At 37.6% G+C, this 72089-nt stretch overlaps 2 protein-coding genes across 2 annotated transcripts; both read left to right on the top strand.

Moving 5' to 3' along the window:
- The first annotated feature begins 24796 nt into the window (after positions 1–24796).
- LOC127117973 (receptor-like protein 7) lies at positions 24797–42101 on the top strand. Its single transcript, XM_051048104.1, has 2 exons — positions 24797–24856; positions 38983–42101. The coding sequence occupies exon 2, from the start codon at positions 39083–39085 to the stop codon at positions 41987–41989; it is 2907 nt and encodes a 968-aa protein (XP_050904061.1). The 5' UTR covers positions 24797–24856; positions 38983–39082; the 3' UTR covers positions 41990–42101.
- On the top strand, positions 24899–27808 carry LOC127117974 (receptor-like protein 7). Its single transcript, XM_051048105.1, has one exon. The coding sequence runs from the start codon at positions 24950–24952 to the stop codon at positions 27695–27697; it is 2748 nt and encodes a 915-aa protein (XP_050904062.1). The 5' UTR covers positions 24899–24949; the 3' UTR covers positions 27698–27808.
- Positions 42102–72089: the final 29988 nt, after the last annotated feature.

Here is a 72089-nt window from a genome sequence, read left to right as displayed (position 1 = left end):
TCGCTTACAGTTCTTTTAAGAACTTGCTTGCTGCTGCTTGGTTTTTTAAAACCACTTGAGGTAGGACTTCTATTCTTCATGTAGTCTGGAAGACCCGGCCTGTTACTTGGCCGGGCAACTGTCTGAAGTCCTCCTTAAGAGGCGATGTTTGTGGTTGTTTACATTTGTGCCAAGCAGGTGAAGACCTCTAAGAGGCAATTGGTGGATCAAAGGGATATGCAATCTATCCCCCACTATTCTGTGAGTCGTCCCTCTGCTCACACGGCTGTGTGTTGATGCATTGGGACACAAACCCAAGATCCTGTGCTGTTGCACAATCGAGTCAGAGTCTTTGAGCGTAGAAGGGTCCCTCCATTCTGGACCCACGCTCCTTTGTCTGAAGCTCTCCCTGGTCAGGGATAAGAGCTGTGAGGTCTCATCCTCACTTCACCTTTCATTTGCTTCACCTTAGCCTCGTAATGGCAAGGTTAAGAGCGATCAATACCCATGTACAGATGACTTGCTTCGGCAGTCAAACCCATTGTGTGAGCCTCACTTGATTGGTTATAGTGTGTGCTATCTGAATATTTGCTTGAAATGCTTGTGTTTGCTCTGTTTTGATTTGGATGCTTGTATGCTTGCTTCTTTCCTGGATAGGATTAGCTTGCAGTTGTGCAAGTAGGTAGAAACCTGAACGTAGGGTAATGATGCATGACAACACTAGGCTCGAGTCCAGCTCCCTGGTAGTGTGTCTTCCCTTGGTTTCTGGCATGTTCTTTCTTTCCCTTGAGGGGGAACTACATCGCCCTGATCCTCGTTCCAGACGAGGTATGTAGGCAGGAGACCGCGCGAGGTCTCTCCGGGCACTTTTTTTCTTTTTGTGTGTGTTTGTTTGTTATCTTTTGTGCCTGTTTTGGTTCGGATGCTGACGTAATTCCATCGAGTGGTTGTCGGGCTCCATGTTTGCCATCTGTTTGTGTGTTTTGTGTTGTTTGGCGTGTGTAAGCCGAACCCCGCCGGTTGTTTTTTCGCGGATGCGACAGCTGGCGACTCCACTGGGGACTTACAGGATGTAGACCTGTGCTGGTCCATCTTCCCTAAGCGAGTCTTTCCTAGCATTCTAGGATAGTTTAGGTTGCTTGTTTTGCTTCATTTATTGCACTTATTATTCTAACCAGTGTATATATTTGCATAAATATTCGCATGCATCATACTATCATGTTGCCGTCCTCTGTGCAGGTGGTTCCTCTGTTTGGGGTGGGTGTTCTGAGTGGGGCTAAAACCCAGGCCCGAGTATACACCTAGGATTAGTGTGGTCTCACGTTCCTCAATTGCTAAATCAGCATATTGTTGCAACGTGACATGCCACAAGCCGGACGAGGTTCATCTGATAGTGCTTTCCATTGTGGAATATTCCACTTTGGTTGAGTTACTTCATCTGAACTGTTGACTCTGGTGACCGATCATTTCCCGGATCTTTGGTTTAGACGATCTTAAGGGAGCTACAATGGCACACCCGAAAGGGCAAACCCATTGAGTATCTCCGCCCGATTGTCGAGACTATTATCCGCCTTAGGATGACCTGATTAGAATTTACCTGTGAGGGGAGGGTGATTCTTTCAGATGCATGTTCAGATGGTAACTTTGATGGTGACTTTTTGTTCTGTGGATCAGAGTCCTATTTATAAGTCGGATTTATGGTCATTTATTGCCGTGGCGCCGGAGTGTTGTCCGTTATTTATCAGTGGGGATCCGTTTATTTCAGGATTCCCCGGGCCGATTCAGAGATGGTTATGGGTATCTGCTCAGAGACTGATGATGGTGATGAGGTATCTTTCTTCCGTTTATTTCGGAACCCGTGGGTCAGATTTGTGGTTACACATTCCTCAGATGGTTATGATCAGTTCAGAAACCAGGCTTCAGTGCAGATGATCAGATGGCTTGGAGGATGGCAACGCATTGCATTCATTCATCAACATCATTACATTTTGCATTCATCTGCACCCAACCTACGTCTAGTCATATGGGGAGTATTATGGATTGAGAATCTGGTTGAGAGACATCTGGATGTCGAAATGTTATTGGTGAAATATTATCTGTCTCGATGAAACCAGAATCGAAGGACAGAATTTTCCTCATATGGATAGACGTTGCATTCATGCATATTAACCTGTTTGCTGTTTTGCAGGAATCATTGCTCGCGCTCGTAGAGTTGAACCTTTGCACTCAACCCGTCCTCACAGATACTTCACCAGACGCAATACTCCCAGACTCATGGATCTCCCAAACACAGATATCCTTGAGCTGAAGGATAAGATGACTGAGCTGATCAACATCATGCAGGGTTTTGCAGTTGGTCAGAAAGCTCTGGCTGATAAGGTCGAAAAGCTCGAGCGGGCTTCAGCTGCTAACAGTGTTGTTAATCTGGATGGTGTCTCCGATCAGGGGCTGGGTGGATCCAGAGACGGTGAAAAAAGAGCAACCGTGGGTATGGTGAACAACAATGCTGCTGGTTTTGGTGCTGGTGGTCAACCTGGGCCCGGTCTGGGGCAGAATATGAAGGACGGTCTGTTGCCTCCATTCTACGGGTTTGATGAGGACAGAGAGGAAGATAGGGAAGCAGATCAGTTTTCCATGCATAATGAGCCCTTGGGTCAATATGGGGTCCCGCCTCAGAACAAGGAGATCCAGCTGCTGGCTGAGAAGGTTAAAGTGCTGGAAAGTTATGCCACTCCAGGGATGATCAACATGTCGAATATGGGGTTGGTTGAGGGGATTGTGATCCCACAGAAATTCAAAGCGCCTGCATTTGACAAATACAATGGGAGTTCCTGTCCAGAAACTCACCTTCAGGCTTTCGTTCGCAAGATCTCTGCCTACACGATGGATCAAAAGCTCTGGATGTACTTCTTCCAGGACAGTCTGTCTGGAGGATCCTTGGAGTGGTACACCAAGTTGAAATCTGCTGACATCAAGAGCTGGCAGGATCTGGGAGATGCATTCTTTAAACAATATCAGTTCAATGCTGATATGGCCCCGAGTCGTACCCAGCTGCAGGGTATGTCTCAGAAAAATAACGAGGGGTTTAAAGAATATGCCCAAAGATGGAGGGAGTTGGCTGCCAGAGTGCAACCTCCTCTAGTGGACAGAGAGATGTCTGATCTCTTCATGGGTACCCTGCAAGGGGTTTTTGCTGAAAGGATGGTTGGTTGTCCGGTAACCAACTTTGCTGACATTGTGGTGGCAGGGGAGAGAATCGAAAGTTGGCTGAAGATGGGGAACATGCAAGGAAACGCTTCGTCGTCTGGACCGAAGAAATTCTTTGGTAATGACCAGCACAAGGATGAGGGTGAATCGAGTGCTGTGTACGCCCAGAGAGGACACGGTAGGGGTCGTTACTACCAGCACACTGCTGCAGTAACCATCCCTGCTGGTAAACAGTCAGTCCGACAGCAACCTCAGACAACTCCACAGAAGATACAGGGAGCTGGGAGTCAAGTGAAAGGAAAGGGGGTTGATCGTCATTTTGACAAGCCACCCATGACGTATGCTCTTCTGTTTAAAAAGTTGATGGATCTGGGGATGGTTCAGCCAAGGATGTTAGCTCCATTGAGATCAGATCAGAGGCCACCTAACTATAATGAGAACGCCAGGTGTGAATTTCATTCTGGTGCGCCTGGGCATAACATTGAGGGTTGTAGAGCCTTCAAGCATACTGTCCAAGATCTGGTGGATTCCAAGGCCCTCAATTTTACATTGTCATTGAATGCTGATGCCAATCCCATGTCGGCGCATGGACAGGCGATGGTGGGTGCAATTGCTGAAAATTCAGATCGCGTCTGTGCGATGGGGGAAGAGACTGACAGCGACTGTGAACTTGAATCATGGATAAAATCGTGCGTACCAGGCAACTGGAAGGCTTAAAAAGATCATCACTGTCACTCATCCTGAAGAGTAATAATTTCTGTTTTCAGTTTATATGCATGGAAGCCATATGTGTTGCCCGACACGTAATGGTTCATTGTAAGGGCCACCTCATGTTTAAATTTGCATTTTCTGCATCATTAATAAATGGATGTTTTTCAGTCAAAAAGCGGTGTTCCCTGTTTTTCATTTATTTTTGCAGTTTAAAAACAAATAAAAATGGCAATGTTTATTTTCATTTTTCTCTTCTTTTGATTTGTCTCGTTCCGAATTCAAAAATAATTCTCCGGATCTCGTTGACGACAATTTGGTTACACCTCATATGACTTCGACAATTCGATCTATCTTGCTGAAGAAGAAGACGAAGAAGGTTGTGATCTGCTGGGATTAACCAGGTTGTCAAAACAAGAGGAAAAGGTGATTCAGCCGCACGAGGAGCGGGTTGAGGTTGTTACTCCAAGCACCGCCGAGGTCAGGAAGAAAAAAATTGGGGCCGTTTCAGAGGCAAGTCGAGAGCGGAATGGTAGCCCTGTTGAAAGAGCAGGAGGATATCGTGACCTGGTCGTGTCAGGATATGCCAGGGTCGGATACCGATGTCGTTGTGCACGAGCTACCATGGAAAGGAGACTGTCCTCTAGAGAAGCAGAACGCCAGTGCCTGTATCAGAGAGCCATGGTGACTTTGTTTCATGATATGATTCATCATGAAGTTGAATGCTATGCTATGACATGATAGCAAAGTCCCAAACAGAAGAGGGGCATCTGGCAGATCTGGCCAAGTCGTTTGACCGGTTGAGATAATTCAGACTGAGGTAGAATTCAAGTAAGTGCACTATCAGAGTGCGGTCCGGTAAGATGTTGGGGTTCATTGTAAGGGAGGAATCGAGGTTCATCCTGCTTTAAAAAAAAAATAAAAAAAAAATGCCTGAACCGAGAAAAAGTAAAGAAAGAGGTTCGTGGTTTCTTAGAAAAATTGAACTACCTGTCATGGTTCACATCTCACCTAACCGCCACGCGGGAACCCATTCAAGAAAAAAGAGATCAAACGGTCAGGTGAAATAATGATTGCCAAGGGGCATTAAAAAATAAAAGGATAAGTTGCAGGAACCTCTGATTCTGATACCTCCTGTGGAAGGAGCGATTGTTAATCTGGTACTTGACGGCCTTCGAGGGGTCTACGAGGTGTATTGGGTCAGCATGACGAGTCTTGTCGAAAAGAGCATGCAATTTACCTAAGCAAAAAGTTTACCGACTGTGAAACAATACATTCACTGTTCGAGAAAACTTGATGTACTTTGGCATAGGCTGCTCGCCGACTGAGACAGTATATGCTGGTTCATACCACTTTGTGGATTTCCAAGATGGATCCGATCAAGTATGGGTTTGAGAAGCCAACATTCACCAGACAGGTTGCGAGAGTGCAAAAGAATGTTGACTGATTTGTGATGCTCTCAGAAAGCAATTGAAGGGGTATTGTCTGATTACATCGCCCGCAACCCATTGAGGATTATCAATCGATGAAGTTTGTTTCCCTGATGAGGACATCTCGAGGTGCTCTAATCGAAAGATTGAGAGTGACCGATCCCGGAGGAGGGGCCTGACCCTGAATCTGAACGGATTCTGATGTCTGATGGGGAGGTTAAGGTGAATAAGCTTCGGTTGCCCGGATAACGTTTGAATGCATCGACGGTGTGATTGGGTAGGAAACTGGTATCCTGGATACCGAACTTCGATGCGCACATCTACTGGGGCAACGCTTTTCTCGTTGGTATATGGAATGGCAGCGGTGCTACCAGTTGAGATTCAGATTCCCTCTTTGAGAGTCCTGATGGACGTAAAATTGCAAGAGGTTGAATGGGTAAGGACCCGATATGAAGAGTTGAGCCTGATTGAAGAAAAGAGGCTGGCAGCCATCTGTCATGGGCAATTATACCAGCAAAGGATGAAGCGTGCTTTTGACAGAAAGGTGCGACCTCGGGTATATCACGTGGGTGATATGGTGCTGAAAAGGATCCTTCCTCCTCAAAATGATCGAAGGGGCAAATGGACGCCGAATTATGAAGGTCCATTCGTGGTCAAGAAGGTTTTCTCTGGTGGAGCCTTGTTGCTGATGACCATGGATGGCGAAGATTTTCCATCCCCTGTGAATGCGGACGCAGTTAAAAAATACTTCGTATAAAGAGACCCGCTGGACGAAAAGAATAAAATAGTCCAGGCAAAAATGGGCATCCCGGCGAACCAAAAACAGAAAGAAAGGTTCGGGAAAAAATTAGGGATAAAAAGGAAAAATGTACACCCGGCAAGTCGAAAACCTGGAAAGGCGACTTGGGCAAAAAGGGGTATCCCGGTGGACTGAAAACCCGAAAGGGCGGTCCAGGCAAAAGAGGGATTGAAACGAACAACTGCGTCTAGCATGATCGTTTGCGCTTTGGTTAAAGCATCATGGATAATACCCGGTGGGGATCGATCAGAAACGTCTTGTTCAGAAGGCAGAAAGCACGGAGAGTCTGAGGACATATGGGGTGTAACCGAGTTGGAACTCGATGAGATCATGGGTTTCACATTGCCAATAGGATAGATTTTTCCTTTTGTGCGCAATTACCTCTTTTCAGGAATTGCTTCCTTTGTATTGCTCAATTTGAGCCACACACTTTTCCAATCAATAAAATGCATATTCAGTCAAATAATTTTGTTTTTTGTTTTCATTACCGTTTTGATTGCAAAAACATTCAGATATTTTTGATAAAGAATCTTGCATTTTAAGACATACAGGTCCCTTCCAATGCATGTTTATAAGATTGAAAGCTTGAAATCTTATTCGGAAGGTTGGGTGACCCAAGTGTTGAAATCTTGACACGCCTGGGGCACGGTTTTATCTAACGATCCGTTTTGCAGGAACTGTTAGATATTTTCGCTCACTTGCAGGTTGTGATGTGGAAGCTTTATAATAGATCCCCAGAGAGTTCGCTCACGGATGAATATGAAGGAACGACGAAGTGACGTTGAGACGTACGACGATCCTTGATTTTAATCAAGAAGACTCTTCAAAGTCGGAAGATTGGAAAGTCTGTGGAAATTCCCCGCAGAGTCTGATCAGGGACAAGCAAGATGGAGAACGGTGAATAGACGTCGAGACGTCCGACGACCTTTGGAATTAATCAAGAAGACTCTTCAAAGTCGGAAAATTGAAATTTCTGTATACATCCCAGGAGTATGTTTCCGTTGAGCGCGGCGCGACTTGGAATACAAGATGATGGAGCAGAAAAGGTCAAGACGAGTCTGGGAATTCTCAAAAGTGGAAAGTCGGTACGAGATTGGGAGGTGGATACCATGGTTCGATGAGTCGACGGGTGTTCTGTACCTACTTTTCTTATTTCCCAGCTAGGTCCCCAAGCAGAAGTAGAGGACCAACTCCCTAGCAGATCCGAGGTCTGTGGTTCCCAGCCGAGTCAGGATGGTTATCCCCGGCAGGTTTAAAACGGTGTTTCCTCAGCAGCCAGGCCAGAAGGTTGCTATCCCCGAGTGGAGCGGGTTTCAATGAAATATATCTCCAGCAGTGTTCATCCTACCAGTGGATCGGATAATTTTCCGTAGCGGTCTGATATCTGCATCCCCAGCTGAGTGTATCCTACGTGTGGATTGCATGGGTTGTCCCCAGCGGAGTAGCATTCATTTTCCCTAGCAGGGTTTGGATGGTTATCCCCAGCAGGTGTCAGATCGATGTTTCCCCAGTCGCCAGGCCTGAAGGTGGCTGTTTCCCGGCAGAGTATCTGTGAGCATTTCCCCAGTGAAGTCGTCAGGTATCTGGGAGGGTTCCCCGAAGCGGAGTTGGGATTGATATCCTCAGCAAGTCAAAGACTGTTGTATCCCCACAGAGTGTTGGTGGTGCTTATCCCCAGCAAATTCCCGAGTGGATTGGGTGCAAAGGAGGTTTCCTCAGCAAGGGTTGCCTTTTCCCAGCAGCAGTGCTATTCCCCAGCAGGGTGGAGTTGGAGCAATGGCGAGTTCCTCAGCAGAGTGTCTCGAGCTCCCCGGAAGAGTCCCTTGAGGGGGATACTTTTTATGCATTCATCATGTAGAATAGCATAGCATGTTGCATAGAAAAATAAATCGCGTAGCATTTCCATAATTATGGAGCATTACGCAGAAAAAGATCATGCATCATTGTTGCAAGCATAGAGCTAGTCTCAAGCCGTGGTTACCGTTTGAGAGGTGGTTGTGCCAGAAAGCGAAGATGTTACTCCGAGGAGTCTAGCGTCATGGTTTTAATCAAGGATATTCCCCAGTAGTACGATACTGGAGGGTAAGTTTCTGTCGAGCAGAGATGGGAATGTTAATCAAGAAAGTTTCGGGGTCCAAAAAGAAAAACAAGAAAGAAGATAATCCCCAGCTAAACGCGAAGTGTTTGTCTGCCAGGGTTGAATAGAGAGCAGTCGGCTCAGGGCTTGTCATCCTCAGCATGGGTCGTTGTGGCATTCCGGCCAGTTTCCGATTTCCAGATCGAAGAGGTTCTCAACAGTCAGGACGAAGAACTTGTGGCATTCCGGCCAGTTTTCGATTTCCAGATCGAAGAGGTTCTCAACAGTCAGGACGAAGAACTTGTGGCATTCCGGCCAGTTTCCGATTTCCAGATCGAAGAGGTTCTCAACAGTCAGGACGAAGAACTTGTGGCACTCCGGCCAGTTTCCGATTTCCAGATCGAAGAGGTTCTCAACAGTCAGGACGAAGAACTTGCGGCAATCCGGCCAGTTTCCGATTTCCAGATCGAAGAGGTTCTCAACAGTCAGGACGAAGAACTTGCGGCATTCCGGCCAGTTTCCGATTTCCAGATCAAAGAGGTTCTCAACAGTCAGGATGAAGAACTTGTGGCATTCCGGCCAGTTTCCGATTTCCAGATCGAAGAGGTTCTCAACAATCAGGACGAAGAACTTGCGGCATTCCGGCCAGTTTCCGATTTCCAGATCGAAGAGGTTCTCAACAGTCAGGACGAAGAACTTGTGGCAATCCGGCCAGTTTCCGATTTCCAGATCGAAGAGGTTCTCAACAGTCAGGACGAAGAACTTGTGGCACTCTGGCCAGTTCCGATTTCTAGATCGAAGAAGCTCACGATGATTAGATCGATGCAGCTTGCGGCAATCCGGCCAGTTTCCCGGTATCCAGACCGAAGTGGTATCCAGACCGAAGTGGTATCCAGACCGAAGTGGTATCCAGACCGAAGAGGTGTTCAGACCAAAGTGGTGTTCAGGCCAAGAAAATGAAAAAAGAAGAGAAAATTCCGGGGTTCAAGAAAATGAAAAAAGGAGAGAGAATAGTAATCCCGAGCGAGTGGTGTTCAGGCCATGGGTTATCCCTGTGTTACCATTTATTTTGGTATCCAGGTCGACAGTGTTGTTTTGGTATCCAGGTCGACGTTTATGTTTTGGGGTTCAAGCCGAGTTTTCTCCGTACCAGACGGATTTTTCTTTGAGATTGCTTCTTCGCCGATTCTGACAGGCGTTGTTAATTATTATCCCATCAGAGTGCAAATTGTTCGTCTGTTCTTGGTATTCAATCACTCTTCATCCTGATCATCTGAAAGCCGAGGCTGTTCATATCGACAGGTTCACAGTGGATTGAATAGGGGCAGCTGTAACACCTCAAAATTTGCCCTCCTCTCTTGGGACTAGCTTAACATATTGCATTGCATTTTTAGGTCATTAGGCATTGCATATTGCATATCATGTGGTTACATTGTGCAAGTCATCCTCACAAGTCTTGATCAGAAGATGAAGAGGTTATGTGCAAGCTAGGGTTTCATTGGACTGGATCACTAACTGTCTGAGGGTTGTGGTTCAAATTAGGGTTTTTGATTCTCAAAGGGGTTGGTCTTGATCTTGGTTGAAGTGATACATCATCATCATCATGGTTTGATATCACCTAGTGGTTGATCATATATCTTGAGATTAGGGTTTTGACCACTGGTCAACCCTAATCAGTTGCATTGGGCCAATCAGGGCATAATCAGGAGATGGGGTCTATGATGTATGTGGAGATCATTCTATGGTTTTATTAAGTTAATTGAGGCTAGGGTTTCACCCTTGAGCCATTTTATCAGAAGATTGGAGCTCAATTGGATCAATGCTGTGCCAAATTCATCTGTCAGTTGAAAAAGTCAACTGTGGTCAACTGTGCATGATTTAATGGATTTGGAGGTGGAATTGAGCTGGATACACTTCATTCATGTTGGAACAAGTGTTATTTGACATTTCAAAGCTTAAGAATAGAGAAAATCAAGTCAGGACAAAAATTGCTAAAAATAGAAAGTGACTTGTAATGGAAGTTTCCAAAAATGGAAAGTTTTTGACCTCAAAATTACATGTCCAAGGAAGCTTCAAATGAAAATTTGTTCAACATGAAAGTTGTAGATCTTGTTCTAACCTTTCCAAAAAGTCCAAGAACTTGAAATTCCCATGTATGGTTGGCAAGTTATGGTCCATTCAATTTCAAAAATGACCCATAATCAGAGGGGCATAACTTCCACATGGAGTGTCCAAATTGAGTGATCTTTTTATGAGCAAACTCCATTTGACATGTACTTTCATGGTGCATATTTGGATTTCATCAAAAATGGTCAATGCAAAAAGTCAAATTTCAAGTGTACAATTAAAGATCCAGGGGCAAAATTGTCCAACTTGAGAAATAATGTGAATTTTTGAATGGGGATTTTTGCAACACCTCACAAATGCAATTTGAAAATTGTTGGAATCATCATAACATGTCAAGGTGCAATGGTTGGACAATTCATTTTGAACTTGCACTTGAAAAATACATTTCATGCCATGACATAGTGAAAATAAAAAATACATGGCCTATCAATGTGGGACAAGTTGCAACAGCTCACACATGTCATTTTGAGAGTGTGCGAGCAGTCAATGAGCTGTCATAAAGCCCATAGGAAAATACCATTTTGCCCTTGCCTTTGAAAATGACACTTTGCTAATTACATGGCATTTGGCTAATTAAATCATGATTAAGAGCTGATTAATTGGAAGTATAAATTCCTAATCATAACAAACTTCTGATTACAATCACAATTCACAAGAAATTTCAACCAATTTTCCCTCCAAATTCTCCAAAATCCTCAAGAACACACAAGAGCAAAAATCCACAAATCTCTTCCAATTCTCCATAAAATCACGATTTTCTTTTTGATTCAATCTCCAATCATCTTCTTCTTGATCTGTTTTGACAAAACCACTGCTAACAACACCAAATCCGTGGCTGTTCTTCATCATGCTCAACTATGAAGTTTTGTGAATTCTTCTTCCTGGATCGCGATTGAGCTAAGGCAACTTCTCCATTCAACCTAAGGAAGCTTGGCACGCATCTGTTTGAGGTTCTCACGTCCAGAAACATCAAGAACAACAACTGTCTTCAATTTGAGGCTAGTTTTCGAATCTCATGGTTTCTTGAATTGAGACATGCTTATTGTAGATCATTACATGTAGATCATCCTGATGTGTATAGTTTGTGAAATGATGAACTATAGGTTGAGAAATCTGAATTCGAAGCTTTGAATGTGAAACTTTAATTGATCGATCCGTGAGCTGTGTTAGGAATTAGGTGAATTTAGTTACATATTTGAGATCCTCACGCTCAGACCTTTCCAATGGATATCCGTTTGTGCATTTTGGTGATGAAATGAGCGAAGCCGAATCTGCCGTTGATGAACATGTATGCTGCGCGAAGGTGATGAAGTTCTGGAGAAAAAGTTGCGTTTGATTCACTGAACCTCGATGCCTTTTTTTAAATTTTGTTTGGCGCCGGTCTGGACCAATCAGACACGGCCAACGCATTAATGAATTTGGTCCTTGGAAGCTTAATTACAATCGTGCCACTGTAATATAAATAAATCTATTTAATTAATTATAACACTTAAATAATTATTCAAAAATCATTTAAAACTTAGAAAATTCATAGAAAAATAATGGCTAATCCAAAAATTTTGAGGTTTTTTTTGTTGAATCTCATTTTTCCTCTAGAATTTTATGGATATGATTTTACAAGTTGTGCATGGTGAATTATTGACTTGGACTATAGAACTTTGACTTGTGTATATTTTGTACATGTTTTGCCATTTTCATTGTGAAATACTCATACATTAAAAGAAATGTCTGAAAATTTTTGAGCTTATTCTGGACATGTTGATGGTGATTTACATATAAAGTTTGTGATTTTTGGATACCTGTGGAGTGAGATATGATTTTTTGAACTTAGGTGTGACAATTTGTGTCACACCTAGCTAGGTCAACTTTCTAGATTTATTTGCATGACCTATGATTGTTGAAATGGAGTGAAATTTTGCATGAATGATCATTGGTATGTTGAGATGTTATCTGAATATTTCTGGATTTTTCTATGGCATTTTCAATTTGATTGATATTTTTCATCTCTGTTGGTTGATTGTGCAAGCTTGTGTGACACATGTTTGTATATCTTGTGTGAAATTCTCATATGGTTTTAGATAAATGTGAAATTTGGTATGCTGGTTGTAGACACATTGTAGGACATCCCTGTTTTGGTCCCATTCATTTCTTAACTGTTTTCATTGATTTATGAATTTTTGAAGTGAATGCTTGTGTTGGTGCTATGAATTGGCTTGAATAATTGTGTCTGGATTTCTTGATTTTCATTAGCCTAGTTCCTTTTGTCCAATTGAGCTGAAAATTGACATGCTATACCTTGAATATGTCCTGTTTAGGTGTGATTTATTTGAGGATTTTTGGAATTGTTTTGATATGCTTTTGATTGAAGTTATTCTGTTTGGACATTGGAGGTTCCATTTGACCTAGTTTGACTTGTTTTGGTCATGAAATGAATATGGTGAATGATATGAGTATGGGATCAATTGCATTTGCTTTCTATTTGCATTCATTTGGTTTTGGTTGAGAATTGTTTGCTGTTTAGAATTTTTTCTCCCTTTTGGACCCTAGGCTTGGCCTAGTGGTCCAGTTTCTCACATTTGGTTTGACTTTTCAGGATGAAATGCACAATGCTTAAGGAGGATGCTTCAAGTCAATTAAATTGAATTTGTTTGATGTGGAGAACTAACATAACTTTGTTTTGTAGGTTGTGAAGCTTGAGCTTGAGCTTGTAGCTTGCATTTATGTGCTTGTGTTGTTTGTATAGTCTGACTGATTAACATTTGCTGTTTATTATTGTCTGTTTGAGTACTGATGATACTTGATTGTTTTCAGGTACATTTAGTCGCTTACAGTTCTTTTAAGAACTTGCTTGCTGCTGCTTGGTTTTTTAAAACCACTTGAGGTAGGACTTCTATTCTTCATGTAGTCTGGAAGACCCGGCCTGTTACTTGGCCGGGCAACTGTCTGAAGTCCTCCTTAAGAGGCGATGTTTGTGGTTGTTTACATTTGTGCCAAGCAGGTGAAGACCTCTAAGAGGCAATTGGTGGATCAAAGGGATATGCAATCTATCCCCCACTATTCTGTGAGTCGTCCCTCTGCTCACACGGCTGTGTGTTGATGCATTGGGACACAAACCCAAGATCCTGTGCTGTTGCACAATCGAGTCAGAGTCTTTGAGCGTAGAAGGGTCCCTCCATTCTGGACCCACGCTCCTTTGTCTGAAGCTCTCCCTGGTCAGGGATAAGAGCTGTGAGGTCTCATCCTCACTTCACCTTTCATTTGCTTCACCTTAGCCTCGTAATGGCAAGGTTAAGAGCGATCAATACCCATGTACAGATGACTTGCTTCGGCAGTCAAACCCATTGTGTGAGCCTCACTTGATTGGTTATAGTGTGTGCTATGTGAATATTTGCTTGAAATGCTTGTGTTTGCTCTGTTTTGATTTGGATGCTTGTATGCTTGCTTCTTTCCTGGATAGGATTAGCTTGCAGTTGTGCAAGTAGGTAGAAACCTGAACGTAGGGTAATGATGCATGACAACACTAGGCTCGAGTCCAGCTCCCTGGTAGTGTGTCTTCCCTTGGTTTCTGGCATGTTCTTTCTTTCCCTTGAGGGGGAACTACATCGCCCTGATCCTTGTTCCAGACGAGGTATGTAGGCAGGTGGTCGTGCGAGACCACTCCGGGCACTTTTTTTTCTTTTTGTGTGTGTTTACCTGTTATCTGTTGTGTGCTGGGTTCGGATGCCGACGTAAGTCCAGTGATTGGCTGTCGGGCTCCACGTTTGCCCTTTTGAGTGTGTTTTGGTTCGGATGCTGACGTAATTCCATCAAGTGGCTGTTGGGCTCCATGTTTGCCATCTGTTTGTGTGTTTTGTGTTGTTTGGCGTGCGTAAGCCGAACTACAGTGGCTCTAATTCTTGTTCCAGACAAGATATGTAGGCATAGGATGCGACGTCCTATCGAGCTCCCTTCTCTTAACCCCACCTGCGTTCCCTGTGTGTGTGTGTGATGTTTAGCAACCTTTTCTTTTCTTAGAGCGTGGATCCCGTCGAGTACGACGGACGTGAGGGGTGCTAATACCTTCCCCTTGCGTAACCGACTCCCTTACCCTTTCTCTTTGGTCGCAAGACCATTTCCTTTCCAGGTTTCTCTGAGCGTTTCCTTTCCCTATCTTGGGATAAATAACGCGCAGTGGCGGCTCTGTGTTGTGTTTTTTATTTGAGTCCCGCCGGTTGTTTTTCGCGGATGCGACACTTAGTACCACATGATACCACATTCAAGGATTCACCATAGGTAGCTATTGCGTCAAACAAATATAGATTATCATGACCCATTAGTGAACCAGTTCCAACATTATCTGAATTGAAAGACAACTTGAATATATTGTTTCCAAATGAACAAAAATAACCTAATTTGTCCAAATAAGAAACTGAAATTAAATTCATTCTAAATGATGGAACCACAAAAGTGTCTTTCAATTCCAAATAAAATCAGGTACACGTCAATAATCTAAAATGCCATATAGCTTCCACCTACACCGACTTGCCATCTCCCACATAGATGAATATTTCAACATCATTTGGATTTCGGTAGTTCGAACAACCCTTAATTAAAACACTAATGTTAGTAGTTGCACTAGAGTCTAACCACCAAGTGTTTCCAGGAACTAAAGTTAAATTGACCTAAGAACAGACCAAACCATGAGTCATGCGATTGGAGCAATCTGACTTCTCATAATTTTTCCTCTGCTTATAGGTACTAGATTCTGTAGGAGAAAATGGTTTCTCCATCCCTAATGCAATGTCAAGATCCATGCAGCCAAGGACAATTTCCATGTTCTCATTCGAATCCTTAAAATTTATCCCATTAAGGGCTTGAACATTATTCATATTAGTAGATATTGAAGCAATTGTAGCTGAAAAATAGAACATAATAAACACTATAAATATACTCACACAAAAAAACTAAATTATCAATTTGTTCAAATAAAGACATAATTCATTTCAAGATACCTAGTGCACAATCAATATTGAGTCTTTGGATAATAATATTAACTGCTAGTGATACTCTTGTTGTAATGGTCAAACATTGATAATTAAAAAATGTCGAACAATAAACCCCTCTTTGGATTGATTTACTATTTACATGTGAAAGCTTATAACTATCACATGTTTACCATCACAACGCGTATGAAAATCGGTCAACCACCAATTGTCATTTGGGTCAATTGATACTCACATGGACAAACATACACACAATGAGAAAAATATTTAACATTTTTCATAAGCAATTTCTACAAAAAAAAGTCACTTTTGCGACTTTTTCATTTCAACTACTTACTTAAAAAGGTTAAATTACTGTATAAAAATACAATCCGTAGTCAAATTTGAACAAAATTGACAAAGAAAAAATTGAAAAAACTAAACTTCTTTCACCTCCGACTAAATTACTTATTGGTATTCCCCTTTTGTAGAATGCAACTTTTCATTTTCTTCGGTCCTACTCATCTTAAATATACACCAAACATTTCTATGGAATATATGGACAATTGTATCAAGAATTCTTTTTCACATTTGACTGTACAAAAGTATCCACTACTAATATAAAACAAGAGTATTGTAAGGAACTATGATCAGACATATTTCTTTGTTTCTTCTCCATCTTATATCAATCCTAAATATTGGGTTATTGGTACATCCAACACCACCAAGTAAAAAATAAATAATTTCGCAACAAAGCGCAAGTGTAACATTGTGCTTATAAACACAAAGTAAATTAAAATATATTTATGATTGGAAAAAATTTTATTGTTTTAAAAATAAAAAAGAATTAATTATATTGTGATTTTTTTTTATTAATGAGTCTAATATTTAGTGACCGATGGCAATAATAAATGAGTACTTCTATATTATACGAGACATTTGAAATAAGAGTTAAGGGATGTTGGTGATAATGAGTAGTTGATATTTATTCTTGATAATTACTTTCCATAATAAATTACAGATATTTAATTTTCTTATAACTAAATTTTTTTAAAAAGTTGCGGAGTGATAAAAGAGTCATAAATTTAAGTCGATGAGTCAATTAATAAATTTAGATAGAATCGTAATTAGAGGTGACAAAACGAGTCTGATTCGTTGCACATATCTGTTTTTTCTGCACTTTAGTACGGAAAAGGGGGTAAGGGTTTAGGTCGACACCTTCTAATGTGTTGATACCACCCTGTCCTTTTTTTGTGTGTGCTTTTGCAGACACAAGCATTAACATAAATTCTTACATATTTATATTTAAAAGGTGCAGTGTCGGCGAGCACACCTTATCTCGCACTCACTTTCTTGCAGGCGTGGCAAAATTTTAGATCCGCAGTATCAACTATGTTTGTCTTGTCCTGTCCCATTTTTTCGAACTTTTGTGAGATGGACCTAAATGGGACAGACATCTCTACTTGTCACCCTAATTACAACCACGTCAATATAGTGCAGAAAAATACTATAGCATGAACTTATTGGGTTGTTCACAAGTTTTTTCAAAAAATTTAAATTTTATTCATGAACAAATAAATGTGTATTAATATATACACACAAAAAAATAAAAAATAAAAAGAACGCTACAGTTTGCAGAAAAATTTATGAAAAAATATATGTGCATTAATATAACACACAAAAAGAAAGCTACAGTTGACAAAGTCAATGCACATAATCAAAGTTTAGTTCATTAAATATACACAAGAAGTATTTTTAATCTCTTAAAAATCATATTTTTAGAAAAAACATGTATTTTTGATTTCTTAAAAATGTTTAAATTTATTATTTTAATCTCTTAACTGGTGTCCAAAGACGGTCGTTAGCATTTTCCTAAAATTAAAATACATAAAATTTAATCAGATTAAAAAAGTTTTATTATAATAAATAAAAATGATAGTAATACGATTAAAAGTGTCTGGGTCCTCCTCGTTTAGACTTTTTTTGGATTGATGGAATCGAATGGAGCGGAGCAGAATGAGATAGAGTGAAAAGATATTCCATTGTTTGAGCAATTTAAATTGTGATGGAGCAGAGCAGAATGGAATGGAATGGTATGAATTTCATTCCATTCCATCACTTACCACCATATTTCTTCCCCTCCAATTTGGATTTTCGACATAAATATTAATGGTAAGTAAAACACAGGGGGGTGGAGAGTTCATGGTTTGATTGTCATTGTAGATTCCTACCAGAACATCATGTCCATAGAAGAAACAAGAATGATTTCAAAAAAGACGAGTGGGTAACATATTTTCTTCCCCATCGATTGTTACTAGGTGAAGTATGGAACCGAGTTTGTAAACTGTCAAAATTCACAAATAATGGTAAAGCATGCAGAATTCAAGGATTAAGGGTCACACACAATTGGACAAAAAGAAGTATATTTTGGTATCTCCCATATTGGAAATAAGACATGGAAATTTGGTGTAATCGAAAAGAGTTGGAGTTTGAGCCTCAACCAAATGGAAAATTATTAAAACCCAAGGCTACTTACAGTCTAACTTCCCATGAAGCTAAAACTGGTTTGTCAATGGTTAAATAAATTGAGAATACCTGGTGAAGCTAACATGCAACTATAATCTCCCCCTTTTTATATTTGGCAAGCTTTCACTAGGAATTGAGTCGACTTTGAGTATAATGCGAATAATGCTTATGCTCCACCTAAAACATATCACACAAACCACTCACAAGTTAAAAACGCATAAAATAATTCTAAAATCATTGCAACTTCTCCTCCTTTGATAACATCAAAAATAGATAAATGAAAATGCGTCTAAAACCAAGTAAACAACCACCAACAAATAATTCCAATAAACATATGAGCTAAACAACTAAGAAGCATATATAACAACAATGATATCATATTAAACACGAAGATAAACATTTCACAAGCAGCACAATGCAAATAGATATGGAACACCAACATTCAACAACTAATAATTAGGTGATCAAAAACTTGTATGCCAAGGTATGCATTAAAAATCATAAGCTAGAGATGAATGAGTAAGATAAGGAGGAAATAAGCAAACCGATGCATAACTCTAGAACAAAAACATAGAATGATGTGAATCGGATACAAGGGTTATAGAGACATACCATTGTAGTTTGGTAAAAGCTACGATTTTCTACAAAATAGTGTTAGTGAAAACAAAACATACATATCAAATGAAATTAAACAAAATTCTCATTCTATTTAAGACATGAAGAGTCTAAGACTCCCAAATCCCTACAAATCTTATGAAAGGAATCCAATGACAATGGTTTTGTAAAAATATCGGCAAGCTAACTTTTAGTGTCAACATATTCAAAAACAACATCTCATTTTTCCACGTGATCTCTAAGCAAATGGTGCCAGATCTCAATGTGTTTAGTCCATGAATGAAGTACCGAATTGTTAGTGAGACTAATTGTTGGGTTTAGGCTTCCTTCCTATGTGGAGAAAGGCCCAAAAATGGTTAGCACATTTGTCTAACTTATTTAAGTGAAGATGATCAATTTAGGGTTGACAGAGATAGAGATAAAATACGGATTTAAAAGAGAGAAAAAGGGTGAGAAACTCATTCCCATTTTTCTGCAACCAATCTCACTAAATTGACGATCCCTGATTTGTTAATTGTCGGATCAAGAGCAAATTTTGAGGGAAAGTTCATAACACATGTATTTTAAATGTTCAGAATTTTAAAAACAATTTCTTATGTGAGAGTTATCTGTTTCGCACTGAAGCTGCAGATTTAGGAATTTTTTAGCTTTTTGATTCTTATTTGTAAGCTAGTTGATTTGTGATTTGTGATTTGCGGTTGTTAACACTAGTTTGTGAATCACTTTAAGACTCTCTTGTACCCTTAATTGATTATAGTGGAGTTATTTCTTTGATCTGGACGACTCGTGATTTTTACTCACATATTAAGGGGTTTTCCATGTTAAAAATATCGATGTTCTTTTGTGCCTTTATTTGTTCAATTTGTTTTCTTATATTTGTTGTTGATCCTCAAGGTTCCTACACGTTTATGGAATTTTATATCTGTTGCATATTGGTCTGTTATTGTGTCTTAATTTCCCATCAGAGTGGTATCAGAGCTCTTGGTTTAGGGCTATTTTACTCGTTTGAACGATGGAGTCAAATACAAAGATGAAGATGGTACTGTTTAATGACTCTAATTACCATTTATGGAAGGGAAAGATGAAAGACTTACTATTTATGAAGAAATTACATTTACCATGTTAAAAATATTGATGTTCTTTTGTGCCTTTATTTGTTCAATGTGTTTATAATCATATTGCTAATGAGACACATGCAAAAACTTTGTGGGAGAAGATAGAGCCCTTATATACCTCTAAATTAGGGAATAATAAATTGTTCTTGTTGAATAACTTCATAAGTTTGAATGGGACTTCTATTTCAAATCACTTGAGTGAATTTCAAGGGCTTCTTGATTAGATGTCATGAATGAGTATCAAATTTAATGATATACTTTTGAGACTATTTCTATTGCTATCTTTACCAAAGTCTTGGGAGACATTTTGGGTTTCTATCACAAATTCTGCTCCTATAGGTATTGTTTCTTTGGAAACGACTAAGGGTGGTACTCTTAATGAGGAGATGAGAAGGAAGGCATTGGGTTCTTCATCCCAACCCAAGGTACTTATCACTGAAAATAAGGGGAGAAGTCATAAAAAAGAACTGAAGGGTGATAGAGAGAATAACAAAAGCAAGTCCAAGCCGCTATACAAGAATCTAGAGTGTCATTATTGTCACAAAACAAGACACATAAGAGAAGTATTGCTATCAGTGGAAAAGAGATAAAAAAGGAAAGAATGGTAAGTCTAAACAAATAGACCATGAAGATGATCATGTTACTACTGCTACTAGTGATGATCTTGTTATTCTCCGTGATCATGAGTTTGTTAATCTTGTATCAGACGAGATCATGTGGATAGTTGACAGTGGTGCTACATTGCATGTTACACTAAGGATGGATTTCTTCACATCTTATACTTTTGGTGATTTTAGAGTGTTGAAGATGGGTAATGATGGTGTATCTAAGGTAATTGGTGTTGGTAATGTTTGCTTGCAAACCAACATGGGAATGAAGTTGTTGCTTAGAGATGTCAAACATGCTCCAGATGTCTGCTTTAATTTGATCTTTATGCATATGCTAGATGATTGTGGTTATGATAATTACTTTGGTTATGTGAAGTTGAAACTCAACAAAGGTAACTTGGTTATTGTTAGAGGGGAAAAGCTTTCTAAACTGTATTGGGAAAAAGCTTTGGTTGCTAGGAACAATGTCAATGCTATCGACATGGAAGCATCTTTGTGGCACCGAAGACTTAGTCATATTAGTGAAAAGGGGATGAATATTTTGGCCAAAAAGGAGGTTCTTTTTGGATTAAAGAATGTAGATTGGGAGAAGTGTTCTCATTGCATGGCTAGTAAACAAACTAGAGTATCTTTCAAAAGACATCATTCGTCAAGGAAGTCAAAGTTACTTCAATTGGTACATTTCGATGTTTATGGTCCATTAAAGGTAAAATCCTTTAGTGGTGCACTGTATTTTGTTACCTTTATTGATGATTGCTCCAGAAAACTATGGATTTATGCCTTGAAGACAAAATACCAAGTGTTGGAAAAGTTAAAAGAATTCCATGCTTTGGTCGAGAGGTACACTGGAGAGAAGCTGAAATGTGTTCGTTCATACAATGGTGGAGAGTATTGTGGACCATTTGATTCCTATTGTAAGAAGTATAGTATTGCACATGAAAAGACTCCTTCTAAAACTCCTAAATTGAATGGTTTAACAAAGATGATGAATTGAACACTAATTGAGAGAGTAAGGTGTATGCTCTCTGAAGCTAAGTTGCCTAATAATAATTGGGGCGAGGCACTTTACACAACAGTGCATGTTCTTAATATCACTCCTACTATTGCTTTGAAAAAAGACCCAAATATGATTAAGTCATTTGTCTCACTTATTTAAGTGGGTAGGATAAATTTAGGGTTGAGAGAGATTGATAGAAAATAAGGATTCAAAAAATAGAAAATAGGAGAGAAATTCATTTCTGTTTTTCTGCAACGAGTCTCAATAAATCGACGATCCCCAATGCGTTAAGCGTCAGATCAAATTCGAATTTGGAGGTCAGGTTCGTAACAGATGTATCTAACTTTTGACTATTCATAATTTTTTTTAAAAAAAGTGTAAGATGAGAGTTATCTGTTTCGCACTGAAGTTGCAGATTTACGAAAATTTTCAGGTTTTTGATTCTTATTTGTAAACTAGTTTGCCTTGTGATTTGCGGTTGTTAGCACTAGTTTGTGAATCACTTTAAGACTCTTTTGTACCCTTAATTGATTATAGTGGAGTTATTTCTTTGGTCTGGACGACTCGTGATTTTTACTCTCATATTGAAGGGTTTTCCACGTTAAAAATATCGGTGTTCTTTTGTACATTTATTTGTTTGATTTTCCGTCTTTTATTTGTTGTTGATCCTTAAGGTTCCTACAAGTCTGAGGAATTTTATAACCGTTGCGTATTTGTTTGTTATCGTGTCTTAATTTCCCATCACTTATTGCACCATTACTATCGTAATTAATCAAAACACAACCAAGTTTTAAATCATAGTCTAATAATTGTTACTACCAGCGGCTACATATTCAACCTCGGCGGTAAAAAAAGTTATGATATGTTACTACTTATTATACCTAGAAACTAAACAACTTCCACCTCTAACTAAATTATCTATTGGGATTTCTACTACGGTGTTCATGAGTATGCGTCAATCCGCGAAACCACTCACCCAATCCTTATTTTTACCCAACTCAATCATGTACGACTCCAACCTGAACCTACCCATTCAAACCCGTTGGTATTTGATTTGGATAACAAGTTTGAAATTTTAAAATCGTAAACCCGCGAATCAAACCCATTGACATGCCATGCTATTTTTATTTTATTTTTTTGTAAATTATTTATCATAATCCTTAAAATGCATATATATTTTGTTAATATAATTATAAATTTTATTAATGGTAAAAACTTAAGTCTAAATCAAATTCCTTTATTCAAAGAGAAATCCATTTATCCTTTATATTATATTTTATATAATTTGTATTTATTTTTGGATTTGATTTGAATTGTGAAAGAGTTTTTAGACATTAAACGATACATTTTATTTAAATTAAATACTAAAATTTTATGATTTTTTAATGTTTTTGTAAAATAAATGTATTAATTAAATTTATATTTTATTTAAAAATTAAAATTATATTTAGTGGATGATATGTAAGTTCAACTCAACTCAATCCATTGATGAACGAATTAGTTTAGTTCGAATTTAATCTTAGAAATACGGTTTGAACACTCAACCCAAATCAAAAATTAATTAAATTGAATATTAAATTTAATAAAATTAGATCCAACCCAATCTGGCTGACGTCTCTAATTTCTTATCATGTCTTTTACTTAAAAGTCTTGGTCTTTCCCTTTGAAAAAAATGCATCTTTTCATTTTCTTCGGTCCTTACACATCGTAAATATACACCAATGTATATGGAAAATTGTAAACAGAAAATTTGCTCACATTTGTCTGAAGAAAAGTATCAATTACTACAAAACAAGAGTCAATATGTAAGAAACTCTGATAAGACACACTCCCTCTGTTTTTTATTATAAATCATTTTTGACTTTTCACACGTATTAAGAAATGTAATAATTATGGTATGAAAAAGATAAATTATGAAGGATTTTACAAAATTATCCTTCATTAATGGTATTGGAAAGACAAATTAACATAATTGAAAGGAAAGAATAATAAATATTTAAGGGTATAATAGGAAAAATAACATTAATTATTCATTGATATTATAAAACGACTTATATTGTAGTACAAAATATTTTTTCAAATTGACATATAATAAAAAAACGGAGGTAGTACTTGTTTGCTTCTTCTCCATCTTATATCAATGCTAAATTTTATGCAATTTTTCCTATAAAGCAAAGGATAATCAATTGGTACATCCAACATCTTCAAGTAAAAAAGTAAATAATTTTGCAACAAAGGGCAAGTGTAACATTATGCTTATAAACAGTTAGTAAATTAAAATATATTTATGATTGGAAAAATATTATTGTTTTAAAAATTAGAATGAGTTAATTATTTTGTGATTTTCTTTTCTTTACTAATGAGTCTGATATTTAGTGATCAATGACAATAATAAATGAGTAATTCTATATTATACGAAACATTTGAAAATGAAAAGTGATTGAAATTTATTCTTAATAATTGTTTTTCATAATAAATTAAAGATATTTAATATTCTTTTAACTAAACTTAAAAAAATTGTGGAGTGATAAGAGGGCCTTGAATTTAAGCCGATGAGTCAATTAAGTTTTTTAGATAAAATCGTTATTAGAGGTGGCAAAACGGATCTGATTCGTTGCGCATATCAATTTTAACCGCATTAGGGGCAAGGATTTGTGGCCCACACCTTCTAATGTGTTGGGACCCCGTCTTCTTTTTTGCGTGCTTTTGCGAACACAGACATTAACATAAATTCTGACATATTTAAATATAAAAGGTGCAGTGTCTCCGAGCACACTCCGTCTCACACTCACTTTCTTGCGGACGTGACAAAGTTTTAGGTCTATACTATCAATTATATTTGTCCCGTCCCGTCCCGTCCCGTTTTTTTCCAGACTTTTGTGTCACATGCTTAAACGGAACGGACAAGTTCGTTTGTCACCCTTAATCTCAACCAATTCAATAGATTGGTGAAAAATAATATAGTCTGAACTTATTGTGTTGTTCACAAGCTTTTTTTCAAAAATTCAAATTTTATTTATGAACAAATAATTGTGTATTAATATATATACACAAAAAAGAAAAAGAAAAGAAAAAAACACTACAAATGACAAAGAAAAATTTATGAAAAAAAAATAAGCATTAATATAACACACAAAACCATCTGTACAGTTGACAAAGTCAATACACATAATAAAAGAAAGAATAATATTAATTTATGTCCTAACATCACAAATTAAGAAATTTAGTTATAAAAAGTTTTTATTAAAAAAATATTTAAAAAATTAATAATAATTTTATTAAAATCAAAGTAAAATTTTTAAGATAATATTTTTTTATTTAATTATTAACTTGTGCCTCTTGAGCAGAGCACAAGTTAGCAATACCCAAGAGAAATAGTAAAATACAAGAAATTTGATTATAATAAACAATACATTCAAAAATTTTGGTCTCTTAAAAATATATTTTCATATGGGCGATTTAAAATAGAGAGTATAATATGTTGGAAATTTTTAAAAATTTCCAACGGATCTCCTCTTGTGAACACATTTAATGTTATTATAATTTTGATTTAATCTTTTCAATTTCATTGTCTTCCTCTTAAAGGGTCTTCCTCCTTTAAGAATTAATATTTTTGATCAATTATGATATCACTAAAATTTCAACCACACAAATTATCCCTACTCAAGTGGTTGAAGAAAAGTATCCCAACCATAAAACAAGAGCACCTTCTTTGCTCCTTCTGAATGCTATATAAATGCAGGATAATCAGTTGCTACTTCCAACATCACCAAGCTTTTAAAAAAAAAGAATTTCTCTAAATGAAATCCTTACTTTTGGTATTGCCTTATTTTTCCCATCACTTGTTCTTGTTGCTACTTTTTCATTTTACTTCCAAATCTTTCTCACTATGTAACCCCCATGATAGCTCTGCATTGTTACAATTCAAGAACTCATTTTTCGTCAACACTTCTTCTAAACTCGATACATTTGATCCTTGGTGTTCCTCTTTTTCTTTCAAGACAGAATCTTGGAAAAATAATACAGATTGCTGCAAGTGGGATGGGGTCGCTTGCAGTAACGTGTCAAACCACGTGATTGGTCTGGATCTTACTTGCAACAATCTGCTAGGTGAGTTACATCCCAATAGCACTCTCTTCAAACTTAGACACCTTCAACAACTCAACTTGGCTTTTAATCATTTTTCCATCTCTTCATTACCCGTAAGTATTGGCGATCTAGTCAGTCTCACACATCTAAATCTATCAAACTGTGGCCTCATAGGTGATATTCCTTCACAAATCTCTCATTTATCAAAATTAGTATCACTTGATCTTAGTATTAATTATGAGATGGATCTCAATCCCTTGACATGGAAGAAATTCATTCATAATGCTACTAATTTAGGTGAGCTTTATCTTGATCATGTGAATATGAGTTCAATAGAAGGGAGCTCTTTGTCTATGCTAAAGAATTTATCATCCTCTTTGGTTTCTCTTAGTCTAAGTGACACTGGGTTGCAAGGATATTTGTCAAGTGACATTCTCACACTACCTAATCTTCAAACACTCGATTTCTCATTTAATGATTATCTTAGTGCTCAACTTCCAAAGTCCAACTGGAGCAATCCTCTTAGGTACTTGGACCTCTCTTTCTCCAACTTTTCTGGTGAAATTCCTTATTCCATAGGCCAGTTGACGTCTCTTACTCACTTATCCGTTGCTCGAAACAATTTTGGTGGGCTGATTCCTCCATCCTTGTGGAACCTCACTCAACTTACATACTTGAACCTTGCTAGAAACAATTTTGAGGGTGAGATCCCATCATTACTTTCAAAACTTACAAACCTCATTTCCTTAGATCTTCAATATAATAAATTTAGCGGTAACATTCCAAATGTTTTTGAAAATTTAATCAAATTAGAATATTTAGATCTTTTCAGTAATAAATTAGTTGGCCCAATTCCAAATGAAATCACAAATCAATCAAAATTGAGCACTCTGTCTTTAGGACAAAACATCTTAAATGGAACAATTCCACATTGGTGTTATTATTTGCCTTCTTTGTTACGTTTGGACCTCAGTGACAATCACCTCACAGGATTTATTGGTAACTTCTCAACTCATTCATTAGAATATTTGTTTCTCTCTAATAACAATTTACATGGTCATTTTCCCAATTCAATATTTAAACTTCAAAATCTTACTTACTTAGATCTTTCAAATAACAACATTCATGGGAGAATTTCCAAATTGTTTCAAAAGAAGCTCTTAAACTCATGGAAGAACATTAAACACATTGATCTTAGTTTCAACAAGTTGCAAGGAGATCTTCCAATTCCACCCTATGGCATTCAATACCTTTTACTCTCAAATAACAACTTCACAGGAGACATTGCTTTGTCATTGTGCAATGCAAGTTCCTTGCAAGTTCTCAATTTGGCTCATAACAGTCTAACAGGCAAAATACCAGAATGTTTGGGAACATTTCCTTTTCTTTCTATATTGGATATGCAAATGAACAACTTCTATGGAAGCATTCCTAGAACCTTTTCCAAGCAAAATTATTTTGTGACAATAAAGTTGAATGACAATCAATTGGAAGGACCACTACCACGATCTTTGGCTCATTGCACAAGCCTTGAAATTTTGGACCTTGGAGATAACAACATAGACGATGCATTTCCGAATTGGCTTGAAACTCTACAAGAGTTACAAGTGCTCCGTCTACGATCAAATAAACTTCATGGTAAAATCACATGTTCTAGCACCGAGTATTCATTTCCTACGTTGACAATTTTTGACATCTCTCATAACAATTTAAGTGGACCCTTGCCAACATCATGTATCAACAACTTTCAAGGAATGATGAATGTGAATGAATACCAAATTGGTCCGCAATATATAGGTATGGAGAATTACTATATTGACTCTGTGGTGGTTGTAATGAAAGGTTTTTCTACGGAGCTAACCAGGATATTGACTACTTTCACAACAATTGATTTATCAAACAACATGTTTGAAGGAGAAATTCCTCATGAAATTGGAGAATTAATTTCTCTCAAAGGTCTCAACCTTTCAAAAAATGAAATCACAGGTAATATTCCTCAATCTTTGAGTAATTTGAGAAATTTAGAGTGGTTGGATCTTTCAAAGAACCAATTGATAGGAGAGATTCCAACAACTTTGACAAATTTGACTTTCCTTTCTTTCTTAAACCTTTCACAAAACCATCTTGAGGGAATTATACCTAAAGGTAAACAGTTTGATACATTTGGAAATAATTCCTATGATGGAAATGCAATGTTATGTGGAATCCCATTATCTAAATCATGTAAAAATGATGAAGATCAGCCACCACATTCACCATCAAAAGATGAACAAGAGGAATCAGGATTTGGATGGAAAGCAGTAGCAACAGGATATGTGTGTGGGGCAATATTTGGATTGTTGTTTGGGTATAATGTGTTCTTCCTTGGGAAACTCCAATGGCTTCTAAGATTTTTTGAACATATGTTTAACGTAAGACTTAAAAGAACACACAAGAGAGTGGGTGGAAATCGCAGATGAATGAATTAGTTTGATGAAGTTGTTTTTAAATATAAAGATATGAATTGTTTCAAGTTTGAACTTTTCTGTATTAGTAATGTAGTCTTGTTATCGTATCTTAATTTCCCATCACTTATTGCACCATTACTATCGTAATTAATCGAAACACAACCAAGTTTTAAATCATAGTCTAATAATTGTTACTATCAGCGGCTACATATTCAACCTCGGCGGTAAAAAAAGTTATGATATATTACTACTTATTATACCTAGAAACTAAACAGCTTCCATCTCTAACTAAATTATCTATTGGAATTTCTACTAGGGTGTTCATGAGTATGAGTCAATCCGCGAAACCACTCACCCAATCCTTATTTTTACCCAACTCAATCATGTACAGCTCCAACCTGAACCAACCGATTCAAACCCGTCGGTATTTGATTTGGATAACAAGTTTGAAATTTTAAAATCGTGAACCCGCAACTCAAACCTATTGACATGCCATGCTATTTTTATTTTAATTTTTTTGTAAATTATTTATCATAATCCTTAAAATGCATATATATTTTGTTAATATAATTATAAATTTTATTAATGGTAAAAACTTAAGTCTAAATCAAATTCCTTTATTCAAAGAGAAATACATTTTATCCTTTATATTATATTTTATATACTTTGTATTTATTTTTGGATTTGATTTGAATTGTGAAAGAGTTTTTAGATATTAAACGATACATTTTATTTAAATTAAATACTAAAATTCTATGATTTTTTAATGTTTTGTAAAATAAATGTATTGATTAAATTTATATTTTATTTAAAAATTAAAATTATATTTAGTGGATGACCCGTAAGTTCAACCCAACTCAATTCATTGATGAACGGATTAGTTTAGTTCGAATTTAATCTTAAAAATACGGATCGAACTCTCAACCCAAATCAAAAATTAATTAAATTTAATAAAATTAAATCCAACCCAATCCGACTGACGTCTCTAATTTCTTATCATGTCTTTTACTTAAAAGTCTTGGTCTTTCCCTTTGAATAAAATGCATCTTTTCATTTTCTTCGGTTCCTACACATTTAATTTCTTATCATGTCTTTTACTTAAAAGTCTTGGTCTTTCCCTTTGAATAAAATGCATCTTTTCATTTTCTTGGGTCCCTACACATCGTAAATATACACCAATGTATATGGAAAATTGTAACCATAAATTTTTCTCACATTTGTCTGAAGAAAAGTATCAATTACTACAAAAACAAGAGTCAATATGTAAGAAACTCTGATAAGACATACTTGTTTGCTTCTTCTCCATCTTATATCAATGCTAAATTTTATGCTATTTTTCCTATAAAGCAAAGGATAATCAATTGGTACATCCAACATCATCAAGTCAAAAAGTAAATAATTTTGCAACAAAGTGCAAGGGTAAGATTATGCTTATATACAGTTAGTAAATAAAATATATTTATGATTGGAAAAATATTGTTGTTTTAAAACTTAGAAAGAATTAATTATTTTGTGATTTTCTTTTTTGTACTATTGAGTCTGATATTTAGTGATCAATGACAATAATAGGATTTTTTACCAATATACCCCACTTTTTCAAATAAATTCCCAAAATAACCCAGTTTTCAAAAAATTTCCCAATCTACCCCACTTTTAGAGGGAGGCGCCAATTGGATTGGCGCCCCCTCTTAAAAATTGCAAGGAGGCGCCAATTGGATTGGCTAGGGAAGGTGCCCTAGCCAATCCAATTGGCGCCTATGTGTAATTTTTAAGAGGGGACGTCAATCCAATTGGCGCCTCCCTTAAAAAAGCCTCAAATGAAAAAACTTCCAACATGAAAGTTGTAGATCTTTTCAAGACAATGAATTTGGATATAAATTTTGCATCATTTGGATTTTTTATGAGAAAGTTATGGGCAGTTGAAGTTGGACTTTTGAGTTTTTTAACTGTTATCTGAGTCATAATGTTTTGTATTATTGCATGTGTTTCTTTTAGGAATATGAATTTTTGTCCAACATAACATTTGAAGTAGACATCTTAAATTTTCCATTGCACTTGGTCCCACCTCAAAATAATTAAAAATGACTGAGTTAGGTCCCTGCGAACTTGACCCAAAATTAGGGTTTTTGTCAAAACAAGTGTATGTGAATTTTGCCAAAAGGGACCAACTTCAAGCCCTTTAGTTTGAATGATAAAAGCCTCAAATGACAAAACCTTCAACATAAAAGTTGTATATCTTTTCAAGATAATGAATTTGGACTAAAGTTTTGCATCGTTTGCAATTTTTATGAGAAAGGTATGGGCACCTGAACTTGGACTCTTTGACATTTTATCTGTTATCTGACCTATAATGTTTTGTTTTATTGCATGTGTTTGTGTTAGAGTTGTGAATTTTTGTCCAACATAACAAGTGAAGTAGACATCTTAAATTTTCCATTGCACTTGGTCCCACCTCAAAATAATTAAAAATGAGTGAGTTATGTCCCTGCGAACTTGACCCAAAATTAGGGTTTCTGTCAAAACAAGTGTATGTGAATTTTGCCAAAAGGGACCAACTTCAAGCCCTTCAACATAACAATAACAAGTCCTTGAATTAGGGTTTCTGACCTATAAATTTTTGTATTATGATATGTGTTTATTTTAGAATTATGAAAGAAACCTAATGTATGGAGTTTACACAAAGATAAATTAGACATAATACGAATTGATATTAATAAAATTTGGATTTTACACAATGAATCCTAATGGTGATGACCGGGATCACCTAACCGACCTCCGGTCCCACATCCCCTAGCTACCCTAACCCTTGGCCCTAACCCACGTTGACGATTCTGCACCGGTGGTTGTTCATCTGATGGTCCAGGAGCGTCATTACCTCCTACAGGAGAAGATCCGTTGAGGTATTCAGCCAACTCAGCATAGTCTTCAGTATTCAATGATGGTGTACCGGCGTAGCTGAGCTCATGACCCATGCCAGAGAAGTTGGGGTGTGGTTGACTCATGGATGGGCGACCAGGACGGTTGAAGGGGGACATGGGTGACAATGATGGGTCTAGGAAAGGTTGGAAAGGTTGTTGGGGTGTTTGGAAGAGATATGGTTGTGGGATGTTTTGGTATTGTGATGTTTGGGGTTCTTGGCTACGGTAGGTGATGGGGCGGTTAGTGTTTTGGGTAAGGCGACTTTGGTAGGGTGATGGTGTGGGTGCGAAGCGATGTTCGGTCGAAGGTTGATGGTCCATTTGTTGGTGGTGGTATGGGGGATGTTCTTGGTTTTGGGGTTGGGTGAATGGCATGTTTTGGTTGTATGTTTGTGTGTTTGTGGAACGGAAAGTTTGTCGGATAGGTGGTTGTGAGTAACCGGGCTGAGAATGTTGTTGGGGGTTAGATGTTGAGCCTTCTTGTGTGTAACTTGTCTGGCGTGGGTCGTAGAGGTACATATCATCGGCGATGAATTGAAATCCAACTGATCTATACCAAGCCATATAAGTACGACTTTGTTTTACCTCATTTGGCATGACTGCGTCAGTTAAGACATGGTCATGACGGTGCTTCCACTTGCGACACTCTGATCTTGCGAAGGTTTGCCAAGGGTTGTAGTTCCATTGGTGGTTCACTTTACGCATATGCCATTCTCCTAGGCTAGCTGGGGGATCTGGGATGTTCTGGACCATACCAAACTGCAGCTTCACACGATCGGTGTTGTGCAGCTCCACTGTTGTGAACCGTATTATCGATGTGCATGTTGTCCATACGGCTGCGTCTTCAGGGTTGATCTGATGCTCATGATCCATATTAAGGTATGAACGCCAAATGAACTGAAATGTTAAAGACAATAGGATTTAAATGAATGTAGAAAAAGTCAACATAATATGAAGAAATAATGTAATTATTTTGCTTACGTCTGTCGGTCGAAGGTGATCCAACAGGTTGCGATATTGAGTAATACAGTGTCTCGGACATCTTTTGTAATTCATACCGCGTGCCGACCATCTACACCAAAAAGTTAAAATAAATTAGTTATGGGTAATAAACTGTAAGGAAGGAAGTAAAGATATAGCAATTTAAACAACTTACTTTTTTGCATATGGAAAAGTGAAGGGGTTGTTATTGACCGGTGCTAGAGACGGTAGTCTTGACCATCCCCATGCTTGTAGCAAAACAGCACATCCAGAAAATGTAGAAGTATCTTTGTGGGAGTTTTTGCACAAAGAACTATAGAGATAGGCTAGACATGCGGATCCCCAACTATAACTACCTATTCTATCTATATGTCTAAGTAAAGGTAAGTACATAATATGCATGCTAGAACCACTACCTTCGGGAAATAAAAAGGATCCTATTAACAACATAATGTAACACCTAGTTTTGATGATTCGAGCATCTTCGGTGGAATGCTCATCTAAATAAATACTATTATAATATGACTTTAGGCGTGAAAGTAGTATACCTTGTCCCCTAGCATTATCATCTAACAAATCAGTGTTTAAAAGCTCCATGCAAATTGAATTTGGAAAGTTGGTCTTACCATTAACAGCTTTGCCTTCAATTCGTAGTCCTAAAAGCATGTAGACGTCTTCTAACGTCACGGTACACTCACCGGTTGGAAACCAAAATGTGTGTGTCTCTGGCCTCCATCTTTCGCATAAGGCTAAAATGAACTTGTTATCTATAGACCAAGACATAATTTTGCCAAGGTGACCAAAACCGGCGAGTTCAACATAAGGTTGAATCATCGGGTCCATTGGGACAAATTCGTGGACTCGAGTGCGAAACCTTGAGACATCCTATAATAGAAATAATGTAACACTTGACTAAGTCGGTATTTCAAAATAAAATGGGGTTGGTGGAGATGAAACATAAAAAAGAAGTATAAGAAAATACTTACGTATGTCGCGATGTTTGCAACTGTTCCTCTGTGTGCTTCGCCCATTGTGAGTAAAGACATATTGTTGGGGAGTTGGTGTAGATGAAAATGGAAGATTTTGTTGAAGATGAAATTGTAAAAGAAGTAATGTAGATGAAGTAGTGAGAAATGTAGATGAGATAGTGAGAATGTTGGTGTGGAAGAATTGTTGAAGGAGTGGATCAATTTATAGGCAAATGGAGGACTGCATGGAAAATTGTGTTTGCATGGTGTCTCCACCTCATTTGGCGACCATGTACAACATTAAGGAGGTGGCGCCATTCAAATTGGCGACACCATAGGGTACATGCATGCAAGGCTAGTTCTGAATGCTTAGTTTCGAGGACTGACTACATGGGGGCGCCATTCAAATTGGCGACCATGTACAAGCCTTAAAGGTAGGCGCCAAACCAATTGGCGCCACCTTCTGCATGTCTGACACGTGGCATTGTTGTCTCCTGCATGCTGAACAAAACACTTATGGATGGCTTGCATGATTGACACTTCATCTCTGACCATCTTAGGTGTCCGACACGTGTTTGTCTTGTCTCCTGTATGATGATGACTACCTTCTTGATAGCTTGCCTGGCTGACACATCAACTCACACTGTCTTGCAGGATTGACACATCATCTCAGAGACGTGGCTCTCTATTATCCTGCATGCTGAATACTCACTTCTGTCTTGCATGACAGACACATCAAGTCTTGACTAGCTAGCATGGTTAGGTGTCCGACATGTGTCTGTCTTGTCTCATGTATGCTGATGACTACCTTCTTGATAGCTTGCCTGGCTGACACATCAACTCACACTGTCTTGCAGGATTGACACATCATCTCAGAGACGTGGCTCTCTAGTATCCTGCATGCTGAATACTCACTTCTGTCTTGCATGACAGACACATCAAGTCTTGACTAGCTAGCATGCTTGACACATCAACTCACACTGTCTTGCATGACAGACACATCAACTCTTGACTAGCTAGCATGCTTGACACATCAGGTCACACTGTATTGCATGACAGACACCTCATCTCTGAAATTACTTGCATGCTTGACACGGTATCTCAGACTAGCTTCAATGTGAGACACTGATACCATCTATTTAAGTGTCTTACTATCACATTCATCTGCACTTGCAAAATCCTTTTCATCTTCACTCACATTCATCTTCACTCACATTAATACTTATCATCTGCAAAATACTTAGCATCTTCACTCACATTCATCTGCACTTGCAAAATAGTTTTCATCTCCAAAATGTCATCTTCATCATTATACAGTATCAACGTTCACTGCAACGGTGAAACTTTTGAGTCTGAGATTCATGGTTTTTGTTTTAAAAACACTGATACCATTAGAGTCACGATGAAGAGAAATGCAACCTTTTTGCATTTCAAAAAAAGAATACAATCCTTCATAGCATCAGGTAATGTGTCAAAGATGACATATCAGAATCCTATATTTTTGAGAATGGTCAATGCAAGTTTTTCCCCCTAAAGATACGAGACGATGAAGATGTTGAAAGCATGTTTCTTAGTCATGAACATTCAGGCATGGATTGTATCGAGTTGTACATTACTCTACAGCCATGTATACCGTCTCAACAGTCTCAACTAACAGATCAGGATCCAGCTGGTGGAGATGATGCAGATGATGCACAATGGTCAGATGAACTCAACCCAGAAGCAGAAGTAGAGGTCGACGTTATTGATGAAGAAGAAGAGGAGACTGAGATACAGGTTGATCACATCCTGAATAACGACGATGAAGATGAGGCTCAACCACCACCAATACCTCCTACTCATGCCTATATTCCTCCTCAACATATGACAAATATGGCTCTTAACGACGATGAAATGTCCGACAGTGTCTTCTATAATCCGTATCCGAGACCAGTAGGCGAATTAAAGGTGGGAGACATGTTTCGTACCAAAGAGGAATGTGTCTTGGCAATCAAAAAATACCACATGAACAACTTTGCTGACTTTACGGTGAAACGCACTGATTCTAGAAGGTATGTTATCGAATGTCGTAACGTGCTTTGTAAATTTCGTTTGGCTGCATCTTACAAGAAGAAAAATGACTCTTGGGAGATCGCTTCAATAGACCCACCACACAGTTGCGTCGCAACAACCGTTGAACAAGATCACCATAAACTGAGCACAGCTTTGATATGTCGAGACATTCTGCCATTGGTAAATAAAGACCCATCAGTGAAGGTGAGTATAATTATATCCCATATCCGAACAACATATAATTATACTCCATCTTACAAGAAAGCATGGATTGCGAGGACAAAGGCTGTTGAGCAGGTTTTCGGAAACTGGGAGGACTCATTCAAGGAATTACCACGGTTTTTATGGGCACTAAAAACTTATGTCCCAGGAACTGTGGCAATTCTGGAGACAGTGCCAGCAATGATGCCAGACGGAACCTGTGCTACAGGTAATAGAATATTTCACCGTCTCTTTTGGGCATTTGACCCGTGCATCAGAGGTTTCGCTTTCTGCAAACCTCTCCTACAAATTGATGGCACTTGGTTATACGAAAAATACAAGGGTACGTTGCTCATGGCAGTTGCACAAGACGGTAACAACAATGTATTTCCCATTGCCTTTGCTCTTGTTGAAGGTGAAACGGCTGGTGGATGGGGTTTCTTTCTTCGACATCTCAGAACGCATGTCGCTCCACAAGCCAATCTATGTTTGATTTCTGATAGACATGCTGCCATCGAAAGTGCCTACAACAACCATGACAACGGATGGCATGATCCTCCTTCTACACATGTCTACTGTATCAGACACATTGCACAAAACTTCATGCGTGCTATAAAAGATAAGAATCTTCGCAAGAAGGTGGTGAATGCTGGATATGCTTTAACTCAACCGTCTTTTCAATATTATCGTGATGAGATTCGTCTGTCTAATGAAGACGCGGGGAGATGGATAAATAACATCCCAGTTGAGCAGTGGACAAGAGCATTTGACGGTGGTCGTCGATGGGGCCACATGACAACAAACATTGTGGAATGCATGAACGGGGTTTTCAAAGGAATTCGAAACCTGCCGATAACCGCCTTGGTAAGATCAACCTATTATAGGTTGGCTTCTATGTTCGCAACCAGAGGTGAAAGATGGAGTGCAGTGTTAATGTCTGGACAAGTATTCAGTGAGTGTTGCATGAAGGTCATGAAAGAGGAGAGCATCAAAGCTACGACACACGCTGTAACAGTGTTTGACCGTCAAAGACAAAATTTCAGCGTCCAGGAAACAATGGGCAACAGCGACGGGAGACCAAACTTAGCCTACGCGGTTAAACTACACAGAAGTTGGTGCGATTGTGGAAAATTTCAGGCCTTCCGCATACCTTGCTCCCATGTCATTGCAGCATGCGCTTATACTCGTCAAGACGCTTACACCCATTTATCTGATGTGTACAAGGCAAACACCATCATGAATGTATATAGTCAAAGCTTTTCAGTACTACCAATGGAGGATTACTGGCCTCCATATGAAGGAGATATTGTTTGGCACAATGAAGAGATGCGTAGAAAGAAGAAAGGAAGGCCAAACAGCACACGTATCAGAACAGAGATGGATTCCACAGATAAAATGATAAGATTATGTAGTATCTGTCGTCAACCAGGACACAACAAAAATAACTGTCCCAATCAAGGAGCATCATCTAGATCTTAAGATTTTTGTAACATTTTATCTAGACCTTAAGCTTTTTGTAACATTTTATCTTGATCTTATGCTTTTTGTAACATTGTATTTCTGTAACAATCAATCAATATATATCATTAAGTTCTTGTTACAACGAGTTTCATAACCAACATCAGTACAAAACATCTGAAAACATAAATAATTCTAACTGATTACAACAATCAAATTAATGTCGTCTCGACCAAACATCATTTCCCTAGCATCCTTATCAGTCTTCATTCGCACCCAACCAAAGATACTGTCAAGTCTCTCAATACTTCTGATTTTTTCCCCTTCTGGTATTTTCCCGTCTAACCATCGAACCAGCTCCCTCTTCAGTTGATCTAACGTGGTGATGTTCCAAAACAGCATCAGCAATTGAGGTTTGTCTCTCGCATAAATCACCTTACCGTATCGGCGACGAACACCAAACATGATAGCCAAATGATTATATGAGTTGTGAAACATTAGGTCACACAACGCATCTATTTATAAGACAAAAAAGGCATTTTATGAGGGACTCGCCAATTGAGTTGGCGCCTCCTTTTAAAACATACACATAGGCGCCAATTGGATTGGCTAGGGCACCTACCTTAGCCTAGGGCACCTGCCCTAGCCTAGGGCACCTGTCCTAGCCAATCCAATTGGCGCCTCCATTCAAGTTTTAACAACAGTCGCCATATGAACAACTTTCATGTTCATCAAAAATCCATTTGAAACTTGGAAGCTCATCATTCATTTCAAAACATTATAGATCATTTTGACAGAAACCCTAATTTTAGGTCAACTTCGCAGGGACCTAACTCACTCATTTTTAATTATTTTGAGGTGGGACTAAGTGCATTAGAAAATTTAAGATGTCTACTTCAAATGTTATGTTGGACAAAATTTCATAACTCTAAAAGAAACACATCAAATAATGCAAGACATTATAGGTTAGATTACAGTTGAAACCCTAATTTTAGGTCAACTTCGCAGGAACCTAACCCACTCATTTTTAATTATTTTGAGGTGGGACCAAGTGCATTGGAAAATTTAATATGTCTACTTCAAATGTTATGTTGGACAAAATTTCATAACTCTAAAAGAAACACATGAAATAATGCAAGACATTATAGGTCAGATTACAGTTGAAAAACTCAGAAGTCCAACTTCAACTGCCCATAACTTTCTCATAAAAAATCCAAATGATGCAAAATTTATATCCAAATTCATTTTCTTGAAAAGATCTACAACTTTCATGTTGAAGGTGTTTTCATTTGAGGCTTTTTTAAGGGAGTCGCCAATTGGATTGGCGCTTCCTCTTAAAAAATACACATAGGCGCCAATTGGATTGGCTAGGGCAGGTGCCCTAGCCAATCCAATTGGCGCCTCCTTGTAATTTTTAAGAGGGGTCGCCAATCCAATTGGCGCCTCCTCCTAAAAGTGGGGTAGATTGGGAATTTTTTTGAAAATAGGGTTATTTTGGGAATTTCTTCGAAAAAGTGGGTTATCTCGGTAAATTTGCCACAATAATAAATGAGTAATTCTATATTATACGAAACATTTGAAAATGAAAAGTAAGAATGCACATCTGTTAATGTTTTAGAGCATAATTTTCAATTTAATTTAATTTTTTAAAATAAGAATTAAAGGATATTGGTTATAATAAGTGGTTGATATTAGTTTTTAATAATTATTTTCCATAATAAATTTCAGATATTTAATATTCTTTTAACTAAACTTAAAAAAATTGTGGAGTGATAAAAGAGCCTTGAATTTAAGCCGATGAGTCAATTATTTTTTTTAGATAAAATCGTTGTTAGAGTGGCAAAACGGATCAGATTCGTTGCGCATATCAGTTTTATCCGCATTAGGGGCAAGGACTTGTGGCCCACACCTTCTAATGTGTTGGGATCCCGTCTTCTTTTATGCGTGCTTTTGCGAACACAAATATTAACATGAACTCTGATATATTTAGATATAAAATATGCAGTGTCTCCGAGCACACTCCGTCTCACACTCACTTTCTTGCGGACGTGACAAAATTTTAGGTCGTACTATCAATTATATTTGTCTTGTCCCGTCCCGTTTTTTTCCAGACTTTTGTGTCACATGCTTAAACGGAACAGACAAGATCGTTTGTCACCCTTAATCTCAACCAATTCAATAGATTGGTGAAAAATAATATAGTCTCAACTTATTGTGTTGTTAACAGGCTTTTTTTCAAAAATTCAAATTTTATTTATGAACAAATAGTTGTGTATTAATATATACACACAAAAAAGGAAAAAAAAATTAAAAAAACACTACAAATGACAAAGATAAATTTATGAAAAAAATAAATAAGCATTAATATAACACAGAAAACCATCGGTACAGTTGACAAAGTCAATACACATACTAAAAAAAAGAATAATATTAACTTATGTCCTACCATCACAAATTAAAAAATTTAGTTATAAAATGTTTGTATTGAAAAAAATATTTAAAAAACTAATAATAATTTTATTAAAATTAAAGTAAAATTTCCAAAATAATATTTTTTTATTTAATTATTAACCTGTACCTCTGAGGCACAAGTTAGAGAAATAGTAAAAATATAAAATTATAATACTTAAAATTTAATCAATTACAAGAAATTTGATTATAATAAACAATACATTCAAAAGTATTGGTCTCTTAAAAATATATTTAAAATAGAGAGTACCTTCTTTGCTTCTTCTCTTCTTCTGAATGCTATATAAACACAGGATAATCAGTTGCTACTTCCAACATCACCAAGCTTTTAAAAAAAAGAATTTCTCTAAATGGGATCTTTACTTTTAGTATTGCCTTATTTTTCCCTTCACTTGTTCTTGTTGCTACTTTTTCATTTTACTTCCAAATCTTTCTCACTATGTAACCCCCATGATAGCTCTGCATTGTTACAATTCAAGAACTCATTTTTCGTCAACACTTCTTCTAAACCTTATAGCTCCTATCCTAGTTGTTCCTCTTTTTCTTTCAAGACAGAATCTTGGAAAAATAGAGAAGATTGCTGCAAGTGGGATGGTGTCACGTGCGACAACGTCTCAAACCACGTGATTGGTCTGGATATTAGTTGCAACAATCTGCAAGGTGAGTTACATCCCAATAGCACTCTGTTCAAACTTAGACACCTTCAACAACTCAACTTGGCTTTTAATGATTTTTCCATCTCTTCATTACCCGTAAGTATTGGCGATCTAGTCAGTCTCACACATCTAAATCTATCAAATTGTCTCCTTCGAGGTGATATTCCTTCACAAATCTCTCATTTATCAAAATTAGTATCACTTGATCTTAGTATTAATTCTGTCATGGATCTCAATCCCTTCACATGGAAGAAATTCATTCAAAATGCTACTAATTTAGGTGAGCTTTATCTTGATCATGTGAATATGAGTTCAATAGAAGGGAGCTCTTTGTCTATGCTAAAGAATTTGTCATCCTCTTTGGTTTCTCTTAGTCTAAGTGACACTAGGTTGCAAGGATATTTGTCAAGTGACATTCTCACACTACCTAATCTTCAAACACTCGATTTGTCATATAATAAATATCTTAGTGTTCAACTTCCAAAGTCCAACTGGAGCACTCCTCTTAGGTACTTGGACCTCTCCTACAATACTTTCTCAGGTGAAATTCCTTGTTCCATAGGCCAGTTGATGTCTCTTACTCACTTATCCGTTGCTCGAAACAATTTTGGTGGGCTGATTCCTTCATCTTTGTGGAACCTCACTCAACTTACATACTTGAACCTTGCTAGAAACAATTTTGAGGGTGAGATCCCATCATTACTTTCAAAACTTACAAACCTCACTTCCTTAAATCTTGGATATAATAAATTTAGCGGTAACATTCCAAATGTTTTTGAAAATTTAATCAAATTAAAATATTTAGATCTTTCCGGTAATAAACTAGTTGGCCCAATTCCAAATGAAATCACACATCATTCAAAATTGATCGGTCTCTATTTAAGAGATAACATGTTAAATGAAACAATTCCACATTGGTGTTATTATTTGCCTTCTTTGTTACATTTGGACCTCATTGACAATCACCTCACAGGATTCATCGGTAACTTCTCAACTCATTCATTAGAATCTTTATCTCTCTCTAATAACAACTTACATGGTCATTTTCCCAATTCAATATTTAAACTCCAAAATCTTACTTCCTTAGATTTGTCATCAACAAACTTGAGTGGTGTTGTGAATTTTCACCAATTTTCAACACTTAAAAATCTAAATTTCCTCAATCTTTCGCACAACAGTGCTCTTTCTATCAACATTGATGGCAAAGCTAAATTCCTGGCACCACTACCTAGTTTAAATGTATTAGATCTCTCTAATAACAACATTCATGGAAGAATTTCCAAATGGTTTCCAAAGAAGCTCTTAAACTCGTGGAAGAACATTGAACACATTGATCTTAGTTTCAACAAGTTGCAAGGAGATCTTCCAATTCCACCCTATGGCATTCAATACCTTTTACTCTCAAATAACAACTTCACAGGAGACATTCCTTTGTCATTGTGCAATGCAAGTTCCTTGCAAGTTCTCAATTTGGCTCATAACAATCTAACAGGCAAAATACCAGAATGTTTGGGAACATTTCCTCTTCTTTCTATATTGGATATGCAAATGAACAACTTCTATGGAAGCATTCCTAGAACCTTTTGCAAGCAAAATCCTTTTGTGACAATAAAGTTGAATGACAATCAATTGGAAGGACCACTACCACGATCTTTGGCTCATTGCACAAGCCTTGAAATTTTGGACCTTGGAGACAACAACATAGAAGATGCATTTCCAAATTGGCTTGAAACTCTACAAGTGTTACAAGTGCTCCGTCTACGATCAAATAAACTTCATGGTAAAATCACATGTTCTAGCACCGAGTATTCATTTCCTACGTTGACAATTTTTGACATCTCTCATAACAATTTAAGTGGACCCTTGCCAACATCATGCATCAACAACTTTCAAGTAATGATGAATGGGAATGAATACCAAATTGGTCCGCAATATATAGGTATGCAGAATTACTATATTGACTCTGTGGTGGTTGTAATGAAAGGTTTTTCTATGGAGCTAAAGAGGATATTGACTACTTTCACGACAATTGATTTATCAAACAACATGTTTGAAGGAGAAATTCCTCATGAAATTGGAGAATTAATTTCTCTAATAGGACTTAACCTTTCAAACAATGAAATCACAGGTAATATTCCTCAATCTTTGAGTAATTTGAGAAATTTGGAGTGGTTGGATCTTTCAAAGAACCAATTGATAGGAGAGATTCCAACAAGTTTGACAAATTTGACTTTCCTTTCTTTCTTAAATCTTTCACAAAACCATCTTGAGGGAATCATACCTAAAGGTAAACAGTTTGATACATTTGGAAATAGTTCCTATGATGGAAATGCAATGTTATGTGGATTCCCGTTGTCTAAATCATGTGTAAATGAGGAAGATCAACCACCAATGTCAACATCAAAAGATGAAGAAGAGGAATCAGGATTTGGATGGAAAGCAGTAGCAACAGGATATGTGTGTGGGGCAATATTTGGATTGTTGTTTGGGTATAATGTGTTCTTCCTTGGGAAACTCCAATGGCTTCTAAGATTTTTTGAACGTATATTTAACGTAAGACTTAAAACAACACACAAGAGAGTCAATGGAAATCGCAGATGAATTATGTTGCACATATACTTTATAAATATCTTTATCTTTTAAGAACATATGAATTATTATATTTGAAATCATAATCTCAATTTATGAATAAATGTTCATTTATATTTGAATATGTAGTATTGTTCTGACTTTTTATTATTAAATAAGTCACTTTACTTTCATCCAACAATGTATAATAAGGACTTGTTGGAACTTGATTTTATGTTCCTTAATCAAAATTTAATTGTGACATTTTCAGTTGAACTATTGTAATGAACCTTAATTACTCATCTTATAACACTTGGATGATTTTACTTTTAAAACAAACACATATTTTGAAGGATTGGATAGTAGAAGTGAATAAAAGAAAGAGTAATTGATATGTGTTTCCTATTCTTTTATGTGGTTCCTAGTTAAAGAATACTTTTATTAATAATAATAACAAATAAAGCATAATCACATTTTTAAAGATTCAAGAAAATTCTATAGTAGTATTAGCCTATTTTTTCTCTTCTTTTAAGAAATATGATCTCATCAAATTATAAATTAGCCTGATATTATTGTTAAGCTTATCTTTGTTAGATTAAGCTTATTCATCAATCTATTTTAATCTTATCTTTATTAACTTTTCATTAGTATGATATTATTGTATTGATTAATTAAGTTATATCCGCCGTAATATTCACCGCCGCAGTTGAGTTGATTCTCAAATTCAATCTTAAACGATTTGAATACATCCAATCATTGAGACTTTTCATGTAAAAGAAATATATACGCATATCTAGAGTAATCGTCTATGAATGATATAAAATATTGTTGAGCATTCCAAGAAGGTGTGGGAAATGGTCAACAAATGTCTATATGTATTAATTCTAAGACATTTGTAGCTCTATATGCAACATGTTTCTTTGTTTTAGTTTGTTTACGTTTAACACACTCTACACAAACATCAACGTTTGTGAAGTTAATGGAATCCAAAATTCCATCGGGCACTAGTCGCTCAACTCTAATTTTAGTGAAGTGACCTAGGCGCCTGTGCCATAGTGCTTCTAAATTGTTATCATCAATTTTACGCTTAGTACCACATGATTCAACATTCAAGGATTCACCATAGGTAGCTATTGTGTTAAGTAAATATAGATTATCATAACCCATACGTGAGTCAGTCCCAACAATATTTGAATTGAAAGACAACTTGAACATATTGTTTCCAAATGAACAAAACTAACCTAATTTGTCCAAATAAGAAACTGAAATTAAATTCCATCTAAATGATGGAATCACATAAGTGTCTTTCAAATTCAAATAAAATTCGATAAACATCAATAATCTAAAATTTCGTACAACATCCACCTACACCGACTTGTCATCTCCCACATAGATGTATCTTTCAAAATCATTTGACTTTTGATAGTTCGGGCAACCCTTCATTGAAACATTGATGTTAGTAGTTTCACCAGAGTCTAACCACCAAGTGTTTCCAGAAATTAAAGTTATATTGACCGAAGAACATACCAAACCATGACTCATGCGATTGGAGCAATCCGACTTCTCATAATTTTTCCTCTATTTATAGGTACTAGATTCCGTAGGAGAAAGTGGTTGCTCCATCCCTAATGGAATGTCAAGATCCATGCAGCCAAGAACAATTTTCATGTTCTCATTCCAATCCTTAAAATTTATCCCATTAAGGGCTTGAACATTATTCATATTAGTAGATATTGAAGCAATTGTATTTGAAAATAGAACATAATAAACACTATAAATATACTCACATAAAAAAACTGAATTATCAATTTGTTCAAATAAAGACATAACCCATCTCAAGATACCTAATGCACCATCAATATTGAGTCTTTGAACAATAATATTAACGGCTAGTGGTGCTCTGGTTGTAACGGTCAAAAATAGCTAATAAAAACATGTGGAATAATAAATCCCTCTTTAGATTGATTTACTATTCACATGTGAAAGCTTTTACTTATCACATGTTTAGCATCACATGCGCGTATAAAAACCGGTCAACCACCAATTATCCTTTGGGTCAATTGATACTCGCATGGACAAAAACATACACACAACCAGAAAAATATTCAATATTTTTCATAAGCAATTTCTTCAAAAGAGATCACTTTGACGACATTTTCATTTTAACTACTTACTTAAAAATGTTAAACTATTGTATGAAGATACAATCCGTAGCCAAATTTGAACAAAATTGAATCCAAGAAAAAATTGAAATTAAATCCAAATCAAAAATACCAATGCACTTTACTATAGTGATACAACATTGGTATTAAGTTTGATTCCAAAATATTAAGTTACAAATATTATTTATTATAAATAATAAATAATAAATAATATTCAAAAAATTTAGTCATATATATTATTTATTATAAAAAATAATAATATAATTATTATAACATATTGCATAACAAAAACTTATAAATATCTATAGCTTATACTTATTTAATTCACTCACGTTATACTCCTCCAAACAATTGCAAATTGAATGAATTTTCAATTAAAGATTAAACATAAATTAATTAATTTTCTTTTGATGATTCATCCAATTAAAGGTTGGATTGAAAAGAAAAATAGAAAACAAAAATATTCCAAAGTTATTCAATCTATGATTGCATATATAATATATAATATTCATCTTATTAACAAAAGATAAGTGTTACTGTTATCGGTCTTGATAAAAAAAATGATTCATAACAAATATACATGTAATTCAATCCATTGGTTGCAAATTAAAGATATGCAGACAAATATAATGGTCTCCAATGAATTGTTATCTCCTTCTGAATGGTATTTGCAACCAATCAGTATTGGTACTAAACAAAATAGAGTAATAAACCGTACCAGAAGATAACATAAATCCCAATTTTAGAAAATAAAGGTTCCGAAAAAATATATCCCAAAAATCAGATCAGATATGGGTGACTCTGATACCACTTGTTAGATCTGTTCATAACCTTATTATTTCTATTGATATAGAAATCAAGAATATAAATCTAAAATAATCTCTATGAGTCAATAAACCATCAACTTCTATCCCTTAAACCCATATCATAATTCAATCAGAGAATAAAAGCGGAAGCGTAACTGAATTTCCCATCTTGATTCTCTTCTGATGGTCATGAAGATAGAAGTTCTGATAGGCGGTTTTGTATTATCGACAAATGGGGACCATAACCCCTATAAATAACCAAAGGATTATTTCTTAGTGTTTAATATTCTAATTTTCCCCTCATCAAATTAGATATTGACTTATGGTATCTACACAATAATCTCATATTTCATGATATTTATGTTTTTAACCATATACTAAATTTTAATTAGACCTCTAAAGTTTTGGCTAATTAAATAATTGACCTAATATCGTACCTCAAAAAAATGAGAACACGACCTAGCGAAGCGCAATCGCGTGCTCGCAGTGATGAAATGAACATAGTCGCCACCGAACTTTATTTATTCCTAAAAAGGAAAGGGGAAATATCGATAAAACCCAAGAAAGTACGATAATGATTATGGTCGTTGCAACCAAATCAGGGGTCGGGATTCGATTACGTAAGGGGACGATATTAACACCCCTCACGTCCATTGTCCTCAACGGGAACCGTTAGGTTAGTTATGCGCGTTAGTGTTAGTTTGAAGTGTTAGACTTCTCAAGTTATTTAGGTGGGAAAGAAAGAATAGAAAACAGAAGAATATTTTTGGATTTTCAATGAAGGGGACTAAACCTAAGTTTTTTATTAATGGGCCTGACAAGATTTACGAATCCTGCTCCTACGTATCTCCAAGTGTAATAGAGAACTCAAGGCTTACGTAGTTCTGGATAGAAAAATGTTTCTTTATTGGTCGATTTTAGCGAATGCTACTTTGTGTCAATCAACGAAAAAATTGTTGGACTAACCAAAACAAGTGGAGAAGGGGACGTTCGCATCACGGTCGAATGGATTTACAAATCAACATTCGTGGGTAGCATTGCAAGCTTACTCACACATTCAAGTGGATGAAGCATTGCTTTGCATTGTCTTGAGACAAAATACCTTTCGTTTGAGAAAAGGGCTTAAGGGTCGATCGCACGGAAGTGAGAAAAGAGTTTGATTGGTATGAATATGTTTTAAGTAATGGCGAGAACTTGGATGAGTGAGATATCCATCCCGAATCCTAGTCTCAGGAGTGCGTGGTATCCACCACGTTCCATTTCCATCTTATTTGCGAAAAGGTTTGATATATTTATGTGTTTTTGAGATTTGATTGAGAAAAGGGTTTGACGAAACCGTGTTGACAATCTTGCATGATGGGGAGAGCTAAGATGGGCAAGATATCCATCTCGAATCTTATTCTCAGGAGTGCGTGATATCCACCATGTTCCATTTCCATCTTTATTGAAAAGTGTTAAATAAGAATTAAGTATTTTTGAGATTTATTGTGAAAATGGATTGACGTTGGATCAAGCATTTGATTAAAGATTGAGAAAGATTTGAATGACATGGTTTGAAAGAAATGAAATAGATAGAAATGGATGAATAGAAATGGATGGATTTGTTTATTGAGAAAATACTCGACGTTGAATCGAGTCTTTATTTTTTTGTTAATTTTGTAAATGATTGATTTTATTCTTGTGTTAGTACTAAGCTAAACAATCAAGCAATAAAGAAATAAGAGCGGTAAAATTATTACACGTCATGGAAACGGGGGTACATTTTGTCGGATGGGGATTCAAAATAAAGAGACAATTAAATCGGGCCCAATCAACGAATAGACAATGCATGAGTGTAGGTGCAAGAGGACGGTGTCATTGTAAGAAGGCCCAAGAGTAAGCCATGTGAAGAAAATATCGAACATAAATCATATTTGTAACACATTCAAAAATTAAATTGAAAGAAGTAAATCAAGACGTGCACGGATTAAAATCGGATTAAAAATACTATAAATAAGAATTAAGTATTTTTGAGATTTATTGTGAAAATGGATTGACGTTGGATCAAACATTTGATTAACGATTGAGAAAGATTTGAATGACATGGTTTGAAAGAAATGGAATAGATAGAAATGGATGAATAGAAATGGATGAATTTGTTTATTGAGAAAATACTCGACGTTGGATCGAGTCTTTATTTTTTTGTTAATTTTATAAATGATTGATTTTATTCTTGTGTTAGTACTAAGCTAAACAATCAAGCAATAAAGAAATAAGAACGGTAAAATTATTACACGTCATGGAAATGGGGGTACATTTTGTCGGATGGGGATTCCAAATAAAGAGACAATTAAATCGGACCCAATCAACGAATAGACAATGCATGAATGTAGGTGCAAGAGGATGGTCTCATTGTAAGAAGGCCCAAGAGCAAGTCATGTGAAGAAAATATCAAACATAAATCATATTTGCAACACATTCGAAAATTAAATTGAATGAAGTAAATCGGGACGTGCACGGATTAAAATCGGATTAAAAATACTATAAATAAGAATTAAGTATTTTTTAGATTTATTATGAAAATGGATTGACGTTGGATCAAGCATTTGATTAACGATTGAGAAAGATTTGAATGACATGGTTTGAAAGAAATGGAATAGATAGAAATGGATGGATTTGTTTATTGAGAAAATACTCGACGTTGAATCGAGTCTTTATTTTTTTGTTAATTTTGCAAATGATTGATTTTATTCTTGTGTTAGTACTAAGCTAAAAAATCAAGCAATAAAGAAATAAGAGCGGTAAAATTATTACACGTCATGGAAACGGGGGTACATTTTGTCGGATGGGGATTCAAAATAAAGAGACAATTAAATCGGACCCAATCAACGAATAGACAATGCATGAGTGTAGGTGCAAGAGGACGGTCTCATTGTAAGAAGGCCTAAGAGTAAGCCATGTGAAGAAAATATCGAACATAAATCATATTTGCAACACATTCGAAAGTTAAATTGAAAGAAGTAAATCGGGACGTGCACAGATTAAAATCGGAATGTGAGGATGCGAATCAAAGTCACATAACGCAAAGACGTGCAAGGGAAACGAAAATTGAGAAATAAACAAAGTCCTACGTAATGTGCTCAAAGTCGGTTTGCACATATCGACAATAGTTGAAATGTCATATGCGATTAATCAAAATGCGGCAAAATACTATCAATATATCGATAAAAATAATCATGGATAAATAACACGAGGTTCGCCAAATCCATAGATTAAAATCGATGTTTAAACAATAAATCAATGACAAACGTTAAAATCAAACAAGTGTCGGAGGAAATGGGAATGATACATTGAAGGATTAAAATGAAAATGGCAAATTGAAGGTCGAGCTCGTGACCTAGTGATAGGTCATAAATAAATACTTAGGGGGAAGCGAACTAGCTTCTCACCCACCCAACCATGAGCCATTAGTTGTCAAGTTAAGACAATCAAAAGTACATAAATGAAAGCTGAATTCATACAATAAAACCAACGACTTTTTCATTTCAACTACTTACTAAAAAAGGTTAAGTTACTGTATAAAAATACAATCCTTAGTCAAATTTGAACGAAATTGAACCAAAGAAAAAATTGAAATTAATTCCAAATCAAAAATACCAATGTACATTAGTGTAGTATTACAACATTGGTACTCAAAGATATTATTTATTATAAATCATAAATAATATCAAAAAAATTTAAGTCATATATATTACTTATTATAAATAATAATAATATAATTATTATAACATACTTGCATAGAAGAAACTTATAGAGTACATGACATAAAAAATAACATAGGCAGAGGTTATACTTATTCAATTCACTAACGTTATACTCATCCTGACAATTGCAAATAGAATGAATTTTCAATTAAATATCAAACATGAATAAATTAATTTTCTTTCGATGATTCATTTAATTAAAGGCTGAATTGAAAAATAAATAGAAAATAAAAATATTCCAAAGTTGTTCAATCCATGATTGCATATATATAATATATAATATATAGTATTCATCTTATTAACAAAAGATAATCTTTTGTGTTATCGATCTTGATATAAAAAAAAGGATACATTACAAATATACATGTAATTCAATCCACTAGTTGCAAATTAAAGGTATGCAGACAAATATAACGATTTTTAATAAATTGGTATTTCCTTCATAACGGTATTTGCAACCAATCGATATTGGTACTAAACAAAATAAAGTAATATACAGTACAATTGGAAGATAACATAAATCCCAATTTCAGAAAATAAAGGTTAAAAAAAAAATATCCCAAAAATAAAATTGAATCAGATATGGGTTACTCTGACAAGATATGTGTGACTCTGGCACCACTTGTTAGATCTGTTCATAACATTATTATTTCTATCGATATAGAAATCAAGAACGGAACTCTAAAATAACTCTATGAGTTGATACACCATCAACTTGTATCCCTTAAATCCATATTAGAATTCAATCAGGCAATAAAAGCGAAAGCATACTTGAATTTGCCATTGAGAGTCACGAAGGGTTTGCGATCTTCCAATTTGTAGAGTTTCTTTATTGTTCATTCATTCTATTTTGAGATCGATGAAGAGATAATTTCTGATAAGTCGTTTTGTCTTGTCTACAAATGGGGACCATAACCCCTGTAAATAACCTAATGGTTATTTCTTAGTGTTCAATATTCTAATTTGACCCCTCATCAAATTAGACATTGACTTATGATATCTACATAATAATCTCATATTTCATGACATTTATGTTTTTAGCCACATACTTAATATATATTAGACGAATTTACAAAAATAATCCACTTTTTCAAGGAAATTCCCAAAATACCCCTAGTTTCAAAAATATTCCCAAACTACCCCATTTTTAGGAGGAGGCGCCAATTCAATTGGCGACTCCTCTTAAATAGCTGAATGGAGGCGCCAATTGGATTGGCGCCCATGTGTATAAGTTGATAGGAGACGCCAATTGGATTGGCACCTCAGTGTAAAATGCATTTTTTTTGGTAAATGGTATACGTGATAGATAAATTTGAAATAGGACCAATTGATATTAATAAAATTTCCCGTTTACACAAAAAAGCCTAATGGTGATGACCGGGATCACCTAACCGACCTTCGGTCCCACATCCTCTAGCTACCCTAACCCGTGGCCCTAACCCACGTTGATTGTAACACCCCAAATAAAGTAAAAGAATTATTTAATTAAGTTGATAATATTATTTTATTAATTTAATTAAATAAAATGGATTATTGGATTATTATTATTATTATTATCATTATTATTTGGAATAATAATATTTGGAAAATATATATAAGTTGGAATTAAGAGAAGAGTTCATTTTTTTTGGAACAGAAGAGTTTCACGTGAGAAACAGAGCAGCTGCAGAGAAGAGGAAAAGGGCGAAGAGCGGTAGAGCAAAGGCTGAAGAACGGAAAAGCTGAAGATTAGAGATTGCAGGATTATCTGAGGTAAGGGGTCTGAACCTTATTAAACAATAATATGCGAGCAAATTCATGATATAGGGTGGATTGTTGATGGATTTTAGGGATTCTAGAGAGATAGGGAAGTTGGGGTTTTGATTAGAAATTCCCCGATCTGTGAGTTTTGTTGAGTTATATGCATGATAATCGAAGTATGTGTGTATATATGACTGTTAATTGTTGAATGCTGAATAATTGCGTGAGTCGCGTTTTCTCGGACGCGTAGCTTTTTACGGAAATTGAATCGGAGGTCCGGAAGTCCTCCGACGGCGGAAAATGCGGAGGATTCTGCATTCTGCCTTGTGTTAGCGCAGGAACTGCTGTTTTGTCTGCGTTAACCGGTTAACCCAGGGTGTTAACCGGTTAACACTGTTATAAATTGAGAAAATGTTGAGTTTTGCCTGCGTTAACCGGTTAACCTATAGCGTTAACCGGTTAACACTGTTGCGTTTTGCCTGGAAGTGTATTTTCCTGCGTTAACCGGTTAACCTATAGCGTTAACCGGTTAACACTGTTCCAGTATTGAAAAATGGCTAATTTTTATGTTGAAATTGTGATTTGGCCTATTGTGGTTAAGTGTGATGAATTAATTTGTTAAGTTATAATTTTGTTGTGGTTTTGTTGAGTTGTATGTCATGCTATTAATGATGATGACAACATGACTACATGATGCTGTTGTTGCGATGTTGATTGTGTTGCATGTTTGGTGTGCATGCATTCATGAAAGGCCGATGCCTAGTGATGAACGGACTGAGTTCCAATGATGTTGTTGACTCCGGGCTTGTTGAGAGGCTTGGTTCCTTACGGGGAACTCGGATTCTATGGTGATGAATCTGGGAGTAGTGATCCTGTAGTTGGTCACAAAATGGGTATACCGAGTCGTGTTGAGTCATGCATGGGTGTGTGCATTGCATTTGATATGTTGTTTCGTTGATGTTCATGAGTATGTTAATTATGATGATTATGATGAGATGTGTTGGCATATGTGATATATAATTATGTTTATATTCCTGTCGTTATATTATTATTTAATAATGTAATTCTCACCCCTTCTGCATGTGTTTATGTTCATCTATGATGAGCAATGTGCAGATAAAGAGGAGTAGCTATTGTTGAGGTTTGAAGAATAAGTGTAGAGTTACTCTACAGAGTCGAGTCAAATGCTCTGGTCATGTGACACCGGGGTTATGGGAGTCGATAAATAACTAGCTATTATTTAAGTTGTTTATGTTGGCTAATATGTTGAGATGTTTTGTTGAGATAATGTTGAAACATTATTATGAATTGTTATATGATGAATGAGAATAATTGTGTTGTTGTCCGCTGTGAAGTTTTAATAAAATAAATAATATGTTTTTATATTGTGATGCGATAAGTGTTCAGTTGTAAGAAATGTAAGCTCTTCTACATGTTGTACTCTGATAATCTATTTAAATATGTCGTTGGGTAGAAGGGTGTTACATTAGTGGTATCAGAGCATGGTCAGTCCAGTCGAGTCATAATGTGATGTTTTCCCTGTTGGTCGATTAGTGTAGATGACACTGTCGATACTTAACGGCTGTGGTTGTGTTGTGCAGAGAGTATGGCTGGAGAAAATGACCTTGTGATTGTTGAGGCTCTGGCTGCTATAGCGCAGGCTATGCAGGCGCAGCAGAATCCGCCGGTCGACGAGTTTAAGAATTTGGGAAGGTTTCTGAAGAATAACCCTCCTACATTCAAAGGGCGCTACGATCCAGATGGTGCTCAGAATTGGCTGAGGGAAATTGAGAAGATTTTCCGGGTGATGACGTGTACTGAAGCACAGAAGGTGCAGTTTGGTACGCATATGTTATCTGAAGAGGCGGAACACTGGTGGGATAACACTCGTCAGAGAATTGAAGTACCAGGTACTGAGATGACTTGGGAAAGGTTCAAGACGGCCTTTCTGGAGAAATATTTTCCTGCTGATGTGCGATGTAAGAAGGAGATGGAATTTCTAGAACTGAAGCAGGGTAACATGTCTGTTGCTGATTACGCTTCGAAGTTTGAGGAGCTGGTGCAGTATTGCCCTCATTATAATGGTGCTGATGCTGAGGAATCCAAGTGCGTCAAGTTTGAGAACGGGTTGCGTCCCGAGATCAAACAAGGCATTGGTTACCAGGAGATTCGTAGGTTTCCTACACTGGTTAATAAGTGCAGGATATTTGATGAAGATAGCAAGGCTAGGACTGCGCATTACAAGAGTCTTAGTGAGAAGAAGAATAGGGATCGTGGTAGTCCTTATGCATCCCCGAATGGTAAAGGTAAGCAGAAAGTGGTAGATGAGAAGAAGCCAAGTGGGGGAGGATCTTCCATAGCTGGTAAATGTTTCAAGTGTGGCGAGCCAGGCCACCGTGCTGATAGCTGTACCAAGAAAGTGCTGAGATGTTTCCGATACGGTCAGGCTGGTCATAGAGTTACTGAATGTAAGGATGCTGGTCCGACATGTTTTAATTGTGGCGAGAAAGGCCATATCAGTTCGCAGTGTTCGAAACCGAAGAAGGCGGCTACTGCAGCTCATACTACTGGTAGGGTGTTTGCTCTGAGTGGGGCTGAAGCTCCTAAAGAAGATAATCTGATTAAAGGTACTTGCTTGATTTATAATGTTGAATTGCTTGCTATTGTTGATACTGGTGCTACTCATTCGTTCATTTCGTATGAGTGTGCGACCAGGATTGGTGTGATTATGTCGTCCTTAGGCGGAAGTATGGTGATAGATACTCCTGCTAATGGTTCTGTGAAGACTTCGGTTGTTTGTCGAGGTTGTCATTTGACGATCTTTGAGAGAGAGTTCGTGGTTGATTTGGTGTGCTTACCCTTGCACCAAATTGATATTATTCTGGGAATGAATTGGCTAGAATTCTATGGCGTGTTTATCGACTGCTATAGGAAGACGGTGCGGTTTTCTGAAGTTGGTGAGAATGACGAGGCAAGATTTCTATCTGCTAGGCAGGTGGGGGATTTGGTGAGAGATGAAGCTCAGATATTCGCTTTATTTGCGTCTCTGCAAGCGGATAAGAAAGTGGTGAGTGTAGAATTGCCTGTTGTCGGTGAATTTCAGGATGTGTTTCCGGAGGATGTAAGTGATTTACCTCCAGAACGGGAAGTCGAATTTGCCATTGACTTAGTACCAGGTACGAGTCCAGTGTCGATGTCTCCTTATAGAATGTCGGCAACTGAATTAGTTGAATTGAAGAAACAACTTAAAGAATTGCTTGAGAAGAAGTTTGTGCGTCCAAGTGTTTCTCCTTGGGGTGCACCAGTATTGTTGGTGAAGAAGAAAGAAGGTACGATGAGGTTGTGTGTCGATTATCGGTAGTTGAATAAGGTGACTATCAAGAATCGGTATCCATTGCCGAGGATTGATGATTTGATGGACCAGTTGGTTGGAGCTCATGTTTTCAGTAAGATTGATTTGCGGTCAGGTTATCATCAGATCCGAGTGAAGTCAGATGATATTGCGAAGACTGCTTTCCGTACAAGGTATGGTCATTATGAATACACTGTGATGCCGTTCGGTGTATCTAATGCTCCAGGTGTGTTTATGGAATATATGAATCGTATATTTCATCCGTACCTTGATGATTTTGTTGTGGTGTTCATAGATGATATATTGATATATTCTAAGACGGAAGAAGAGCATGCAGGACATCTGAGAATTGTTTTGCAGGTGTTAAGAGAAAAGAAATTATATGCAAAGTTATCTAAATGTGAGTTCTGGTTGAAGGAAGTGAGTTTCCTTGGCCATGTGATTTCGAGTGGTGGAATTTCTGTTGATCCTGCTAAAGTTGATGCTGTATTACAGTGGGAGACTCCGAAGTCTGCTACTGAGATACGCAGTTTTCTGGGGTTAGCTGGTTATTATCGCAGATTTATTGAAGGCTTCTCTAAGTTGGCATTGCCGTTGACGCAGTTGACTAAGAAGGGTCAAGTGTATGTGTGAGATGCAGCTTGTGAAGCGAGTTTTGTTGAGTTGAAGAGGCGGTTGACCAGTGCTCCAGTGTTGATCTTGCCTAATCCTGGTGAGTCCTTCGTTGTTTATTGTGATGCTTCTTTGATGGGTCTTGGCGGTGTTTTGATGCAGAATGGTAAAGTGGTGGCTTATGCTTCTAGACAATTGAAAGTTCACGAGAGGAATTATCCTACGCATGATCTAGAACTTGCAGCTGTTGTATTTGTGTTGAAAGTGTGGAGGCATTATCTATTTGGTTCCAGATTCGAAGTGTTCAGTGATCACAAGAGTCTGAAGTATCTGTTTGATCAGAAAGAGTTAAATATGAGGCAGAGAAGGTGGTTAGAATTACTGAAGGATTTTGACTTTGAATTGAGTTATCATCCCGGTAAGGCTAATGTAGTCGCAAATGCGCTGAGTAGAAAGTCTCTACATATGTCTATGATGATGGTTCGGGAGCTTGAGTTGATTGAACAGTTCCGTGATATGAGTTTGGGTTGTGAAGTTTCCGCTGATAGTGTAAAGTTGGGTATGCTGAAGTTGACTAGTGGAATTCTGGAAGATATTCGGAATGGTCAGCAAGTTGATGTCGCTCTAGTTGATCATATTACTATGGTTAACCAGGGTAATGGTGGTAAATTTGAGATTGATGAGAATGGCATACTGCGGTTTAAAGGTAGAGTTTGTGTTCCGGAGGTGTCCGAATTGAAAAAGAGTATTCTTGAAGAGGGCCATAGGAGTGGATTGAGTATCCATCCAGGTGCAACTAAAATGTATCAAGATTTGAAGAAGTTGTTTTGGTGAGCTGGTATGAAAAGAGATGTTGCTAAGTTTGTGTATGCCTGTTTGACTTGTCAGAAGTCAAAGATTGAACATCAGAAACCGGCAGGTATGATGCAACCTTTGAAGATTCCTGAATGGAAGTGGGATAGCATTTCCATGGATTTTGTGACGGGATTGCCAAGGACGATGAAAGGTAATGATTCTATTTGGGTGATTGTGGATCGATTGACTAAGTCGGCGCATTTCTTGCCGATGAAGATTAATCACTCTTTAGAGAAGTTGGCAGAGTTGTATATTGAGGAGATAGTGAGGCTGCATGGTATTCCATCCAGTATTGTGTCTGATAGAGATCCCAGATTTACTTCTAGATTTTGGGAAAGTTTGCAGAAAGCGTTGGGAACTAAGTTGAGGTTGAGTTCAGCTTATCATCCTCAGACTGATGGTCAGACTGAAAGAACTATCCAATCCTTGGAGGATTTGTTGAGGGCTTGTGTGTTGGAGCAGAGTGGTTCTTGGGATAGTTATTTGCCGTTGGTGGAGTTTACTTATAATAATAGTTTTCATGCTAGTATCGGTATGGCTCCATATGAAGCATTGTATGGTAGGAGGTGCAGAACTCCATTGTGTTGGTATGAATCAGGTGAGAGTGTTGTACTCGGACCTGAGATTGTGCAGCAGACGACTGAAAGGGTTAAGATGATTCAGGAGAAAATGAAGATTTCTCAGAGTCGTCAGAAGAGTTATCATGATAAGAGGAGGAAGGCACTTGAGTTCCAAGAGGGAGATCATGTGTTCTTGAGAGTTACTCCGACGACAGGTGTGGGTAGAGCTTTAAAGTCTAAAAAGCTTACCCCAAGGTTTGTGGGTCCGTATCAGATTTTGAAGAGGGTTGGAGAAGTGGCGTATCGGATAGCTTTACCGCCGTCGCTTTCTAACCTGCATGATGTGTTTCATGTATCTCAGTTGAGGAAATATATCGCGGATCCTTCTCATGTTGTTCAGTTGGATGATATCCAGGTGAGGGATAATTTGACCGTTGAGGTGTTGCCAATTCGGATAGATGACCGAGAAGAGAAGACCCTGAGAGGTAAGAAGATTGCTCTAGTGAAAGTTGTTTGGGGAGGTCCAGCTGGTGAGAGCTTGACTTGGGAGCGTGAAGATCAGATGCAGGAGTCGTATCCGGCTCTATTTGCTTAAGGTATGTTTTCGAGGACGAAAACTTCTAAAGTGGAGGAGAGTTGTAACACCCCAAATAAAGTAAAAGAATTATTTAATTAAGTTGATAATATTATTTTATTAATTTAATTAAATAAAATGGATTATTGGATTATTATTATTATTATTATCATTATTATTTGGAATAATAATATTTGGAAAATATATATAAGTTGGAATTAAGAGAAGAGTTCATTTTTTTTGGAACAGAAGAGTTTCACGTGAGAAACAGAGCAGCTGCAGAGAAGAGGAAAAGGGCGAAGAGCGGTAGAGCAAAGGCTGAAGAACGGAAAAGCTGAAGATTAGAGATTGCAGGATTATCTGAGGTAAGGGGTCTGAACCTTATTAAACAATAATATGCGAGCAAATTCATGATATAGGGTGGATTGTTGATGGATTTTAGGGATTCTAGAGAGATAGGGAAGTTGGGGTTTTGATTAGAAATTCCCCGATCTGTGAGTTTTGTTGAGTTATATGCATGATAATCGAAGTATGTGTGTATATATGACTGTTAATTGTTGAATGCTGAATAATTGCGTGAGTCGCGTTTTCTCGGACGCGTAGCTTTTTACGGAAATTGAATCGGAGGTCCGGAAGTCCTCCGACGGCGGAAAATGCGGAGGATTCTGCATTCTGCCTTGTGTTAGCGCAGGAACTGCTGTTTTGTCTGCGTTAACCGGTTAACCCAGGGTGTTAACCGGTTAACACTGTTATAAATTGAGAAAATGTTGAGTTTTGCCTGCGTTAACCGGTTAACCTATAGCGTTAACCGGTTAACACTGTTGCGTTTTGCCTGGAAGTGTATTTTCCTGCGTTAACCGGTTAACCTATAGCGTTAACCGGTTAACACTGTTCCAGTATTGAAAAATGGCTAATTTTTATGTTGAAATTGTGATTTGGCCTATTGTGGTTAAGTGTGATGAATTAATTTGTTAAGTTATAATTTTGTTGTGGTTTTGTTGAGTTGTATGTCATGCTATTAATGATGATGACAACATGACTACATGATGCTGTTGTTGCGATGTTGATTGTGTTGCATGTTTGGTGTGCATGCATTCATGAAAGGCCGATGCCTAGTGATGAACGGACTGAGTTCCAATGATGTTGTTGACTCCGGGCTTGTTGAGAGGCTTGGTTCCTTACGGGGAACTCGGATTCTATGGTGATGAATCTGGGAGTAGTGATCCTGTAGTTGGTCACAAAATGGGTATACCGAGTCGTGTTGAGTCATGCATGGGTGTGTGCATTGCATTTGATATGTTGTTTCGTTGATGTTCATGAGTATGTTAATTATGATGATTATGATGAGATGTGTTGGCATATGTGATATATAATTATGTTTATATTCCTGTCGTTATATTATTATTTAATAATGTAATTCTCACCCCTTCTGCATGTGTTTATGTTCATCTATGATGAGCAATGTGCAGATAAAGAGGAGTAGCTATTGTTGAGGTTTGAAGAATAAGTGTAGAGTTACTCTACAGAGTCGAGTCAAATGCTCTGGTCATGTGACACCGGGGTTATGGGAGTCGATAAATAACTAGCTATTATTTAAGTTGTTTATGTTGGCTAATATGTTGAGATGTTTTGTTGAGATAATGTTGAAACATTATTATGAATTGTTATATGATGAATGAGAATAATTGTGTTGTTGTCCGCTGTGAAGTTTTAATAAAATAAATAATATGTTTTTATATTGTGATGCGATAAGTGTTCAGTTGTAAGAAATGTAAGCTCTTCTACATGTTGTACTCTGATAATCTATTTAAATATGTCGTTGGGTAGAAGGGTGTTACATTGATAATTCAGTACCGGTGTTTAAGAATTTGAGGGGCCAGGAGCGTCACTACCAACTACAGGAGAAGGCCTGTTGAGGTAGTCAGACAATTCGGCATAATCTTCAGTATGCATCGATGGTGTACCACCGTAGCTGAGCTCATGACCCATGCCAGAGAAGTTGGGTTGTGGTTGACTTATTAATGGGCGGCCTGGACGGTTGAAGGGAGATATGGGTGTGAACGATGTGTCGAGGAAAGGTTGAAAGGTTGTTGGGGTGTTTGGTAGAGATAGGGTTGTTGGATGTTTTGGTTTTGTGAGGTTTGGGCTTCTTGGATATGGTAGGAGGAGGGGCGGTTGGTGTTGAATGATCGTTGGATGTTCTGGCTAAGGCGACTTTGGTAGGGTGATGGGGTGGGTGCGAAGCGATGTTGGGTCTCAAGTTGATGTTCAATTTGTTGGTGGTGGTATATGGTATGCTCTTGGTATTGGGGTTGGGTGTATGACATGTTTTGGTTGTATGTTTGTGTTTTGGTTGAACGGAACGTTTGACGGACATGGGGTTGTGTGTATCCGGCCTAACACTATTGTTAGGGGTTTGATGTTGAGGTGTCAGGTGTGTAAGTCATCTGGCGTGGGTCGTACAAGTACATATCCTCGATGATGAACTGAAAACCAACCGATCTGTACCAAGCCATATAAGTACAACTTGGTTTTTCTTCAGTTGGCATGACTGCGTCAGTTAAGACATGGTCATGACAGTGCTTCTATTTGCGACACTCCGATCTTGCGAAGCTTTTCCATGGATTGAAGTTCCATTGGTCGTTAACTTTGTGCAGATGCCATTCTCCTAGGCTAGCTAGGGGATCTGGGATGTTTTGGGGCATACCGAAGTGCAACTTCACACGATCAGTGTTGTGCATCTCCATAGTTGTGAACCGTATTATCGGTGTGCATGCAGTCCATACGGCCACGTCTTCAGTGTTGACCTCATGGTCATGATCCAAATTAAGGTATGGACGCCAAATGAACTGAAATGTGAAAGAAGATAGGATTATAATCTAGGTAGAAGAAGTTAACAAAATATAATGAAATAATTAAGTTATTATCCTTACATTTGTCGGTCGAAGGAAATCCAACAGATTGCGATACTGAGTAATACGGTGTCTTAGACATCTATTGTAACTCATACCACGTGCAGGCCATCTACACCAAAAAGGTAAAAATATTAGTTAGAGATAATAATCTTTAAAGAAGTAAGTAAAGATATAGCAATTTAAACAACTTACTTTTGTGTATACGGAAATGTGAAAGGGTTGTTATTGACGGGTGCTAGGGACGGTAGTCTTGACCAACCCCATGCTTGTAGCAAAACAGCATATCCAGAAAATGTAGATGTGTCTTTGTGTGAGTTTTTGCACAAGGAGTTATAGAGATAGGCTAGACAAGCAAATCCCCAATTGTAACTTCCTATTCTATCTACATGTCTAAGTAAAGGTAAATACATAATATGCATGATAGAACCACTACCTTTGGGAAATAAAAATGAGCCAATTAACAGCGTAATGTAACACCTAGTTTTTATTATTCGAGCATCTTCAGTAGAATGCTCATCTAAGTATAAATTATTATAGTACGACTTAAGGTGTGAAAGTAGTATACCTTGACCTCTTGCGTTATCATTTAACAAATCAGTCTCCAAGAGATCCATGCAAATTGAATTTGCATAGTTGGTTTTACCATTAACAACCTTACCTTCAATGGGCAGTCCTAAAAGCATGTAGACGTCTTCTAACGTCACGGTACACTCACCAGTTGGGAACCAAAACGTGTGTGTCTCTAGCCGCCATCTTTCGCATAAATCTAAAATGAATTTGTTATCTACGGACCAAGACAAAATCTTGCTTATATGACCAAAACCGATGAGTTCAACATAAGGTTGATGAAGGAGATTAGCGATCCAAAACGCAGCGGAATTTAAAATTTTCTCCTTTAGTGATCCTTACGAACGGACATGATTAGTGATAGAATCGTTACCTCTTGTGACGATTGAAACCTTTGATGCAGATCTATGGAGCGATCACGAACGTTGAACGACGACAACGCCTCTACTCAGTCCACACGAACGAATTCCTTCAATCGCAGTGCTAGCTGCTATGAATGAAGGCTTTGAGTGAGTGAGAAAGAGAGAGAGAGAAACGAAATTGCAACTGCACTAATGCTTCTGCACAAGGGTTCTATTTATAGAACCACTTGTGTGGGCTAGAAGCTAAAAAGCCCACTTAAGTGTATGTGGCCCATATCTTATAATATGCCAAAATCACTTAAGCGCGTGGTACCTTACCATATTTCGTATTCTACTTAAGTACACCGTACCTTACGATGTTCTACAATTCACTTAAGTGCACCGTACCTTACGGTGTTCCTTAGTTACTCTATCTCTCATCAATCCGTCCTTTGTGAGTGACCCTTTAGGTTTTCGCGGCATTGGCAATTATATTAAATCACGCATTTAACATAATAAACAGTGAGCGGTATCTAGCAACACATCACTGCTACCCAAGACACGAAAATGTCATGTGATCTGACAAATACTTCTGTGATAATACTTATATGTATAATTACCCTTTTTCCCTTATGTCTATATTGAACACAAGGCATAGACCGTGTCATCCTTGTCCAGTTCAATATTGGGCCCATAGACATTTATCCTATTACGCAGGATGGGCAAATTCCATCTAGGTCACTCATGTCCCTTAGCATGCTTCGTGGAGTACCCCTCAACCGTCTTTATGGTCATCCAGTTACGGACAATGTTTGATCAGCAACAAGGCACTCGACTCTACATCTAGGGTCTATAGTGGTTTCAGGTCGAAGGGTGGTATACACCATTATCACCATGAGAATAACTTATGACACTTTAGATAACATTCTATATTGTATTCTCATAGCGGGTCAATCCAGTATAAATATTACTCTTAATATTCATACCTATGCTTAAGACTTGATAACTCCTTATCCATGATCCATGAGATGTGATCATCAGTCTATATACATAATAGTCTTAATGCTTTAATGTTATCCCACTTCACAATGAAGCTCGACTACGGATACTTTAAGAATAGTGTCCTTATGTTTAATGTGATCTCATGATTAAGTCATACTTGATACATTAAACGGACTAGCTATTCTAGGGACTTTATTAAACAAACATAATAAAGAAAAAGCCTTTTATTATTAATAAATAATTCGATACAAGTACCAAAAGTATTGGCCTCTAGGGCTTATGTAGCGGGGTATTCGTTACCATTAGAGATATTGACTAAATCCAAGGTAAATCATACAAGTCGAGTCGCCACCACACTTCTATTTATCCAAAGGAATGGTTAGAAAGAGAACAAAAACCTAAAGTTTTTAACAAAAACTAGTAAAAGAGAGTCAGAGATCTGGGTAAGGGGGTTGGTTATGCAATGGGAAGGTGTTAGGCACCCAAAACATCCTAGGTACTCCTAGGTAGCCCTTTTCACATTTGTTGTAAGGTTGGTATATTTTTTGTTGTTGTGAAAATTGGTTTGTGCAAACATGATTGAAGAGATGAGAAGAGAATATACAAGTTATTTACATTTTGTGTTTGAATGGATGAACCCATTGCCTACGTACCATCTTAAAAAAGATTAGGATCAAAACCTCGTAGTTCGGGGTAAAAATCTCAAAATGAGTTGGTGAATTGATTGGTCCAAAAGCATTAAGGTCTTTTGTTATCCAAGGGAGAAAACTCAACCTAAAACCACAAATCCACCATGTGAGGATAGCTTCAACATGCTAGTGAGGGGTTAACCCTATAATAAGCATGGAAGACTCATTGTCCATCACTAAGGATATAGGTGAGTATTATATCTACCACAAGGATAACTCAAACCTAATAGCTAAAGGTTATGAAAAAGTTTGATTAGAAAGTGGCCATTGAAACCACAAAAAGACATTTGAATGGGTTATATTTACCAATGAGAAGTATTTACAAAATGGTCAAAGTTGACTTAAAGATTCAATTCAAAATAAGTATTATGAAAAGAAATTTTGAAAATCAAAAGCATAAGGCTTAGGTTTCTAATGTCGAAAACAAGTATTAAATGTTTGCACAAAAGTTTTGGCTTGGGTTAGAGTGGAGAGAAGAAGAAGAATGGCTAAAGTCCCAAGCATACAAGAGGTGAGTGATAAGAAACAAAACCACACAAGGAGTTCCTCTCTTGAGATCATATTGATGATCCAAGTAGCTCCCATCCTTTGGAATAAGCAATCACAATAATGGTAAACTCTAGCAATCAACAATCAAAGAATCCTTGGATAAGGCTCCTCAAGGTCTCTTGGATCTTTCTCTTAGAAGCTCATGGTAATGGTTCTTCAATTTGGATCAAGTTAGAATCCCTAGCACAAGAAAGCACACACATCAAAAGGTTCTATTAGCAATCAAAGAATGGACAAGAGAGAGTTTAGAATATGGTCATTTCAAAGTTCATCCTTAAGCCATAAGCATTCTAAAGGCAGGAGGCCTAGTTGCTCTTTGATATTCAAACACTCTAAAGGCATGAGGCCTAGTTGCTCTTCAAATTCCATTTGCTTGGGTAAGGTCCTAAATTCTAAGTCCATTTTATCCAATTCTTTGCATTTGGTCCACAACAAACAAACAAAACACAAGCACAAAAGTATATACACAATTATATGCTCAAGTGAGCAAAAGGCAAATGGCATTAACATAAACATGTGCTCAAGTGAGCAAAGGGAAAAGCAAATGAATAATATGTGCAAGAATAGTAATTTGCATAAAAGTAAAGTGCATAAAGTAAATGTTAGTTGTTAGTGGTTAATAGTTAGTGTGCCATAAGAAAAATTTAGCGCTATGTTAAGCAATCGTAATTGGACTTATGTAGAAGTCACAACTATCTGAGGCCGGTCAATAATAATGTAGGCAAACAACACAAGTTAGAAGTCTTGATTAGTGAACCAAGTTCCAACAACTTGTCATGCCAAAAAAAAGAAGAGAATTGATCTTGTATTGGTTTAAGCCTTTTGCATGATTTTAGGAAACAACCTATCCTTAATGCAAAGCCATTCACTTGATCAAATGGTCAAGATGAATTAGATTTGGATCAAGGAAGATTAAGTCTCCCTAATCAAAGCTAACTTATCAACCTTCAACTCATTGATCAAAAAGAAAAAAAACAGTAAGAAGAAGAAGGAGATGAATAATGGAAATAAAATGGCAAAAATACAAATGCATTAAATGAAATACAATGTACCAATCATCATATGTTGACCAATAACATTGAAAGTCAAAGTCAAACAATCAAAAATAGAAATGAGATGAAGATTGGAAGTCAAACAATAAGCAAAATATTTTTGACATTTTTAATATTAAAATAAACTTGAATTAAAAATAAAAGAAAGGTCAAACTTCAAAATCACTTCAAATCAACCTTGAAAGGTCCAAATGATTTATCCCAAGTTCAACAAGGTCAAACAAAGTTTGACAAAAAATTTCAGCATTTTTAAAAGTCAGAAACTATTTTTTATCAATTAAAAATGAATAAAAATAACCTAATTGAACTAAAATCTCAAATAAATCTCAAATCAATTAGAAAATTGATGAGAATATTTTTCATAGATTCATCATCATTCAATAGGTTAGGAAAATATTTTTGTATTTTTTGAATATCAAAAACTATTTAAAATGAATTAAAAATAACCAGAAAAGAGAAAATTCATAAAAAATATCCAATGACAAAATAAAAATTATTAAAAATCATTTTAAGAAACTAGAAATTATTTGGAGACTAATGCAATTGGTCCCATATTTTTTGGATTAAAAATGAGAGAGATATGAATTTTTGAAAATAATGGAAATAAAAGAAATTAAATGGAAATTCAGAAAATCAGGAAAAAGGAGAGGTGTTGGATCCAGTTCATTAATTGACCTGGCAGATCTAATGGATCTTGAACGCGCGCTCACCATGGTCCTCAGTCAAGCGCATCACATGGCGTATTAAAATAAGTCATAAGATCAAACGACTGTGATATAAACTGGAGAAAGCATCCAACGGTCCAGGATTGATCTGGCAATGGGACGGTGGCCAGCGCCACTGTCTTCTCCGGCCAGCTCCGGCGGAGTCCAAAATTTGCAGAGATTCAAAAGGCAACCAAAATGCACGATCCATACATCTTTAGAAAGCTGGGATGATGTACATCATCCCTGTGCCACTCAAATCCACTCTAGATTTCTATATTGAGAGAAATCAGAGATAGAAGTTCTGTGGTGTTCATCACGAACTTGATGGATTTCAAAAATTGAATGCACATAAATGATGCCTCTATTGAGAGGACTTCAGCCAACACAAGATCCAAACAAATAGGTCAATGGTGTAACATCTCAAAATTTGCCCTCCTCTCTTGGGACTAGCATTAACATATTACATATCATTTTAGGGCATTAGGCATTTCATATTGCATATCATGTGGTTACATTGTGCAAGCCATACTTCCAAGTCTTGATCAGAAGATGAGGAGTCAAGGTGCAAGCCTAGGGTTTACTGACTGATTATGGGCCATCTGAGGATTGGGCTGTGGATTAGGGTTTCATGATTCCCAAGGATATTGGTCTTCATCTTGTTTGCAATGATACATCATCATCATCATGGTTTGGTGTCATCAAGAGATTGAAGCTCATTCCTTGAGATTAGGGTTTTGACCACTGGTCAACCCTAATCAGTTCAATCATCTGCATTGGGCCAATTAGGGCATGGCAAGGAGGTGGGGCCTATAATGGATATGGGGATCATCATGTGATTATATTGAGCTTGTTGAGGCTAGGGTTTCACCCTTGAGCCATTTCAGTTGGAGATTGGTGCTCAGTTTGATCTATGCATTGCCAAATTCATCTGTCAGTTGAAAAGGTCAACTGTAGTCAACTGAGGGCTAGGAGGTGGAGAAATGATTTGAGACACTTCATTCATGTCCAAAAGAGGTTTGTTCATCATTTCAAACATCTACCTTGAGGATTTTGAAGCCATATCAAGAGTTTCCCAAATGGAAAGTGATATGTAATTTGAAAGTTTCCAAAGAATGGCAAGTTTTGGGACCCATTTCAGCGTGACTTTCCAACACCAAAAAGGCTTCAAATGAAATTTTGTTGAACATGAAAGTTGTAGATATTTCTCTCCCATTTCCAAAAAGTCCAAGATCATGAGAATCGGATGAACGGTTGAGGAGATATGATCAAATTACCACCGAGCGTGCATGGCAAAATTTTCCATGTATCGATACATACGAGTTACGCATCGATGCATGCAAGGCAAAAAGGGCTATGTATCGATACATACGAGTTATGTATCGATGCATACTGTTAAAAAGTGCTATGTATTGATACAAACAAGTTATGTATCGATGCATACTGTTAAAAAATGCTATGTATTGATACATACGAGTTATGCATCGATGCGTACTGTTAAAAATGTGCTATGCATTGATGCAGAAGCTTTTGTATCAACACATAACTCTGTTTTGATCAGGCATTGGCGCACAAAACTCATTCCAACACATCACAAACACCAAATGTGATTTGCTTGAGCTGCAATTACACTGTTGCATTGGCTGGTTTGGCAAAGGAAATTTTGGCCTTTTCACTTAAAACTCATTTTCACTAATCCAACTCAATTTGCTAATTTGGATTAAGGAATGGATTAAGCAGGGGTATAAAGCATTAATTGTAACAGAAAATGCTAACCACATTTCATTCTCCAAGATTGCAACAACTTTTCCCTCCAAAACCTCTCAAATTCTCCAAGAACTTCATCACTATTTTTCAACATTTCTTCACCAATTCTTCATCAATTTGCATCATTCTTCTTTGGTTCATCCTCCACAAGACTCATTGAGGAACTGTTTGCTGAATTCGTGGCCAAAAGCATCAAGAATCGTGACTATTCAAAGCTTGCACGACAATGGAGTTTTGATAATTCTCGCATCTGGTGCGTGCTGGAGCTGAGCTAGCTATTCCATTCAACTTCTACATCAATAATCTCCATCTGTTTGGACCTTTTGCACGTGGAAACATCAAGATCAACCACTGCCATCTCCATAAGGTGATTTTTCGAATTTCACCATTACTTGAATTGTTAGGTGGCTTTTGTAGGTCTTTGATTGTAGATTAACATGATGTTCATAGTTTTTGATTTGGTTAAGAATTGAATGAGAAATCTGAGATTGAAGTTTGATGTGCATTTCTTTTTTGGATCGATCCCGTTGATATAGTTAGAGTTAGGGAAAATCAATTACATATCCTTAATCCTTGTTGGAGGACGGTTCTAATGACTATAAGTTTGTGCATTTTGGTTAAGATTTGATGTTCTTGATTTTCTGGAGATTCTGGATGAGTTCTTGTTGAAGAACGCTCAAGAACAAGCGCTAGATCCATTTTCCTGCGCTTCAGTTTAAAATTCGTGTTTACCGCCTAAGCCAGCCTATCAGAGCACGCCATGTAACCTAAACAAAACTACGTCGTTTTGATCAGGCGCGTTTGTATTACAAGTTTGCCACTGGTCCTATTTAATTAATTATTTTATTTCATTTCTTTTTCTTATTCTTTTTCATTTTGATACATGATCTTTAGAAATTCATAACTCACTCATTTTTCATCCAAATTGAGTGAGATTTTTTGCATGATATTCCTGATGATGTGTAGAATTTAATCATGATTTTTGTGGAATTTTTGCATGTGTAGAAAATTAATTGGCTTAGGGTTTGCTTGATGTTGTCACATTTGCACATACCATGCCATATCCTTCATGAAATGATGATGCTTTCACATAAATGGATGAAAATTTTTGTGCTTATTCTGGACTCACTTCTGGTGATTTTCATGTGGAGTTTGTGATTTTTGGATACATGGTTGATGAGTTATGAATTTTGATCTAGGTGTGACAATTTGTGTCACACCTAGCTAGGTCAACTTTCTGGATTTATTTTCATGGCCTATGCTTGTTGGAATGGGATGAAATTTTGCATGATAGTTCATTAACATGTTAAGAAGCTATGTGAATTTTTGTGGAATTTTATGTGGCATTTTCAAATTGATTGGTATTTTTCATCTCTGGTGTTCAATTGTGCAAGTCCATGTGATACATGTTGGGAGATTTTGTGTGAAATGCTCATATGGTATTGAATGATCATGAAATTTGGTATGATTGTTGTAGACACATGATAGGACATCCCTGTTTTGGTCCCATTCATTTCTTTATTGTTTTCATTGAGTTATGAATTTTTGAAGTGAATGCATGTGTTGGTGCTATGGTTTGGCTCATATAATTGTGTCTGTTTTTGATGATTTTCATTGACATGGTTCCCTTTGTCCAAATGAGCTAAAATTTTACATGCCATACCTTGAATATGTCCTGTTTAGGTGTAAATTATTTGAGGATTTTTGGAATTGTTTTGATATGGAATTGAATGCAATAGTTCTGTTTGGATGTTTGAAGTTCCATTTGACCTAGTTTGGCTTATTCTATGCATGAAATAAACATGGTGAATGATATGAACATGGGATCAATGGTGTTTGCTTTTGTTTAACATTAACTTGAGTTTGGTTGATGAATCCCTTGCTGTTTAGGAAGTTTTCTTGCTTTTGGACCCTAGGCTTGGCCTAGTGGTCTTGTTGCTAATGTTTGCTTGATTTTTCAGGATCAATAGCACAATGCTCGTGGAGAATGATCCAAGTTAATTGCAATTGATGTTGTTTGATGTTTGTACACTAACATAACATTGTTTTGTAGGTTGTGAAGCTTGGGCTTGAGCTCATAGCTTGCCTTTGTGTACATTGACTTGTACATTTAGTTGCTCAAAGTTCATATTGAACTTGCTTTTGCTGCTGCTTGGTTGTGTAAACCACTTGAGGTAGGACTTCTAATCTTCATGTAGTCTGGAAGACCTGGCCTGTTACTTGGCCAGGCACCTGTCTGAAGTCCTCCTTAAGAGGCAATGATTGTGATTGTTTATTTTTAAGCCCAAGCAGGTAAAGACCTCAATGAGGCAATTGGTGGAAGGTAGGGATATGCAATCTATCCCCCACTATTCTTGTTGTGTCATCCCTCTGCTCGCACTGCTGTGTGTTGATGCATTGGGATACAAACCCAAGATCTTGTGCTGTGCACATTGAGTCAGAGTCTCCGAGTATAGAAGGGTTCCCACATTCTGGACCCATGCTCATTTGTTTATTAGCTCTCCCTGGCCAGGGATAAGAGCTGTGAGGTCTCATCCTCACTTCATCCTTTCATCTGCTTCACCTTAGCCTCTCAATGGCAAGGTTAAGAGCAAACACAGCCTATACAGATGACTTGCTGAGGCAGTCAAACCCATTGCTTGAGCCCAATTTCTTGGTTATAGTATGTGCTATGTGGATATCTGTTATGCTTGTGTTGATTGAGATACCTGTTCTCATTGTATGTATGATTGTATGCTTGTATGCTTGTCTATTTCCTGGTTAGGATTAGCTTGCTGATGCAAGTAGGATAGAAACCTGAACGTAGGGTCAACGATGCATGATAACACTAGGCTCGAGTACAGCTCCCTAGTAGTGTGTCTCCCTTTGTGTCTGGCTTGATTTTTAGTCCCTTGAGGGGGAACTACATCACCCTGATCCTTGTTCCAGACGAGGTATGTAGGCAGGTGGTCGTGCGAGACCACTCCGGGCGCCTTTTTCTTTTTTTGTGTGAGTTGTTTGACACTGTGCTAGGCTCGAGTTCCCGACTCCTTAGCCTGTTGTTGTTTGTTTGTCTGTGATTGTGGTGTGCTTGGTAGCTGATGTAAGTCCATAGAGTGGCATTCGGGTGCCAGTGTGGGTTGTTTGGGTTCGGATGCTGACTTAAGTCCAGTGATTGGCTGTCGGGCTCCACGTTTGCCCTTTTGCGTGTGTTTTGGTTCGGATACTGACGTAATTCCATTGAGTGGTTGTCGGGCTCCATGTTTGCCACCCTTGTGTGTTTGATATGTTTGATTTGTTTGGCGTGCGTGAGCCGAACTACGGTAGCTCTGATTCTCGTTCCCGACGAGATACGTAGGCATAGGATGCGATGTCCTATCGAGCCCCTTCTTCTAACCCCACCTGTGTGTCCGGTAGCGTGTGTGCATGATGTTTATAGCAACCTTATCTTTCTAGAGCGTGGATCCCGTCGAGTACGACGGACGTGAGGGGTGCTAATACCTTCCCCTTGCGTAACCGACTCCCGAACCCATTCTCTTGGTCGCGAGACCATGTCTTTTCCAGGTTTCTCTGAGCGTTTCCTTTCCCTACCTTGGGATAAATAACGTTTAGTGGCGGCTCTGTGTTGATTTTATTTCAGCGCTCGCCGGTTGATTTTCGCGGATGCGACAGCTGGCGACTCTGCTGGGGACATGAACATGTTGACCTATGCTGGTCCATTGTCCCTAAGCGAGTCTCTCCTAGCGCTTTAGGATAGGTTGCTTGTATTGTTTATTTATTGCATTTATTATTCTAACCATTGTTGATATTTGCATTAAATATGTGCATGCATTATTACTGTCATGTTGCCATCTTCCTCTGCAGGTGGTTCTGTTAATTGGGGTGGGTGTTTTGAGTGGGGCTAAAACCCAGGCCCGAGTATACACCTAGGACTAGTGTGGTCTCACGTTGCCTCTTTCATGTTAAGTCAACATGTGCCTGGCGGCGTGATGCACCACAAGCCGGACGAGGCTCATTTGATAGTGCTCATCTCTGTGGATATTCCGCTTTATTTGAGTCACTCCATCTGAGTTGTTGACTCTGGTGACCGATCATTCCCGGATCTTTGGTTCAGACGATTTTAAGAGAGCTACAATGGAACACCCGAGAGGGCAAACCCATTGAGTATCTCCGCCCGATTGTCGAGACTATTATCCGCCTTAGGGTGACCTGATTAGAATTTACCTGTGAGGGGAGGGTTGATTCGTTCAGATGCATAATCAGATGGACTCAGATGGTGACTTTTGATCTGTGGTTCAGAGGCATATTTATGAGTCGGATTTATGGTCATTTATTGCCGTGACGCCGGAGTGCTGTCCGTGATTTATCAGTGAGGATCCGTTTATTTCAGGATTCCCCGGGCCGATTCAGATGGTAGAGGATGTCAGCTCAGAGATTGACAGTGATGATGATGATGTATCTGTCTTCCGTTTATTTCGGATCCCGTAGGTCAGATTGATGGTTACACATTCCTCAAATGGTTATGATCAGTTCAGGGACCAGATTCAGTACGGATGATCAGATGGCTTGGAGGATGGCAACGCATTGCATTCATTCATCAGCATCATTGCATTTTGCATTAATTGCATCTAACACATGTTTACCCATATGCAGGGGCACTTGTGATCGAGATCCGGGTTGAGAGACTTTCTGCTCAGATATGAGGGCCGGTTTGAAAGACAACATTGCGTACAGTTTCTTTGATCCAGAGATTGGCGTCTTGAAGGATATGGTAGCATTGATTACTCCTGACCATGTGGGGATGTTTAGAGAGTCATACGGCGGTATTCTGAAGACGGTTTTCAGGCTCACTGACAGTGACAGGAGCGCCATCCACACTCTTCTTCAGTTCTATGATCCTGGGCTGAGATGCTTTGTGTTTCCGGACTATCTGTTGGGACCTCTGATGGAGGATTATGTTAGCATCCTGGGTATTCAGATCCAAGATCAGATTCCTTTCTGCGCTACTGCGAGAGAGCCAGATGTCCTGGGGATTTCCCGTGCTCTTTATTTGAGTCCGGAAATGGTCAAGGAAGGTTTGAAGGAGAAGGGAAAGTTACCTGGATTTCATTTGAGTTTCTTGGAGGCTAATGCCAAGGAACATGCTGCTATGGGTAACTGGAAGACGGTGTGCGCATTGATTGCTGTGAGCATTTATGGGATTGTTCTGTTTCCTAATCAGAAGAATTTTGTGGACCATAATGCTATCAGGATATTCCTGCAGAGAAACCCTATTCCTACCCTGATTGGAGATGTCTACTACTCAGTGCATAATAGGAATGAGAAGAGGCGTGGTGGTCTGGTCAGATGCTGCTCTCAGTTGCTCTTTAGATGGTTCATGGGATATTTGCCTTCTCGTGGTGCCTTTACTCAGGTTGATCCCAGTGTTAAGTGGTCCTTCCGATTGATGGGTCTGCGGGCTGATGACACTGCTTGGACGCATAATGGCTTGGCTGGACAGGATTTCATATATAGCTGCGGGAGATTCCCTAATGTGCCTCTCATAGGTGTTCAGGGTTGCATCAACTACAACCCAAAACTTCTTAGGAGACAGATGGGGTTTGCTGTGGAGGTTCCTCCTCTCGAGCGGGAGATTCAGGATTCCTTTTACTTCTCAGCAGAGGGCGATCAGGCCAAGCTGGTTGCAGGTGTCTGGGGCATGGCGCAACATCCAGAGAAAGGGCAAGGTTCCTTATGGCAAGGTCAACTGTCGGTATTTTCCTCTTTTTGAAGATTGGTTGCGAAAGAGGATTGAGTCTACATTTCTACCGTTTCCTGGAGGTGAGTCTGTGTGTCCAAGGATCGAGGGTCCAAGTTCTTCTGTCAGCATGGAAGAATTCCTCGAGATGAAGAGGGCCAGAGATCAGTTACTCGCAGAGAAAGCTGAATTGGAGAGAAGGGTTGCTCGTTTTCAGGCGGCTAACCAGGAAATCAAAGTGAAGATGGAAGATCAAGACAAGCGACACGCCTTGGAGGTCCAGCGCTTTGAGATGGATACAGCCTATTATGGGAAGATCAGCCAGGCTTTAGCATCGTCCAACCGGGAGCATGACATCACGAAGGAGAAGCTGTTCAGAGCATCAAAGGTCATTGAGGATGAAAAGCGGAGGCAAATCATTGTCCGG

Source organism: Lathyrus oleraceus, chromosome 2, assembly GCF_024323335.1.
Source record: "Lathyrus oleraceus cultivar Zhongwan6 chromosome 2, CAAS_Psat_ZW6_1.0, whole genome shotgun sequence".
Lineage (NCBI taxonomy): Eukaryota > Viridiplantae > Streptophyta > Magnoliopsida > Fabales > Fabaceae > Lathyrus > Lathyrus oleraceus.
Note: the sequence above shows the minus strand (reverse complement) of the source record. Positions and strands in the feature narration are given on the sequence as shown.

Excerpts from the sequence above, each read along its gene's own strand:
- LOC127117974 (XM_051048105.1), top strand. The coding sequence starts at position 24,950 with ATGAAATCCTTACTTTTGGTATTGCCTTATTTTTCCCATCACTTGTTC.
- LOC127117973 (XM_051048104.1), top strand. The coding sequence starts at position 39,083 with ATGGGATCTTTACTTTTAGTATTGCCTTATTTTTCCCTTCACTTGTTC.